Source organism: Epinephelus fuscoguttatus, linkage group LG16 (genome assembly GCF_011397635.1).
Source record: "Epinephelus fuscoguttatus linkage group LG16, E.fuscoguttatus.final_Chr_v1".
Lineage (NCBI taxonomy): Eukaryota > Metazoa > Chordata > Actinopteri > Perciformes > Serranidae > Epinephelus > Epinephelus fuscoguttatus.
In genome coordinates, this window is record NC_064767.1 from 13,322,775 (window position 1) to 13,394,863 (window position 72,089).

Genomic DNA, 72,089 nt, shown 5'->3' on the forward strand with positions numbered 1-72,089 from the left:
CTGGTCGCTCAAAATGTAAGCAGTGAGAAACTGTGGTTCAACAGTGCACAACATCCCTCCAGTTAGAGAGCGCAGATGAAACAGATGCCTGCTGCCTTCAGATGGCTGTAAAGAGAGTCACCGGTGTAAAGGAAAGGCCTTCGGTATGTAGCACTAAGGCACATCAGAAAACACAAGCGATGTTATTCATGTGTTGAAAAGAACTCTCCTCAGTGACAGCTACCAAAGACAGGGCAAACTCGATTGAAGCACACAGTGTCCCTATGACATGGTGTCATCAGAGATTGGCTACAACACACACTTTCGCTCTGTCCCCTTTAGTTTTCCGCCGGGCCTCTGGAACAGACAGAAGAGCTCTGCCCGGGGACCTCAAAGTACGTCCTGGCACGTACAGCACTCAGAGGTCGGAGATATAGCTGTGAAAGAGACCATGAAGAACCTTAAAAGTAATCAGTAAAATCTTAAAATCTACTCTAAAACATACTGTGAGCCGGTGCAAAGAGGCTGAAACTGGAGTGATGTCATGTCTCTGGCAGCTGAGTTCTGTACAATCTGGAGTCGATTAATAGATTGCGACCCTCCTGTGTGCTGCAAGCTTAAATCCAAAATGTTGAACTATTCCTTTAAGTAACCTCCAGCTAACCCCTGATCTAATCTAATCCCCTGTAAATTCTCATGTTGTTCCTTGGTATCTCCATGAGTCATAATGAAAGGTGGGAAATGACAGAAAAAATGACTCATAATGACTGACATAAATCATAATTAACTGCCTCCATTCTGTACACGCTCATCACCTCGCGTCACATCATTTTACAGACCACATGACCAGGGTTGGTGGACTTTGTTCCATACAGCACGGGTGTTTGGCTCAGGTCACTGTGTCAGCAACATCACAGAAACTAAAACACACTTTAATGCTGCCAAGTCGTCTCCAGAAGGAATACATTTAGGGCTTCCCTGAATCAGACAGAGAAGAGGATCCACTGGGGATTTCTCACCATATCCTCCTGAGACCTGAATATTGGTTTGGTATGCATTTTTAATGTCTCCTAGCTATTGGGGATCAGTAGGACCCGATATGTATAAAAAACTAAATATTGTCAACGATAATAAAGTCCCAGTGTCCTCAAACCTGCTAAGCGCAACAGCTGCAGGATGGTTGTTTGTGTGTGTGTGCGGGTGTGTGTGCGTGTGTGTAAGATGTATTTTTAGTATTAAGTCTAGTACTTATGTACCTTTATTTATTGCACCATGATTACACTTAATTTTGTTGTACTCATACAATGACAATAAAGATTCTATTCTTCTTCTATTCTTAAATGAGACGATAATAAAGTCCCAATGTCCTCAAATGAGACGATAATAAAGTTCCAGTGTCCTCAAATGAGACGATAATAGAGTCCCAGTGTCCTCAAATAAGATAATAAGAAAGTCCCAGTGTCCTCAAATGAGACGACAATAAAGTCCCAGTGTCCTCAAATGAGACGATAATAGAGTCCCAATGTCCTCAAATGAGACGATAATTAAGTCCCAGTGTCCTCAAATAAGATAATAAGAAAGTCCCAGTGTCCTCAAATGAGTACTTCCTAATTAACAGTGTCTTAGCTTGTTTCCATTGCTAAAATTGATCAAATTTGTCATACACATATATCCATATCAAACTACAAACATTATTAATCATAAATGAACAAGTTGCAGTCATAATACATAATCAGGTTTTGGACCTTCTGCAGACTTGCAGAGGTGGCTGCCATCTTTCTTTACATGAATTTGTATATTGTGCTCTTATTACCACTAGATGGCACAGAATAGTGTCCAGGAACAAGGACAATAGGTCTCAGTTAAGCAGAATGAAGTATAAGGACAAGTAAACCCAAAATGTGATGTCCTCTTAGGGCACAGGGTCTCAGGAGGATATTCTGTTACTGGTGAAGGGATAATAACTTTACAGGCACAGTTCATCCTGATCCCACTGAGACATGTGGTTCATGAGGAGAAGTTTCCAGTTCCAATTATATAGAAACCCTCCATGTTGCCCCGTGAGTGGGAAGAACAAAGGAAACAGAACAAGACGTCAAACAGAGAAAAACAGGACGACCAGCTGAGAGTTTCTGCAGTGGGAGGAACAAACAACCACCATCTCTGCGCCAGTCAGGAGACCATGGGCGCTCAGACTGCAGGGTTCTGATCAGGATATTCATGTAATACAAAAAACTGACCTGCAACAGTGTCAGCGTGTAAACAGTCCTGCAGCGTGCATTCATAACTCACATCAAACAGACTGAGAAAGTGACCTGAAATGGACAGGAGCAGGGAGAAATGGACAGTGGAATGTGAAATGAATTTCAATTTCACCTTGATCACGTAGGTCACACTTTCTATTCTTGGCTGGAGCTGCATGGATATGAAATGTAAAGGATTTGAGGGTATTAATGAACACCCTGTCTTTATCCCACAACTCCACTGCAGGGATGAGGCAGAGGGAATTTCGATGCTAGTGCTGTAAAAATGCTCTCTGATAATATTAAGGAGTGAGGATCAGTGAAGTCACTGGTAAGCCAGATATGATTTTGAAAGGTCAAGACTTTTTACAGTGCCGTGATATACTAAAGCAAAACCTAAAGCAGGGGCTGGGAGTTCCTTTAAAGCCTCTTCTCTATACATCACAGAACTGCCTCTGCATTTTTATTTCAACATCCTCATACAACTGATCATATGATATTCCAAAGAAAATGCACGCACAATAGTTTGTATGATATTGTAAGCAACGTGGGTGTGTGAGAAGGAATGAAACATGCCAACACGTTCTGGCTTTTCCTTATAACTTTAGTAAAGTCCCAACACAGGGTCGGTCAAGCCATTACGCCTCCTGAACCCCGTGACCTCACCTCCCGTCTTCTTCTCCTTCTTCTTCTTCTTCTTTCTCCAACTACCAGCTGCCTGAACAGCACCAACTCATGGAAATACCTGATACCAGAACATCACTGTTAACACTAAATATATGTAAAGAAGTTGGTACATATAAATTCAATAGTATACTAAAACTAAGTTTGTACTATTATGATTACGTGGCACAATTTCACTCTTACAATATCCTACAAATTAGCGCTCCGCGAGCCACATTCTGTCTGTGACATAATTAATGTAAAATTACTGTGGTCAGGTTTAGGAAAGGAAACCTGGTGAGGTCATACCTTAAAATGATTCAAAGTTTACACTGCACGAATTTCGGTCTCCTGGGAAAAGTCCTGTGCTTTGTGATCCATCCATCGCCCCAACCTGCCTCCTAACTGGACGGCTTGGGATCGTTTTCTTCTTTATTCCCATAAGCGCATTGGTCACGTGATTGCAGCCTTTCAAAATATGTGGGTTATGCATGAATTGCTGGCTCATCATACTGTGGGATATGTAAGGATTTTGGTGCATTACCAATTATTAAAATGAAGCCAATGCAGAAGTGCAAAAATCTGCAGTTCTTTGAATGGCCACTTGAGGCTGGCTCCAGAAGCCAGTCAATCCACTTAGACCCCTCATGTTGCCCAGCCTTACTACAGAAATGTTTACAGCCTGGTACAAAAAACAGTTTTGGTCTCTATGGCTAATTTCCTTGTTCATGTGTAACACCACCGGTTACAGATGACAACTGTATGAGGGGTGAAGTTTTCCTTGGCTTCTCCACCCTTCACTCCTTCACAGCTCCACCCTCTCGCCCAAATCTTCTCACTTCTAGATAAAAAACAAAAAACAAAAACATGATGGCAACAGCCATATGCCTATCTTTAGGCTTCAAAACAAGGGTCCACAAACTGATGGCTGATGTCATATTAGCTATGTCCATTATTTTTTACAGTCTATCATATTGCCCAATAACACAAATAACAATTCAGTCAGGACTACTTTAGTCAGTGACAGCTTTATTTCTAGCCACAATTTCATATTTGATGGGTGGCTCTGTTCTGGGACCTCTATGATGACGGTTGTCCAGAAAAAAAAATGGAAGGAACGTCAGGAAGAGTAACAGAGGAGATCCCCTTTGCCATCAAGGTCTGATGTTTTGTTCATCAATCCATCCATCCCGACCTCCTCCCTATCAGGACTTTGTCACTCTATGATAACGTCAACGGACTTCCTCCTTTGCTTCCATCATAATTACTGCAGCCTCTAAAGGGATTTTTCACACTAACGCACATAAATCGTATATCTATCATTCTTGAGCACTTGATGAAATGACTCATTATTTGGTTTTCTTGGGAGGACGGTCTAATAAAGACAAGACCAAGGCCGGCTGAACCGCTCTCTGCACACAGTAAGAAACAGCAATAAAATCATCTCTGTAAACAGACACCTATGCAGTTAGCAGGGGGCTTGTTTAGTTCAATGATCTTTAGAGAATAAAACCCAGGATGGAAAATATGCACAATTCCCATAACCACTGTTTATGGATCACCTCATTTTCATTATCAACCTCCTGCTGCTGCCAGGATAGAGATGCAGAATGAATATGATCACACAGAACAGCTTTGTATTTGATTGCACTTTCATATGACTCTCTGAGGTGTTCAGTGGCCCTGAACCATGACTGGGCAACCGTTTCCTATCCTGCAAAACAGCACAGCAGCTGAACCGAAGGTGTACTAATCAGTGTAGTGTTTGGTTGGAGTGAAACCCTACAGGCTCTTCTCCCTCAGCGGTCGCTCATCTCTGACCTAAACCATGCCAAGAAAACACAGCCGGGATCACGGCGGCATTGCCAGATCTCCTCTCTGAGGGAAACAAGTACTCAGGTCTGTTGACTTCACTTGGCGAGCACTGTGGATGCACTCATTCACTTGAGAACAGAGTGACGGATGACTCATCTGTCATACAACACACACACACACACGCTCATTAAACTGGCACATGTGAAAGTCAAATTGCGCCTGGATTCACTTTTTAATGCAACAAATTTGTTGAATCTACTCTGGAGTTTGTTTTCGCTCAAGCTTGTTTTTTGCTAATCATTAAAATTTAAATTACATCTGAAATAAATAAGTTACGACATGTTTTAATTGAATTCAGCCCCCAGCTCTCCTCCACCCACCCTTAACATCAGGCGATGTCACATTAGGTTTTGAGTTGAACAAACATTTCTGTGGAGCAGCAGAGCGGCTCTGGAAGCAGAAATAAATTACCTGAGTTAGACTTCATTAGCTCAGCCAACTACGACACTTGGCAACCTCAGTGACATGAAAGAAACTCTGGTCAAAAATATAATAACTATGTAAATGTCAGTGCCTTGTTTTTCCATTCAGTACAAACTAGCTAGCTAACTGAGAAATCTACAATTTTACAATACCATTTTATTTAATAAAAACAAATGATAAATGAATGAATCAGGCTTAATACAATTAGCAACATGTGTTGCATTATACCACATTTATTTTCACTTTCTAATACTACAAGACTTTCAGACAAGGAAAGACCTACAATAATAATAATTATACCAATAATAACAATTAACATTTTTTTATGCCACAAAGTTTAAAAGTACTTTACATGCTTGAACCTTAAATCAAAATCCAGGACTACTGTAACGTAAAAAAAAAAAAAAAAATCGGATAATGAAAGTAAAATACATATTATTTTAAAATATTCTTAAAAATAAAATATAACTTAATATTCAACAGCAATAATGACAAAACACATAAACCAATAAATAAATAATTAAGTAAACATATGTTAGCATGAATAAAAGGCTTTTTTTAAATAAAGGGATTAAAAAGATGTGGCTGATTCGGTAAACCTGATATTTTTTAATCTCTTTAAACAGATCTCTGCTTATGAATGCAGAGTGTGTAGGCAACAAGACAATATTTTGGTACTGAAAGCATTTATGTTTGAGTTTGTAGTCCGTTTGTAGTCCAAATAGTATCAGCCAATCACATTTGAGCAGGCTTCGGCTGCATGAAGGGGAAAAGTCCACATCGAGAGTAAAAGAGTCCGAATGCATTGGCTAAAATACAATCTAGGAAACCATTGACAGCAAAATCTCTGTCTCTTTTGGTCTTGAATTGAGGAAGTTCCTTAGTTGATAAAAATACAGTTGAGCAACATTTGTAACTTGTTTTTCAAACGAGGGGGTCATCAAGTAGGTTTCTGGCTGCAGGTTTGACATTTGTAGACAAGAGTCCAGGGTGATTTTGTGAATTGTGATTGACTTTGGAGGATCAAAAAGTCGGGTCATGAGCAGTGGGTAATAACCTAAAGAATGAGGTCACGGATACAAGCAGCCCAAATGAGTTTCCTCAGAAGGGAGGCTGGGCTCAGCCTTAGAGATTGGTTAAGGAGCTTGGATATCCGGAGGGAGCTTAGAGTAGAACCTCTGCGCCTTGGCGTCGAAAGAGGTCAGTTGAGGTGGTCCAGGCATCTTATTAGGACACCTCTTGGGCACCTCCTGTTAGAGGTGTTCCGAGCACGTCCAACTAATTGGAGGCCCTCAGGCAGACCCAGAACACGCTGGAGGGATTACATATCTCATCTGGCCTGGAAACGCCTTGGGGTCCCCCAGGAGGAGCTGGAAAATATTGCTGGGGAGAGGGACGTCTGGAATACTTTGCTTAACCTGCTGCCCTGGCAAGATATAAGTGGTTGAAAATGGATGGATAGCCGGATGGATGGATGGATCAAAAAGGAAGATTTTAGACAATTTTCATGTCATCTGGATGACAGTTGTTTTGAAAACTGTGTTTACTGTGTATGATATGTCTCAGTGGCAGCATGTACACACAGAACAACAGGGGACCCAGGATGGAGCCTTGGGGAACATCAAAGGACAAATGGGCCACAGCAGAGGACAAATGACTTACAACTACTGAAAAAAACCTTATTGATAATTATTCAGGCTTAGGCACTATCCCTGATGCCAGCCCAATTTCTAGACATTCATGTGAAACCAAATAATCAGAAGTTTGATGTTTGTGAGAATTAACAAGTTACCTTTACACTCTCACAGAGCATGTGAGCGGAGCGGACTGGGTGAAAATTTCCGCTCCTCGCTCGCAGACCTGTCACTTTGCACCGCTCATCCACTCCGCTTGGTTCTGCGCATTCTTTGCTCCGCTCTGCTCCGCTCCATCATAAATTTTATCCCGCTCCACTCGCTCACCACTCCGCTCAAAAAAACTGCATCGTACTACCCTAACCTGTAATCTTCTATTCACAAATAAAACATGAGCTTGGTAGATTCTCCGGGGAAGCCCTCTCCCCTCTCCCCGCAGTCAGGGACCATTCTACACAGTACCGCTGTCGACAGGGTGGAAATAAGTCAAAGTGTGGAGGAGACGGACCGGGTTAGCGGCCGACCTCCGGGGAAGCCCTCTCGCCTCTCCCCGCAGCTAGGGACCATTCTCCAAGGTACTGCTGCTTCTTTTCTCAGTTTCTTTTCTGAAGTACACAGTAAACTCCATAGTTTTGGAAGGAAATAGTGTGGGTGTGCGCAGGTGCAAAGATGCATTCTGCGTGGGGCATGAGCGAAATTGGAGCGAGAGCTAAGGCTCCGCTCCACCTTTTTAAAAAAATAGCCGCTCCTCGCTCAACATAAAATCCTTCCGCTCCCCGCTTCGCTCCGCTCACATGCTCTGCACTCTCACATATTTTGCCTTGTCACAGTTCTGTGGTGTCCCCTCTGTTTTTGAGTTTTGTTCCACTTCATTATGATTCAACCTACCCAAAAAGGTCATCTTTCATCAGTATGTTAATTCATCTTTGTCAAGCACTCAGACTTCCTTTTTTTCACTGATATTCTCACAAAATCAAAATAACGGCTGCTGGATACACACGCCATGTTTGTACCGGGAACATGATGATGTGGATCGCTTCATTATCTCAGGAACAGTGTCCGTGTGGAAATGCCTGCCTTAATGTACTCATTGATGAATATGGTGCCATCCAAATGGTGTTCGTCATTTTGGAGGAACATCATACTCTCTGTCTCTCTGTCTCTCTGTCTCTCTGTCTCGCTGTCTTTCCCTCTCCCTCTCCCTCACACACACACACACATACACACACACACACTCACAAATAAAGTGAGTATATTTTTTTATTATTTCATGTGAGTGAACAGTGCAGCAGTGGGCTTATGAGGAATGATTCTCATCATTCACTCAGGAGAAGACTGTGTGTGTGTGTGTGTGTGTGTGTGTGTGTGTGTGTGTGTGTGTTACCGCAGTGGGCAGTTTGCTTTGTGTGGGCCCCATAATCTCTCAGCAGGATCACAGTGATACGACACACAACCTGCTGTGAACTAAAAGCTCGTCTATGTGCTTCCCACACACACAAACACACACACCACACATCCGCTCATGCTGTTAAACATGGATGTTTACAACTCATCACTCAACCAAAAATGACTGCCTGGGGTGCCTCCAGACCCCAAAGACATTTGATGGAAAACTTGAAGTGCTGTTGTACAAAATTTGATGAGGTAGTCAATAACACGTACGTTCCAGCTGCTAAAGAGCAAGTGCTATCTCTGCCAGTGGGTACAGTTTTAATGCACAGCTGTAGGCTGCGTTTCTGATTATAGTGAGGAGGCAAAGACAAAATACCAAACAGAAAGTATTATTTACAGTCTTACCTAAAAGGGAATTACACCAAGTATAAACATCAGAGTCTGTTTTCAGGTGTTTGGGAAAGCTACTGAATCTGGAAAACATGTTGTATAAATTTGTATTACTTTAATTTAATTTAATTTATTCTATTTTATTCTATTTTATTTTTGTGGCTCCAGATTGAGCTGTGTAAAATCTGATAAACTGTCTTAAGTGATATCATGTGATTGTTGGTGATCAATATGTGACAATGTCAGTTAATATCCTAATTGTCTTGTTGTTAGCTCCTTACCATTATCTGCCTGGTGCCAGGCCACTAGCACTGTTTGAATGTTCAGGATAGGGGTGCGCTTGGATAGAAATGGGGACACAGACATGCCGTGAGAATTTCAAAATAAAGGCTTAGAGATGAGTAGTTAGGGATATGTATTGATGTTTTAACTTTGCATCAATAATCTTGGATTGTTGTTCACTGAATTGATATATCGATCCAGATCGATGTGCTGTTACACCGCTAGTACACTGTCCTTGTCAAATCTTATCTGCTGTGTCTGTCTGCTTGTTGTGATTAAGGAGGCTTTTACATCAGGAGTCCGGGCCTGTATTCGAGCACACTTGATCCCAAAGTCCAGTTCATTTGATAAGTGGGAACACCGTGTACCGTAAGTGGGCATGGCTTGTCAGGTTCCACTTAAAAAGGTAGTTTTGTGGAGTCAGATGTTAAGACCAAATCTGACGTCACTTTGGCCAAGTGTGGTCTTAACATCTGACTCCACAAAGCAAGTAGTGCTTCTGGAACTTACAGTCCCCTGGGAAGACCGAATGGAGGAGGTCTGTGAGCGAGAGAAGGGCAAATAACTTGAGCTGTTAGAGGCCCAAAGAGAGAGTGTTCGATTGGCTCACTGTGAGCCAATCGAAGTGGGCTGCAGGGGTTTCTCAGGGCAATCTGTGCACCAGGCCCTCAGGCTCCTTGGCATCAGAGGGCTGCAGGAGAGTAAAGCCACCAGAAACATCAGTGAGCCTCAAGGTGACTGTGGATCAAGAGGGCAGATCCATGGTGTAGCGCACTGCTTTGACACAAGTTGGGGATTGATCACCGCCGGCTGGGTCGCCCAGGTGAGGGTATCTGATGATCTAAGACCCAAAACACCCTATGACCCTGAGTTCATCACTGACGATGTGTCCAAGCCGCACAACCTAGGTGTTTCAAATAACAAATACGGTTCATGTGTACTTCAGCACGATTCATTTGAACTTACAGTACAGTTAATGTGTACTTCGGTATGGTTCATGTAAGCCTGGGTACAGTTCCTCTCTACTTGGGTATGGCTCATGTGAATTCAGGTACAGTTAATGTGTGCTTGGGTAGAATAGATGGAACAGAATTGAAAGCTTTTATTGTCATTGTCACAAAGAATATTCAACAATGGCCCATGGGTGAAAATAGTTTCTGAGTCTATTTGTGCATGACTTTAAGCTCCTGTATCTTCAACAGGAGGGCAGGAGAGGAGAACAGTTTGTGACCAGGGTGGGAACAGTCTTTAATAATTTTTTTGGCTCAGCAGAGGCACCGGGAGCTGGAGCTATCCTCCAGAGAAGACAAAGGGCAGCCGATGATTCTTCCTGCCATTTTTATCAGCCTCTGCGGCACTTTTTCGTCAGCAGTTCATGTGAACTTGGGTACAGTTTGCATCAGGTGTGAAAACAAACTGTACCAAAACCTGGAAACGGACCAAATCTGCATACCCACAACACCCCTTAATCTCATCCTCTAACCTGCCACAGGTGATAAAGTAGGAAAACAGGTGAGAGGGTCCTTCTTGTTATTTTCTCCAAAAAATCAACAATAGTAGGCATAATGTGAAGGTCAACATCATTGTGTGAGCTTGGGATCTTTACCACACTGTAGCACCGACATAAACAATTGTCAGGTTGCTGATGATGCAAGTGCACTTGGGTACGGAGCATTACTAATGTTAGAGCTGAGCAGCAGGCACCAGTGGAGTGGAAGGAGGCTGTAGTCAGTAGGTGTTTTGGGTCTTAACTTGTTTTGCCTCCATGTCTCATTTTGTATATGAGGATGGTGGTCTGAATCTCATAGGTCTACCTGTTTTAAGAGCTTCCCTGCATGACTGAGAGGATGTAAATGTTTGGTAGTGCCTTTTAATGTATTCATTAAGCTCTTGATTATTATTTCCCCATAAATCCATTAGTCCATTTATCCTTTTAGTCTATAAAATGCAAGAAAACAGTGAAACAAATCCCATTACAGTCTCAAAGAGCCTGAGGCGACGTCTTCAGTGTGCTTGTTTCATCCAACTTCAGTCCAAAACTCAAAGATATTCAATTGACACAATATAAAGGGAAGAAAGAGAAAAGGAACATACTGTTTTCTAGTTTGATAAAAAGCAAACAAAAGAAGATACACTGACTTGGAGTCAGTGTGTGAGAAAAAGGAAGACTCGATGGAGAAAGGAAATAATGAAACAGCTGAAGGTTTTTTTGTCCCCTACCATTCCATCCAGATTGAATTAACACCATTTCTCATCATTAGCATGTCCTCCTTTCCCTTTAGATCACTGATCATCCCATTAGGCCTACTGCATCCTCTTCTCATGGCATCAATTTCATTATCTCGTCCATCCCCGCCTCCTCATCCTCACCCTCCTCCGTGTCCTCGTCCTCCTATTCTCACTCTCATTTGGACTCTGCGCCTAAACCTCCCGACACCCATTGAGCCTCCTGCCATCCCAAAATTCTCCTGCCAACAGGAGAGGCAAGGCTGGAGAGGAGAGGCTGTGATATCGCTCCAGTAGAATGAGGGAGTGAATGAAAGAGTGAATTTGCAGTGGGAAAAGAAGTGTAGAATAATGAACAGGAGTGAGTGAAAGAAAAAGAGCAGATGGATAATTAATACTCCTCTACGCCCAAGTCATTATATTTCTTACATTTCCACCACTTTACTTCATCAAGTTTATTTTCCCTGGGACACTTAATCTCATCAGGATTTCTGCGACGCTGCCAGTTTCTCTCAGATGGGCAGTTTTTCAGCGCATAGTCCCACAGCACAATGTTAACGCTGCAGAATTCAGCCAAATCATCAGGTGTGGCTTCAGTGAAGAGGAGAATTCCATCTGCACTGAGACACAAGAGATCTGTCACCTCTGCTCAGATTAAGTTTTAGCTACTGTTTGATTTACTCAAAAAATGACCATCCTTAACTGATAAAGGGGATTTTTGGAAGTATTTGCAGCTCAGGAGTAGTATGAAATCCACTTTTAAGCTGGAAAGGGTAGAGGAAGAGGAGAATGAGGTCCAAAAATTTCTTAATTTACCTCACACTTTACATTCTGCATCAGGATTTTATAAGAAAATGTCAAATATACAAAAAAGAATGTGTGAAAGTCTGAGATTGATATGGCAAAAGGACCTTGGTAAAGAGATTAATGAGGAAACATAGCAAGATGTGATTTCAAATGTGGGATGGGCTATGAGGGATGTGAGATGTAAGTTTATCCACTATAAAATTGTACAGAGATATTATTTCACCCCTGAAACTGTTTAAAATGGGATTAACCCAGGACAAAACGTGTTGGAAATGTAATAAAGAAGAGGGTACATTTCTTCATGCTATATGGGACTGTCCAAGGGTACTTCCTTTCTGGAAAATGATACTGAAAAAATTTGAAGAGTGGCTTAAAATACCCCTACTAGAATCACCACAGCTATGTCTGTTAGGAGACAAGTCTCTCATACCATCAAGCATAACTAAGGCAGAGCTTGGATTGATGTTAACAGGCTGTATGGTAGCAGCCAGAATCATTTTACGGAACTGGAAGAGCCCATGCAAGCCAGAATTTGTAGAGTGGCTTAAGCTTATGACAGAGAGAGCTGCTTTTGAGAATATGATTGCCAGGGTAAACAATGTCCCAAGCAAAATAAGCCAAATGTGGCAGGCTTTTCTGGCTTGCATTAGGGATAGTGTAGGGTCCTAGTTGACAGGATGGGTATGTGTATTTATATGTGTGGGGATGCACAATGTGTCAGTAACTAGGTTGGTATCAGCTGATACTAGTCAAAAAAAAAAAAAAAAAAAAATATATATATATATATATATATATATATATATATATTATTTTTATTTTCCTCAACATGTCTGTCAGATCGACATCTCGTTGTCATTCGGATGTACAAGTGGCCTATTATTGCTGGCTGCTTGTGATCTTCGGGGTGGCTGTGACTTGTTGAGAGAAAATGGTAATCCAATGATTTGTGGATTTTTTTTGAAATTTTTTTGGAGGTGAAAAAGGATATTATTATTATTTTTTTTTTTTTTCAAATTTAGGCTATATAGTGTTTTTTAGCACAAAATTTGATTTTAGCATAGGCATGTCTTTGTTTTTGTAGAGATCATGTCGTTGTTGGTGGGTTTCTGCTGTCGGCCATAGCGGCGGTTTTGGTGTTGATTTTAGAGACTGGCCGAAGTTCCCAGGTCGATGCATCCCTACATATATATGTATAAGCTCTGTGATATTCATGAGATGTAAAACTGATACGTTATTGCTGCTGCTTTAATCGAAGTTATATACCTTAAAGGAGCAGTGTGTGGGATTTAGTGGCATCTAGTGGTGAGGACTGCAAATTGCAACCACCTGAAACGTCTCCCATGTGCCAAGCTTGAACTCCCGATGAGGTTACTTCAGTGTTCATTGTTCAGGAGGTCATTTTGAGGAGCCAAATTATCTGATTAGGCCTGGTAAAAACACTGCAAAAAGCAGTTTCTAGTGTCAGTGTTTCTAGTCGCAGATGGGCCACTTGCCAATATCGTCCAACGCATTCTCATCCCTACTCTTCAAGTACTGCAGCTTTGACCATGAACATACGGACAGCATGACAATTTACACTGATGACATGTATTGTGTCTTTTCAAAATAACTTAAAATTCTTAACTTTAGGAAACAAAAGCATTTTGGCCATTATTTGGATTAAAATTCAGACAGGAACAAACAGCAGGGTCCTGGATGAAAGTCCGGAGTTTGTTTGGCCCATCTTCTACTCTACTTATTTTCAGGTGCTTATACACTAAAGAAAACATACTTATATTTCTTTCTGTGACTATATACCCCTGAATCCTACTAACTGCACCGTTAAGAATTATCATGAAACCAAACTAAAGTTATTCTAAAACTCATCAAAGACAAAAATGGACAAACCAGTTGACTGTCACATACGTACCTGCTTTTACATTTGAATGCAGCTGCGAATCTTCCACATGCAGAACAGCTGCGCATGTCAGCTGGTGATTGATTCAACTTGATGAGAAAACAAACTTTCTAAAGCAGTTTTAGCCTCCACTCTCCCCATAGATGGAGTCAGCAACAGTCATTAGATCCAGTAATCCTGATGTCCATTTCATTTAGCCTGAGAGGAAGAGAGAGACGGAGAAAGATGGAGATAAAAGAGAATAGACAGACGAGACGAAGAGAGGAAAAAGAGAGGGATTTTGGACTCAGTGCCTGTATAGAATTTTAATACCAGCGTTTAAACATAAATCAGTAGATTTACACACAGGGGCGAAGTCAATCTGTGAAATCAAGTTTAACTTTTGAGTCACTGACCCATAGCAAAGTGTGACACTGCTGACCTTTGAGGTTGTAGCTCAGCTGTGTCTCACTGTCCGCTTCAAAGAGACAGTGTGCAGACATTAGCACATAGGAGTCGATGGTACAAACAGCCATGTGAGCAGTGACCAAGCTTTTAGCACCACCTATTCAACAAGTATGTGTAGATTAAATTTGCTGTGCCACTCTGTGATGTGACCTTGTGTCCTCTGCAATGCTCGCTTTAAAATATAAAAAGCTTTTATGTGTACACTACTATCAGCTAACAATCCCACAATGCAATGCGCCACATATTATGGAAATTATGATAATTCATAAGAGCCCGAAATGTACTGCTCACTGAGTAAACTATTAAGTGTCAGGGGAGTATTTAATGAGTGAGGGAGTGCAGTCACACACAAACACACTGCAAGATGCCTCTGCAAAAAACTCAGAGTTGCAAATTAAACAATGTTTACAAGAATACACAACACACAAATGAGTAGATACGAGATTTAAGACCCGAACAAGCAGAACTCCTGGAGCAGGACGGGGGCGTATATATAAACAATGCAGGTAATGCAGTTCCCCCGGGGCCCTTAGAGAGAACTGGCCCTACAACAACGTCTATGGCGGAGAATGGCCCTTGCAAGTAATTTAGATTGCCACTCTGGAAATACGCCTGTGTTCAAAGAAAAACTCACATGACATTACAGGCAGTGCCGTTTGCACCATGCACACCTATATATCCAGGTGGGTTGCCACATCTCCTTCTCTCTCCTTCCTCTCCATCTGATCTCTCTGCGATGGAGCCTTTTGTTTGGTGTGGTTGACAGCGTGGTTGATATCTTGGCACACCTTTAGCACTCCTTTCATCCGTACAGTGTGGCTGACAGCTTTTGCTGGGGGACACAGATCGCCCCACTTGGAGCTGTTTCTGTTTGCATCTTGTTAGTTCATTTTTGTCAAATACATTTGCTCTTCTTTTGGTAACACATCTCTGACCCTGTGGATTCATTTAAACTTGTGTGAGCTTAGTAGCTTAAAGCAGTCTTAATGACTTCCTTGGGTGAAATTCCCAAGGCGACAACTTTCCTTTCCTGCCCCTGCCACACTATATACCCTTGGAATTGACAAACCCTTCTCCATTATGGTCTCCTGATGGTCATGGGAAAACATTACAACATCTTCTCAACATCTTAACATCACTGTAAACAGTCTGTGTAAGTGTGTACAGTGTACAGTCTGTGGTAGATAAAAATATAATACTATACTAAAACTAAAGTTCGTGCTATTATGTTTTATATGGCACAATTTCACTCAAACAATATCCTACGAATTAGCACCCCACGAGTCACGTTCCATCCTGATCATAAGGTTACGTAATTACTGTTAAGTTAAATTGGTTAGGTTTAGGAAAGGAAACATGGTGAGGTTGTAACTCAAAATAGCTCAGAGTTATTTGGGGAAAGTCCTGTGTTTTGTGACCAATCCACTGCACCAAAATGCCTCCTAACTGGACCGCTTTTTTATACGTTGTTTGAGGCTAAATGTGGCAAAATGTTGCAGTTAATTTCAGTGAGAGCCACTTCACAAACAGCCCCCAAGATAGTAGCAAAGTGTGTGATGGCCTCACAGACCACCACCATCTGCCTCTGTCTAAAGGTACAATATTACAAACCTGTCCCTCATCACCTTGTTTGTTGTTGTGTGAAACATTTGCCCTCCAGTGCCATTTTTTGGTTGTATCTATGCCATCATAAAGAATGCATGGATGTATGAGGGCAGTGACCTACAGTATACAACATCTGAAACAGACGTATTTTTCTTTGTACGTTAAGGAAGTATAAATGAGCCCCAGCGTGGCATCAGCAAGGCATCAGCAACCTGTAAATAAAAACTTGAGTTCGGTACAGGTGACATCCCCACATGTTTTGTGAGTAAAGTCTCAATTCTATAAAACTAAAATTAAGTTGTTTTTTTAAGAGTCAATAAATCAAACTGCAGACTGTTATTGTCCAAAGATTCTCGCACTGTCTGAGCTTGAGGCCTGTTTTCAGTGTCTTTAGTTCAGCCCTGCGGACCACACTCATTAACACATCACTTCTTGTCATCAATGCTATAAACCAGCCTACGGCTCAGTTTACATCCCCAACTACCAAAGCAATATAAAACATTCCAATAGCTCTGTGGTATTGCCTCATTTCATCGCCCTGCAGCTTTTTAAGCAGGTACATCAGACAATAACCTGAAAAAAAAGTTTGAGTCTTTCAGCCACTATCAGAGGTACATCACATAATACAGACACCACCTTATATTCAGTCTCAGGATGACGTATAGGCAGCGAGCGATGCATGCCTTCCATTTTTGTCCATGATACGTATTCAGGTTGTGTTTCGTGCAGAAGCTGGAAGCCATAGCCTACAGGTGTGAGTCCATCAGCGCAGTGGAAGCCACCATGAAATAGTTGCACTGAGCTGGATGGAAATGCATGGAATAAATTGTCAGCCTGTGGAGCATGTGGAGCATGGAGACTGAAGCTATGATGTATGGAACAAATTTCTGCTCTCACGTGGAGAACAACATGATTATTTTTTGGAAAGATTAATGGTTGAGGAGTTTGGTGTTACTCTCTGTGAGCAGCTGCAACATCATCTGTGCAGGGCAAAGTGAAAGTAACTTTAGCTTTATGGGCTTCAAGACATTAGTGTGCAGGTTGTGACTTTCTAATGTAGCGAATGAGCTCACACAAAAGCTTCCTGCATTTCCTCTGCTGGTATTTAGGTTTCCATAATGCTTCAGATGATGGAAGTCACTTCCATAAGGAAAGCAAATGGAAAACAAATGATGGCTGATGTTTAATATGTGTGTGAAAACCCCTGATAGACGTCATGGGACTTTTCAAAGCACAGACTTACATGGATCATCTATAATCTCCAAATCATTGCAAATCACTTCTTATAGGACGATCAGTCTTGTGTAATTACTTCCTTTAAGCTTTCCTGTAATTTCTCCTGCTGCAAAAGTCCTTAAAACCAGCACTCTGAATCACAGTGTGCCGTGACGACTGCAGAATGTGTAATGCCCATAATACAATAATCATGTCTGGCAGCCAATCACTCACTGCATGCATCAATCAGTTCAGATGATAATCCATGGAAGAAATGATCCAGACACATGAACAAACAAAACATCAAGAAAACTCTCCCGAAATCCCGGGGCCCAGATCAAGATCTAAACCTCAAGCTGATCTCTTCTCCTCTGGGCTGTGTGCTAACGTCCCGTCAAGTTTAATTAAAATCTGTCATCAAGTTTTAAAGTTATCCTGATGTATAACAGACAATTAAAGCAGGCGTAAAACAAAAGCTCCCCCACTCACAGCACCTACACTGGTTGTAGCATGCAGCTCCGGATGAAGTGATGCAGCCTGGGGTCACTGGGGGTTTGGGGTCTTTTCAGCATCACACACTCAGCCAGGCAACCCCACCAGGATGGACTCTGTTTGATCCGCAGCCATGTAGAGGATCCTTCTGCTGCTTCAGTAGCACTCCTGATGGCTTCTATTTTCCTACATCCTGTCATTCCCTGGAGACTCAACACTTTGCTGAGGGACATGGATGGATTACTGAACCAGCCTACAGAGGAACCAAAGTGTAAGGAAACCTTTGGTAACACTTCATGAGACAGCCCGCGTTTTAGAGTGTACCTTTCGCCCACTTTCCCAGGAGTTATATGCTAACTCCCGGGAAAGTGGGCAAGAGGTTCACTCTAAAACGCGGGCTGTCTTATGAAGTGTTACCAAACCTTCACTTGAAAAATTTCTAGAGCTGCAATGATTAAGTTGTCAACCAATAGATTAATCACCAGCTAATTTGAACACTGATTAATCAGTTTGAGTAATTTAGTAGTCAAAACGTTCTGATTCCAGCTTCTTAAATGTGAATATTTACTGTCATAGAGGAATGAAGAAACCATGAAACTGTATATCTTTGGGTTTTGGAAAAAACAAGACATTTGAAGACACTATCTTAAGTTTGGGAAACACTGATCAACATTTTTTTGTCACATTTTTTCTGATATGTCATAGACAAAACAACTTGTGAAATCATTGGGAAAATAATTGACAGATTAAGCTCCATTTCTTCAAACTACAATAAACTCCCTTTAAATGTTCCCCATGTCCTGATCCTTTTTGCATTTAGGTCCTAAGTTGAACTGCCTCAACACAAAACAAACAAAAGACAAACGAAGAAGAAGATAAACTTTATAGTATGTGAGCGAGCTGCTCGTGGACAGGTGCCCTGGGCAGCTGAGGATTCAGTGCCTTGCTCAGCGGTGTCTCGGCAGTACCCAGGAGGTGAACTGGCACCTCTCTGGCTACCAGTTCACCCTCCATATTTGATCCCGATGGGGACCTGAGGCTGTGACCCTTCAGGTTCCAACCCAGGTCCCAATGGGCTGAGCTACTGTCGCCCCAAAAGGCACTGCTGGGATTTGAACCCAGGATCTCCTGTTTACTAGACAGGCGCTTTGACCAACTAAGCCACAGTGCCATATGTTTGAGTCTGAATTTGAATTTGAATTTATTTATTTAATTGGGACAAGGCAATTCAAATAGTGTCATTCATTTCATTACATTACCTGATGTGCTGTAAAAATTATAGCTACATCTAATTTTAAACTCCTGTTCCTAGTATGTCACCTCAGTAAGACATGAAGCGACTACAAAGAGACACAAAACAACCAAAAGGAGACATAAAATGACCTCAAAGACATGCAAACCAACTGCAAAGAGAGTTAAGACAGAAAATAACGACTAAAACAGGCAAAATAACCACAAAGAGACAAATAAAATATCAAAAAAGACACAAAAGAGGAAAAAAGAAGAAGATATACCTTATATATCTCTGAGGTGATATATATACACACAGGCCCAAAATACACACATACACAAACAGGACCATTGTGTGGGTGGGGGAGCTGCCCATGGGCGGGTTGGGGGTTTGGTGGTCTGGCGCTGCCAATCTGCCCTCCATGTTTGGTCCTGATGAGGACTTGAGGCTGCGACCCTTCGGGTCCCAACCCAGGTCCCGATGCACTGAGCTACTGCGCCCCAAAAGGCACCGCTGGGATTTGAACCCAGGATCTCCTGTTTACTGGACAGGCGCTTTGACCAACTAAGCCACAGCACCCTATATCACATCAGTAAGACATGACGCAAATGCAAAGAGACACAGAACAACCAAAAGGAGACAAAAAATGACCTCAAAGACATGCAAACAAACTGCAAAGAGACTTATAAAAAAAGCAACTACTAAAACAGGAAAAACAACCACAAAGAGACACAAAACAACCAAAAGGAGAAACAAAATGACTGCAAAGACATGCAAACCAACTGCAAAGAGATTTAAGACAGAAAATAACTACTAAAACAGGCAAAATAACCACAAAGAGACATAAAATAAACAATAAAGACACAAAGGAAGAAGATATACCTTTATATATCGCCAAGGTGATATGTACACACCAATCCGCCCTCCATGTTTGGTCCCGATGAGGACTTGAGGCTGTGACCCTTTAGTTCCCAACCCAGGTCCCTATGCACTGAGCTACTGCGCCCCAAAAGGCACTGCTGGGATTTGAACCCAGGATCTCCTGTTTACTAGACAGGCGCTTTGACCAACTAAGCCACAGCGCCATGTATCAGAAAGAAGGCCCAAAATGCACACATGCACAAACAGGACCTATACATGCATTAAATGAAGAGATGTCAGGGTGAGGGGGCCGCCATGAGCAGCTGGGGGTTTGGTGCCTTACTCAGGTGTGTCTTGGTGGTGCCCAGGAGGTGAGCTGGCACCTCTTCAGCCACCAGTCCACACTCCAGTTTTAGTCCCAGTGGGACCATGAGTCTGCAACCCTTAAGTTCCCAACCCAGGTCCATATGCACTGACCTATTGCCACCCCAAAAGGCACTGCTGGGATTTGAACCCAGGATCTCCTGTTTACTAGACAGGCGCTTTGACCAACTAAGCCACAGCACCATATGTCACCTCAGTAAGACATGAAACTACTACAAAGAGACACAAAACAACCAAAAGGAGACATAAAATGACCTCAAAGACATGCAATTCATTTTTTTTTTAAATCTGTCGTCTTATACACACAGGCCCGAAACACACACACATGCACAAACAGGATCTATACATGCATTGGGTGGGGGGTCTGCCCATGGGCGGTTGTGGATTCTGTGCCTTGTTCAGGGTTATCTTGGTGGTGCCCAGGAGGTGAACTGGGGCCTCTCCAGCCACCAGTCCACACTCCAGTTTTAGTCCCAGTGGGACCTTGAGTCTGTGATCCTTCAGTTCCTAACCCAAGTCCCTATGGATTGAGCTACTGCCGCCCCAAAAAAGGTACTGCTGGGATTTGAACCCAGGATCTCCTGTTTACTAGACAGGCGCTTTGACCAACTAAGCCACAGCACCATATATCACTATGGTAAGACATGAAGCAACTACAAAGAGACACAAACAACCAAAAGGAGACAAATTGACCACAGTAAGACATGCAAATGCACTGCAAAGAGACTTAAGAAAAAAAACCCTACTAAAACAGGCAAAATAACCACAAAAACATATAAAAACAAACAAAAAAGACACAAAAGAAAGAAGACATACCTTATTTATCTCCGTAGGGATATTCAATTTTTCCCACGCATGCGCTGCCGCCCTGGGCATTTGGTGGGCTTGCACCTCCCCAGCTGCCGATCAAACCTCCATGTTTGGTTCTGACGAGGACTTGAGGCTGCAACCCTTCGGGCCCCAACCCAGGTCCCTATGCACTGAGCTACTGCCACCCCAAAAGGCACTGCTGGGATTTGAACCCAGGATCTCCTGTTTACAAGACAGGCGCTTTCACCAACTAAGCCACAGCGCCATGTATCACATCAGTAAGACATGAAGCAAATACAGAAAGACATATACACACAGGCCCGAAATGCATACATGCACAAACAGCACCTATATGAACAGATGTCAGGGTGAGGGCGCCATGGACAGGTGCCCTGAGCAGTTGGGGGTTTGGTGCCTTGCTCAGGTGCATCTCGGTGGTGCCCAGGAGGTGAGCTGGCACCTCTCCAGCTGCCAGTCCACATTCCAGTTTTAGTCCTAACAGGACCTTGAGTCTGCAACCCTTAAGTTCCCAACCCAGGTCCCTATGCACTGAGTCACTGTGCCCCAAAAGGCACTGCTGGGATTTGAACCCAGGATCTCCTGTTTACTAGACAGGCGCTTTGACCAACTAAGCCACAGTGCCATATATCACCTCAGTAAGACAGGAAGCAAATACAGACACACACAAAACAAAGAATACAAAATGACCACAGACAACAGACAAAACATGTATAGCAACTACAAAGAGACACAAAACACAGTGTGTCTTGATCCTGTGTCGGGTGGTGATGGGGCCATTTGCACGTCTGTGCCCAGGGGCCTGTTGTCTCATAATCCGCCCAAGCTGAGGGACCTGCCTGCGAAGTCCCTTCATCCCACTCCCACTCGGTGTTGTTTATGGATGGTGGATGACTGATTTTATCAGTAATGGAGCACTCCAGTATTTCATGTGGTTTTGTTGGGTATGAGATGAACACATCAGCTTGTTACTGTTGAACACATCAGCACAAAACCAGTGTTTAAAACTTGCAAATTAGTTTCTTTTACTTTCTCGTTTTATAGCATAATTCCATTTTCTGCATACTTTTCCTGGGCTGAAATCTTCATTTAGAGGCTGAAATGTATTCCAGAGTAGGGGTTTTTAAAGCATTAAATCTATGTAATGTGCAGTAATGTAAGGACACCCCAGAGATATTTAACCTCTCTGCGCAGCCCTTTGGAATTACACACAAGTTAGTGAAATTAACATCGCATGACCTCTTTAAAGCAAAACAAATCTAGCTCACACACACTTTTGGGCTTTATACAAAAAGCAGTAATGTCTCTCTGAAGACTTTCCATGTCTTTCTGTTAATGACTTACCAAAGTGGTTAGTGGTTAAAGTCTCATTTCATGCCCCACAGCTGAGCTATAAAACCCAAACCCTCTCCATTTTGGAAGGTTTAATGAAGAAATTTAAAGCAGACTAAATCAAATTTGACTCAGCGATATAAACATAATGACTGTTGTCTTATAGTCTGTTCTGCAGAGGAGTGCCGGTGTCTAAAGTGTGGGTCCTAATGGCTCGGCATGACAGCAGTGTTAATTACCAATCTGTTCTCCCACGCTCCTCTCTTTTCTTTTTTTCTCTCACAGGGGTATCACACTGTCACTTCTTTGAAGGGCCAATATTAAGAGGAATTTAAATTTCACGCATCATGAGAGATATTTGTTCAACCCCTCTGGTGAAGGACTTTGGGTCAAAGTATGAGTCAGTCTGTTTTAAAAAATCCCTAATATTTGCACAGAAATACTGAATTTTAATGGACCTATCAGAGCTTTGACATGTTTGCATGCGTTCCCTAAACAACAGTTTAAATTCAGTCAGGCAGAGCTGCAGTGAGTGAAGCGATGTGCCCAGTGGACGGCCTCCAGCACACATGTCGGCGTCTTTTTATTTTTTTCTGTTTGGCAATTAACTTGTGACTGCTATAATGTTGTGGATTGCATTTTGTTCCCGGGAGCATGTGTGGAATCAAAGTTATGAAAAGTCATTCAAGCAATTAGAAAGTGTCCCCATCACATGATGACTATTTGCATCTGTTCTCATTTGGCTATCACTACTCGTCTCATCTCAGTGTTAACCTGATGGGTGAGCAGCACCAATACAACAGCTGCATGACAACCACAACATCATACTCATGTTTTGACAGATTGGGATCAAGTTATGGCCCTGGACACTGTGAGATTCACCAGCCCTGCAGTCCCATTTCAGCCGTAGTCATTCATCTGAAAACCATGTTGATGGTACGTGCCTTAGTGCTGTCAAAAAATATACTGATGAAGAAAAAGTCACTCTTGTTGTTTTTCAGTTTATTTATTTTAATCCTCCATTTGCATCTGCAATCTGTATATGTTTTAAGCAACACATTCTCACTCTGACCTTGTCACATATCGGTGTTTGGCTGTGGAGTTTCCTTGTTGAGATATGACGTGCAAAGTACCCTGAGTGCATTGGTTTTTGAGGTTCTGTGACACAGTGTCAACTTCAGCCTGTTACATGCATTATCTGTTGTCAGAATACACTATCATTTTCACAGGAAGTGTACACTTTTTATACAGTCTCTTTCAAAATAAACGTGGATGGAAATGTGGATTTCCATCAACAACAAACACACGTGGTTACGTTTTGCCTACACATGCACATGGCTGAGTTGAGGCAACAAAAGCATGTGGATGTGTTTAGGAAAAAAGAAGGAAGTGAATCACATGGGAAGCAAACACCCACTTCCCAGGTGAAAGTCACTGGTTGTTGGACCCATTCACCACAGCTCCTGCCCGCCTTACTCGGACTTTCGCCCACTTAACTTATGTAGTTGTCCCACACGGTTCCCCCTGATGTCGCCAGGCACCGTTACACCATAATGACCTAGGCGCATATCATGTCGACATGAAAGGACAGATTTTTTTGTCTGTGTCTGATGCCAAAAGTCACTGGCCAAAAGATGGTTTTCAAAAACTTGGGAGCGAGACCAGGTTGGTTTTAGGTTTTGGCACTAAAGTTCCCATCATGCTGTGGGTAATTATTTTTATTTACTTTATATATTTAGTTTGCCATCATCATTTTTTGTATGTCAATTTTGTGCTCTACATAACATTGTGAAATTTTAAAATTTAGGTGGAGGCTTCAAATAAGCCTACTGGGTTTTTCGCCTCTTCCTGCACCATGTACTATTTATCTGTTATTCTTGTGTATTTTTAAACTGTGCAAAATAAAGTAAACTAAACTAAACGAAGTGCAGCACTGCCCATGAGTAAGTTAGCTGTGTGCTCCACCTGAGCACCATTTAGTTTGAGGTTGGTTAAAGCTGGATAATATAACATTTTGGCAAATCAAAAAGTGAAGTTTCATTTGAGGGTTTGCACCTACGTTATGAGGCCCGTTTCCACTGCAGGAACTTTGCGGTAATTTTATGGGGCCAGGGCCATTGGTGCGTGTCTCCACCGCAGGAACCACCCCCGAAGGACAGAGTTCCGGAACTTTTACAGGGGCTAAACAAGTCCCTGCCTTGGAGTAGGTACTCAGAACGGCCCCGAGAAACTCCTGGCTGGGGTTTGGGGATTACTTGGTGCTGATTGGATATACTCAAGGCGGGATGTGACGTTTTGTAATTAATAACATGGTTATCATAGATTAGCTGGGCTAACTGTTAGCTATTAGCTTTTAGCGGTGTCTGTAATAACTCAGTAACTCAATAAACGGTCCGTGAAAAAAATATTTTTTCCAGCGGATTTCTTAGTTACAACATGATTGAGCTAGCAAAGCAGTTTTGTGTTGCAGTTTTGTGTGGTATTTATTCAGTTTTGGGAAATCACGATGTCTAGAAAGCATCAGTGGCTGCAGCTGACAGGGACAGCTAACAGCAGCAGCAAAACTAACATCAAGACGTTATCTGTTAAAAGCCTCCCGTTGTCGGATACCACATTAAACTACTCCAGTTAGCTCAATCATGTTGTAACTAAGACATCCGCTGGAAAAAAAATTTTTTTCACGGACCGTGGCTGGAGTTATTACAGACGCCCCTACATCGCTCCGGTTAAAATGGTCGCGCAACGATTACATCACATCCAGAGCCCGGTAACTTTACAGGAACCTTCCTCCTACTCCGCTGTCAGTGGAGACACGGTGGTTCAGAGGGCCGAGCGAGAGGACGTTCCTGTAGTAGTTCCTGCCCCCCAAATAGTACCAGGAACCTCTTCAGTGGAAACGGACTATGGTTCAGTGAGTAACCCAGATGCACAGCCATTTAACATATCCTGATAACATGGTATGTATATCTGGTTTGTAAATCGCCATATAACAGTCTGTGTGACCTCTAACAAAACAGCGCCCTGCAAATGGTGTCATCATGTTGCATTCTTAACGTAAAGTTACATATGTAAGGTTTAGGAAAGAAACATGATTGGGCATCATCACATTACAAACTTAACATAAAGGAATGTAGTTAACGTAAAGTTAAGAAGGGTTAGATTTAGGAAAAGAAACATGATGGCGACATAACTTCAGGTTAACTCAAAGTTCACTTGGTGTCACACAGTTCTTAACACTGCTCTCCTGGGGGAAACTCCGAACTTGCCTTCTAACATGGACCTTCACTCTTTATACTACCTCCTCCTTCTTTACTCCCATCAGCGCATTGGTCACAAGATCCCACCCTGCCTGATTACGTGGGTTATACACAAATTATGGATGCATTACTTTTCACAGGTATCAGTACGATTGCAGGCTGTTCTTATGCATAAGATGCATGAGAGCAGCCTGGGCCATTATGGAAATAAGTGTAGGTAAATAACCGAATGGATTGCATGCTATATGCTCAATTTGAGCCAATTTTAGGAAATCTAAACCACTGAAAAGTTCAGGAAAACATGTGGAAGCTGCTAAAACTTAGAGAAGGAGGCCAGCAGGAAAGGGTGATTCTGCCTCCTATCTCCTATGGCAACAAAAAGAAGTAACTCATTTTAAGGATTTAATAATATCGCTAATGTGAAGACAATATGGACCTACATTTTAGGAAAAACTGTGTAAGTGTTATACTGCTGTAGAAGTGTATGAAATGAGATTAGAATCAGAGTGTGAGCCAAGAATCCAAGAAACAGCAGCTTAATATCACATGATTGTAACACTAATACACTATCAAATCAGGTAGGAGTTGCTGTTATTAATATGTCACCTGACTGACAAGAAATGCACAGAACAAACAGCTCGTTTCTTGGTGGCCATCTCTGTGCTGAAGGTTTAAAGTGTGACCAAAGACCAGACTGCCGTTCAACACCAAGAACTTAAATTTTACTTTGCCCAAACATTGAAGGAGCAGAGCTGGTCTCAGCTGGACCTTACATTAAAGTTCTGTCGAGCACAGTCGTCTCATTAAAATATTAGGGGTACTAACACAGAGCTATACTGTGCCCCTGGGCCTCTGAACAAGTGGAAGGAATTAATTAGTTTCTTACATTAATGTAATCAAATTTCAAGAGACAAGCATTCTCCTTTTTTATATTTCCAAGTGTCAGCTGTCATTAGACACATTATTACTCAGGGGGTGATGTTATTATTTCATTCTCTTCAAAATGTCAGTGTATATTTCTTTATTTATCTTTTACTTTATCCATTATTGTCTCTGTTATGTCTTGGCATATTTTTCTTTACTTAACACGGAAGAAGAGAAGGCTCATTGGTTTCACTGATGTTGTCCTTCAAAGTAAATGGATGCTGTCTAACTCAAATAGCATGACTTTGTCAGTGTGAGTGGGCACAGTAGTTCTCTGCTTTTGGGCAAAACTGGGTTTCACTGCTCTTTAAAATCCATATAAGACATTCTGCCCAGTGGCAAACTGGTTTGTATGGATTGATTTGCATCAGTTGTTTCTACACACACACATGTAGCACCATAACAACTGTTTAGCAAGTAAATGAAATTCATAGCAGATTAAGAACCTGAGACCCAATCAGAATTTACATGAGAGTGAGATTGAGACTTGAACTTGAAATTTGACTTGGACTTTTAAGGAAACACTTATCTTATTATTAGATATATAGATATAATAAACAAAGACAGACAGGCCTTGTGTAACCTCATGACTTTAACATTTATATATAGTGGCTGAAAATGTACCCTCACCAGCCACTTTATTAGGTACACCTTACTAGTACCAGGTTGGACCCCTTTTGCCTTCAGAACTGAATGTATTCTCGGTGGCATAGATTCAACAAGGTGATGGAAACATTCCACAGAGATTTTGGTCCATATTGACATGATAGCATCACACAGTTGCTGCAGATTTGTCGGCTGCTGAGATCTGGTGACTGTGGAGGCCATTGGAGTACAGTGAACTCATTGTCATGTTCAAGAAACCACTTTGAGATGATGTGAGTTTTGTGACATTGTGGGTTATCCTGCTGGAAGTAGCCATCAGAAGATGGGTACACTGTGGTCATAAAGGGATGGACACGGTCAGCAACAATACCCAGTAGATCAGCAGTTTGTGAAACACTCAGACCAGCCCATCTGGCACCAACAACCATGCCACGTTCAAAGTCACTTAAATCACCTTTCTTCCTCATTCTGATGCTCAGTTTGAACTTCAGCAGGTCGTCTTCACCATGTCTACATGCCTAACTGCATTAAGTTGCTGCCACGTGATTGGCTGATCAGCAATTTGGGTTAACGAGCAGTTGAACAGGTGGCCCGTGAGTGTATATATGTAGACCTCAGCATTGAATGGACAGTTGTATCAATGCTGTAAATGTTCATATTATCACAGCACTGATAGGCAACTTTTTATAATAGGCATTCAGACATGAAGACTTGTATTTGTCTTGACTGACTTGAAACTTTGATTTTCCCCCCTGCCCACAAGATGTGCTGATTTCACAACATAATCACACACCACAATACAGAGGCACAGCACAATGAATATAAAAAAGATTGCACACAAACTGTGAACAGAGAGCAGTCAGATGCGGGCAACATACAAATTAACTGAACATATAATGAGCCACGGAGAAAAGACAACACTGTGATAAATAATGTTTTCCTGGTGCATATTAACCCACCTGAATAGAGCGGGCAGTGATCTCTCCAGTTAATTAGCATCTGGATAATTGGGTGTAATTACATTACATCTGTGAATTCACAGTTTTCCATTAATCTGGAGAACACGCGTCACACTTCATTGGATTTTATGAATGAAAACAATTTTTGGCCGCAGAGGTTCATCTGAGGAGACTGAGCACAGTTCAGAAAATCATATGGTATTAGAAAGAGAAGAAGAAAATGGATAGTAATGAAAATGAGTTGCTGATTTTCCAGAGGTTTTTTTTTTGTCAAAAGAACAAGGCATGCAGCTGTTCCACTGCAACTAGCATTTGAAATGTTTAATTTTTCACTCTAATTTTTGTATTATGAGTATTTTTCACATTAAAAGGAACAATGAAAAAATTAGTAATGTTACAAATGTTATTTCATTCTTTTTTGAGGGGAAAAATTAGAAACAAAATAAGAGTTGTTAGCCTTGGCTTACTGGTTTACACTGACAAGATGTTTACAGTGTGGCAGTGACAACATCTCACAACCCAGTCGCCAGAATAAATGCTTGCATTGTATGTTTCTGCAAACCAAGAATATGTTACATTTGTACATTATTATGCTGATATTTTGAAATTTTATGTTTCAGTAATGCTGATGTTAATGTGTGTTAAGGTTTAGGCACAAAAGCCACTTGATAATGGTTAGGATAAGGTTGTGTTTCGGCCTAAAATACCGTTTTTGGTGACACAATCCCGTCACGAAATGCGGCAATGTATCTGTAAATACAATCGTCTCTCATGGCACTAACCCTCGTGGAAAAGAGCAACAGGTTGCTAAAAAAATGACCATGTTTGGTGGCCAAAAAGCCGCTGGAAACACATCAGTGGGTTGCTTTAAAATTGCCAGTTTTGTTGCGTCTTCATCTTGAACAGTGATCTGCAGCTTGGTAGGCATCTCACTTAGTGTCACACCATCCATCTTCCCCTCCACCTCCAGATGACAAAGTCACTTTAGAAATGTTATGAAAGAAATTAAACATGCCAACATTTTCTTCTGGCGACTGGATTGCATTTCAACAGTTAAAAAAAATACAATTGATGTCATTTATCATAACTAAAGAGTGGCAAAGACCATATAGAGACAGGCCTTTATCTCCTGTTCCATAAGTTGCCACTGCAAACTCAACACCCACTCGGTACAACAACAGAGACAGAGATATTGTTTTTACTCCCTAACGAACTCTAATTGCCTCAGCTCTGCCAATTTTTATGTAATTAGCTGATGTCAATGACACTCGGTGTTTATAATTTAAAGACATCCCACTGGTTAAAAATACACCAGCCCTCCTTTTCTTCTCAGGCTTTAAACTTCTGCCAGTGTTTCATTAATGGTGGTTAATGCTGTAGAAGCAATACAAATTCAATGGTGAATGATTAACAGTATGTTTGTTTAAATGAGAAACTGAGAGCAGCAGAGCGGTGAGTGTGACATGACTCCAATATTGTGCTTAATTACTGCAACACACTCTCACTCCCAACTCGTCACATACCAATGCTCAGTGGTGGCTGATGAGGTGGATGTACTACAGGGAAGATGGGTAGATTACAGAGGAGGAACAGTATATACTCCTATATATTCCACTGGCTTTTGGCTGGTAGGTGGGTATATTGTAAACAGCCAGGAAAACTATACCCTCAAGTACACTACTGCCAATGCTTGGTGAGTGGCCCTACATGTGAAACTATGCATAGTATCTTTAAAAATAAACTTTTGAAATGTCAATCTCACTCCAAAGTCATGGAACACTGACGCTTGGTCAAAGACTTCTTGCATCAGACACCGACGAGAAGAGCCATCTTTTGACGTCGGCATTATACACAGCTGGTAACCATTGTTGTTTAATGGCACCCAGTGGCATTAGGGGGACGCGTGGCAGGACAACAATGAAAATTAAGGGGGTGGAAGTCCCAGTAGTGTGGGTGGGAGGAGAGGTGGGTGGGTCCAACAACCACTGACTTTCACCCAAGAGGTCACATTTGCGTTCCATAACATTGTAAAGCCAAACCCTGTTCTCTTTTCCTAAACCTAACAATATGTGTGTTGGCTAAATGTAACCAAGTGCGATTGTTGTATAAACGTCAATTTGTGGTGTTGTACCAATGTAGTGCTTATATTTTGAAAGAGACGGTATGCAAACTGTACATTTCCTGTGAAACCAAAAGTGTATTTTGAAAATCCGACATTGCATGTACCAGGCAAGTTGACACGGCATCTCAGGATGTCAACAATCAGCACTATAGTCTTCAAGTCCATGACCAAATATTGACGACGAGGTCGGAGTGAGAATGTGTTGGAAATGAATACTTGGTTTCAAAATAAATATTCAATGTAGGTTTACTTTGTTTTTATGTTGACTTTTTTACGTATAGAGTACCATCATAATTTGGCTTTAAGTACATCTGTCATAATATAATGCCATGCGACTTGTCATTAGCATATTATGCTGGACAAATTAGCATACTATGCTATGTACACTTTTGGTCTAACATGGGACATGGACAGTGGTCTGCTGGGTGAAAGTCTGGTGTTTCTTTGACCTGTTCACCGATACTGACTTTCTTGCTCTCTATACTATGACATTTAAAGTCAGTGAGTCGGCGTCTAGTCAGTATTTGATGAGCTGGGAGTGAGACTGCATTGATGATGTCTGAAGAAAAGGACCGTTTATTCTGCTGAATTCATTTAGGGAGCCATTATAGTACACAAGGTTGTCATGGACGCACGTGGTCACCCGAGCAGCTGCTGTATCTGTCCCCTATGTCCCCCATATTGTCAAAGGAGTTTGACAGCCATTCAGTTCATTTTAACAAGTCAGAGTTCGTTTTCGTTTGGGCGGGCAAGGTGCACACTTTCTGCTTCTTTTGTGGCACGCTCCCTCTGTTGCCTCTCTGGGCGCAGAGCAGGGAGAATGTTATGTATGTTTGAACAAAAATGTGCAGCAAACAAGCCAGCAAGAGGCAGAAAACCTTCATATCAAACCATGTAAGCCAGAGTTATATGTTTTTTGATAACAGTTAGCTGACGTTAAAAGATGACCTCTTTTCCTAGTCATCAGGTGTCTTTGGTTATTTGGTTTGGCTCCCTGCGGCAAAAAAAAATCATATTGCTCCAGAATTATCTGTCCCTTTCACCTCTGAAATAATGGCTACAACCCTGATAGCAGGATAATTTGATTCAGAGTTCTGAGAATCTATTAAATACAGAATGAGCTTTGTGAAAGCAAATTCAAAGAAACATAAAATATGAAACTGACTTCTCTGGCCCCAGAGAGACACAAAACCAAGAGACTAAAGGTGCAAAGTTGACTCAAAATTCATCTTATGATTCAGATCTCGTCCTGGTGATTCTGTAATTCATGCCTTGAAATGAGAGAACAGTTCCAATCAACTTCTGACAACAGCAACTGATCACTCTGTTTTCAATTTGCATGCTTGTTTATCACATCCATCATCCATCCATCTTCATCAAGCCATTGTTGTTGTTTCCATCATGTCACAGGCTACACTTTCTCCCCCTCAGCCTCCTCTCTATTATCTTTAATACCTTCCTGTGCTGATTATGTATGTATGACTTTGTGTGGTCATTGATTTGATTGACACGGTTAATGATAAAATTATGGTTCCTGAAAATTGAACATTTCCAATTTTCCAGAATAACGCTCAGTCTTGCTACATTTCCGTTTTGAAATGTAAATTCTAGACTGCAGCTGAGGAGATGTTATCAGCCATTCGGTGTTATTTTCCTCATCTTAAGTATTGGAAACAATTTGAAACAAGTACTCCAAACAGAGTGCTGTGGATAACTAAGTTGCAGGCAGACAGTACAGAATAAAAGAAAGGAAAAAAGACAAAAACAGTATGGTTGCAGCATAAAAGAAACGTGTAATGTACTGCTCAGTAAAGTCATATATATATATTTTATTTTGCTCTACACACAGTGCCAGGCCAAAAGTATATGAACAACTGAATAATTTACACATATATGAGTTAAACATCTCATTCCAAAACCTTGAGCAATAATGTGCTGCTATAACAGCTTCCACTCGTCTGGTTTCAGTCTTTCTACCAGATAATGGCTGCAGGGATTTGCTCTCATTCCGACACGAGAGCATCAGTGAGGTGCAGACTGATGTTGGTGATCAGGTCTGACTCACAGCTGGTGCTCCAGAGGTCATTGATAGGGATGAGGTCAGGCCTCAGTCAAGTTCTTTCACACCAAATTGGACTGTTCTCCCTCTCTGCTCCTGTCAGCTGCCATTTTAGGCTGAATCATCACGCCCTCCTCCACCTTATTCATCTCCAGTCACCTTATCCAGAGCCCAGGATGAGCTCATCAAAAGCCCACTCCTCTTCACATCCAGATCCTCAGCTTCATTTTCATGTCATCTCATCACCACCACCAGTGCCTAGACTCCACAGGGGGGGGTTCCCTAATCTGCTGCGTCTTTACCACCCTCCTGGGATCGGTGAAATGACTTTTGACATTTCTCATACTTACATGCACACGTAAATAAATATTCTTTTCTCTCAGAATGAGTCTCTCCTGATTGAAAAAAACTACCTGGGGTCCCAGTTTTAGTATTAATATCCTGCTTGGACAATGCATACTGGTTAGATCTGTGTCGTAAGTGCTAATATCTTAGGCAACTGGACTTACTTGCTTTTCTTGAAGATGTTTTGCCTCTCATCCAAGAAGCTTTTTCAGCTCTAAATGACTGGTAGGAAGTTGCAGACTAAACCTGTGTGGGTGGGAACCTTTGCAGAGTCATAGGGGTCACGTGAGCTCTTAGTTTCAGAGTCGTTAAGGTCACAATGTGAGTCGTTGACCCACCTGGCCACCATGTGAGTCATTACGGTTTATAGCCTGCAACTTCTTACCAATCATTTAGAACTGAAGAAGCTTCTTGGATGAGAGGCGAAACGTCTTCAAGAAACGCAAGCAAGTCCAGTTGCCTATGATATTAGCACTTACGATTACCATGACCTGAATGACTGAGAATCTTCACTGACAAGTTAGATCTGTGTCCAACTTTGATGCTGAACTTGCCCCGACCTTTAGGCAGAAAAATGAAGCCAAAGCAAGGGTGTCAAAAACTGCAGTTCCTCAAATGGCCACTTGAGGCTGGCTCTGGGAGAGAGTCAATTCGCATAGACCCCCCCATGTTAAAATGTCAAACTTTACAGCAGAAATAAACATGTTGATGTCCTGGTGCAGAAAACGTTTTTGGTCTCTATGGCTAATTTACTTGTTTATGACATCTACATGGAGGACGGATTTTTATATAACTCACCTGTTTTGATTTTGTTAAGGCTTAACATTATGCAGACATCGTTATGGTTTATGTGTCAGATAGTTAATAGACTTGCACTTGTCTAGTGCCTTTCTAGTCTTATGACTGCTCAAAACACACTTTATACTGCAGAGTCACCCTCACCCATTACTGCACATGGTGCCAACTGCTGTCAGTGTAAACACAGTCACACAACAATGGCACAGCCATCAAGAGCAACTTGGTGTTAAGTATCCTGCCCAAGGATACTTCAACATTCAGACAGGAGGAGCTGGGGTGGAACCACATCTCTTCCAATTAGAGGACAGCCCGTTCTACCTCCGCAGCCATAGCCACCCTGTCAGATCCACTCCTCGCTCCTCCAAAGCTCCACCCTCTCGTTCAAATATGGTCACCTCTGGCTCCAAAAACCCAAGATAGTGACGGCAAAAATGTCAAACTTGAGGCTTTAAAATGAGAGTCCACAAGCCAATGGATGACATCATAGTAGCAGTTGCTCTCCACTGACTGCAACACCCAGGGCATGATGGGAAATGCCTGGTTGTCACCTGATCAAAGAGCTGACTGGCTCTTAGTTTCGACTACAAACACCACGTTTGGTAGAAACTTCTAATTTTCAGTGCAATCTAAAATGTAACACAGTGAAGATTTCATCTGTTAACAAACACATCTTGTGTAGTAAATAACAATAATAATATCTGATCTGCAAACTAACCTACAGATGGATCTAATGCAATGTAAATATTTCCTGTATTTTCCTTTTAATTCTTTGAAGGCTGCAGGAAACAGAGCATCTTTGCTGGAAACTGTCCAATTTGACAGCAGCTTTTTATCACCGCGCCCTGCTGCTGCTGCCTGATCTTGTCTTTGCTTTCCAGGCGAGGCACAGCTCATCCTGAACGAGCCTATTGTTGTGTGTTGTAGCATTAAGATTTCCCTTAACTGGAAGTAAGGGATTAAGTGCAGACTAGGAGAGTCCCAAGACCAAAAGTACCAAAAATGATGGGGTGTCCACATACTTTTGGCCGTATAATGTGATTGTAAAACTGGTATTTTAGTAGAAATGCGTGGGTCAGCAGCTTGTCTGTGATTGGCTGGACAGTTTGTAATAGGCATGCAGTATTTTCTCTGTCTTAATTTATCTTAATCGACTGCTTTCCAGTCTCTGTGATGTTTCCATCCCTTCTTTGAAGTTTTAAACCGGATGAACTGAATTAAAAAGACCTTTTGTGAGCAAAAAGTCACAGCATGTAGCTACACAGTTACACAGCATGCATACAGTTAAAATGTCAGGTAAATACAGATTTACTGCCCAGCAGCATGAAATGAGCTCAGTGTGTCTGACAGAGCTGTTTGTCAATCGTTAAAGAATCTGATTTCTGCAGCAGCTGCTGACTTTTCTGGCTTTCAGGCAGCTGACAGAGGTCAGATTACTTGAAGCTCTTTTAATGTTGAATGATTCCAACAAGACGTGCGAGACATATCGACCCTGAGAAACTGAAAGCGTGTCAACAATCAGTGTTCCGAGAAATAATCAGTTATCACTACGAGTGCTACACACACACACATCAGCGGAGCCAAAGCGCTGCACGCTGAACACCAGCTGAATCTGTGATTCTATTTCCTCCAGCTGCCTTGTTTGTTTAAGCCTGTTGCACTTGATCCAGACTTCTTTATTTGAGCCACTGCTGCCTGCATGTGCAGTTATCAGGGCTGAGGCAGAGGAGCCTGGCATATGTACACCTCAGCTGTCAGGAAGCGATAGCATGTGGAAACACTGTTTTGTTTTTGAAGAAATCTTTCTTAATTTGGTATTTTGTGTCGAAATATCTCAGTTTTCATTTTCAAGAAAAACAGAATTATTATGGCACAAGCCCAGAAAAGAACTAATATACAACATTTTAGAAACACACAGCTCCACTTTGCACTGAAATATTAGTATGTGACACCAAGCAAAACTTGTATTTTTTACATTTCATATATTTATTCATATTCATTCAACTGTTCAGTTACATTTACTGTCAAGTCTGTCTCCCTGCATGATGCTTTAAATGCACAGTCAGCTTTAAGGATACTGACTATCAAAGACAGTATCAGAATCACACCTAATTTGTGTGTGATTCTACACTGTAACCTCATCTAAACATCGTTAAAATCCTTAAATTCTAAAAGACAACACTGTGGACGTACTGTAACCTCAGTGAATTACAATGTGACAACTAAATTAAAGATACTCCCTGGCCCTTGAGATAAACATAGGAAAGAAAAAAACACAAGCGGTGGCCTAACATATACTAGAGTACAGATTCAGTTCCCTAAATAAAGTGTAAATTATGCATCATCCACTTATACTGTAAGCCAAGTGCTTCACCATTATTACTCTCCAAAAAATTATAGAAAGATTCCGTTTCTCTCTCCTCCATATGTCAAGGTGATAAAAGCCTTTAGGATAAATATTCAAAATGCACAGTTTGGGGTTAAGAGCGACCTCATTACCAGCAGTCTAATTAATCAAACTGAACGCTTTCTCCTGAAGCAGATAATCTTTCGACATGCGATGGTACAGAGAGACTTCATGCAGCTCACACTTATATGTGTCTGGAGTATTATTGTTACAGTGATGTAATCTAGCAATGTCAAATACAGCTATATTCATTTTATAAACTAAACAATTGTTTAATTAAAATATGTGAATAAATAACGTGGGTTCAGTTTTTCAAATTTAGGGTTTCACACCTTTTCTATTGCTTAAGGAATATAAAGTCTTGATGCAGAATTGTGCTTCCCTTTTAAATATACAGAACGAGGATATTTTAAGGTTTTCTTATATTCAGACAGAACAGGATATACAGAGATGTGTTTTACCTGCTTGACAGTTTCGACTGAGACTCCAGTCTTCCTCAGAAGCGCCATCTGACGTGCTGCTGACGTGTCATATATCCGCTTAAAATATTCTAAATAAGAAGACAGTATGAACCTTATCAATACAGAACGAGGGCTTGAGGGGGGATGACTTGGACAATACTTGGACAAACCACTCACAGAGCTGCAGTACACCTGTAGTAATAACAACGGCAAATTGTTATGTTTATTTATGATTCTGATCACCTTTGCCAATAATTATTTTAATGTGTGGTTGCCTGTCCTTTATATATACATGTATTTTATCAGTATATTGGGGGTGACATTTGAAGCATATTAAAATATTTTGGGAGGTGTGTGTCCCTCCCCAGTATATATTATAATTACTATTATTATATATATATTTTTAATATTTACATTGCCACTTTAAGTGTACAGACTCTCTACATTTATGTTTAAACTGCTTAAAACTTCCATCACACACATTTTCTGTCCTACAGAACGAGAAGTAAAACAAGTAAATTCATAAAAAGAAAACTAATATTCATAACTATGTAAATAAACAATAATAAAGGGATTAAGAAACAGACTTTAACGTGGTGCAATGAATAACTGTCTGTGCGTTCCAATACCCACTCTACCATACTATACAGTATGCCAGAAAAAAAGGTTTAGCATGTCCCAATACAAAGTGTGTCATATGCAGTATGCCAAAAATACCAGGATGTTCTACTACATCCAGTGTGATTTTGCAGTATGCAAGCCAGCATGCTTTTCTGTCTATTCAGACCCACAATCCTTGACTGAGCTGCAAACAGATGAGGGCTCATTGACAGGTGACAGAAGTCACAATGATGGATGACAGTGCATTCAAGTAACTGATGACCAGCTGAATAGTACAGGAATATTAATTAAGTGACCAAAATAATCCTAAATATTACAAACAATAGGACATAACTATAAAAATAACAATGACAGAGAGCTGCAGATGTAATTTCACTGTTGCAAATATAATATGTTAGAATCTACAATCTGTGCAGTTATAACTTTAAAGTGAAACTACTAGCTACTACTGCTAGCGTTTGTTTTATCTCTATGGTAACGGATATAAAAGCAAGGGGGTCAAAGTTCAGGGGTAATGTAATGAAAAGGTAGTATGTCCCGAATGTGTGCGTACTGCATGCAACAGTATGTACTTTTTAAGGGCTTTTTCAGTCCCAACTAAAAGTAAAAACAAAAATTATGTGATTCAGAACACACCACTGATTTCTGCCCCCCCCTGCGGCACCCCGCTGGATAAACCGCAAATGGTTCAGTCCACACCTGCACTCAGGTTTGACAGTGATGAGCCCAATCACGGTTCTGTTGGATACCGAATTTTAGAGCTCAGTTTCCGCAGTAAGAAACCGAAAACAAAGCAAGGAGGAGAGGGAAAGTTAACACACGTTGCCCGAGAACAGAAAATGGACGCTTGCTAATTGTTTAAGAGTGTTTAAGTGTAGTTTATGTGCTGTTTGATAAGTGAAGTACCGACGTGCAGAGACGGGAGGGCGGAGTTGAGACGTGACAGAAGGAGGAGGAGGCGAAGGATGAAGAGGAGAGGTAAACAGGACTGCAGCATGAACAGTTTCACTCAGTAATGTTAAATAAGCTGATTTATAAACTTGAGACCTCGCTAACGTTGTAAAACACGTTTCCTTCACGTGCAGAAAGACTCAGAGAGACTAAACTGTCCCACACCTGTCACTGAAGACACGTCTCTCAAGGTGAGCTCACACATAGTTATTTTTCATCATAGCCAGTGGTGGTAGCTGAGTACATTTACTCAAGTACTTCAGCACACTTTTAAGGTACTTTTAATCTGCTTGAGTGTTTCCATGTGATGCTGCTCTCTGCTCCAACACTACATCCTGAGGGAACTTTTTATTCAGCTCCATGTATTCATCACAGCTCAGGCTATTAGTTGCTTTACACATGTAGCTTATTAATGCAGAAGATAAATCAGCTTATTAACTGTGATGTATAAGCAACCCAACAGCATATCAAGTAATTAATATTAGCCCCACTGTTACCGGCTGCGACATTACAGTGATGCACAGTGCACATTTCTAATTAAATAATGTAATATGATTTCGATATGGGCCATTCTGCATGATGAGTGCTTTAACTTTTGGTGCTTTATATATTTATATTGATGCTTTAACTTCTGTATTTTGACTTAAGTGAGAGTTTGAATGCAAAACCTTTAATTGTAATTGAGTATTTCTACACTGTGGTGTTGTAAGATCTGAGTCGTTCTTCCATCACTTGTCTTTAGTCTGTATATGTGAGTGAAATGGTGTCTCCAGTATTAAAACAATCAGCAGCATATGGCATAGATAAGTATTTCTCTATCAGAGTTGTTCAAACAGCATTTTTACAAGTGGAAACACTTAAAGGTGAAGCCTGGCTTGTTGGATGTGTGGTTAAAGCACTGTATACACTGTGTGATTTCAGGCTGTCCCGGATGAACAATGAGCAACGTGTAAGAAACGCGGCGATATGTTTGGTCACGGCTCTAAAACGGTGGTCCTACGTCGCACAGTGAGAGAGATTCGAGGATGGCCGTTGTCACAGTCTTGCGATCAAAGACAACCTGGGATAGATTTCTGACAGTGTGAGAAATTTGGCATGACCATCTCACTGTGTGACTGCTGCTACGAATAGAAATGCAGCATGAAATCATACACTGGTGCTAAACCCAAACAAGTGGCTAGCAGCTCACCGTGGAGGCAAAATGCAGTAAAAGAAATGTGTGGGATTCCAGCAAAAAGGAAACCTTGTGGAGTTGAGGCAGTAGAAGCATTGCCTGTTTGATCACTTTAAGACGGACGAAGCATGGAAGGAAATAGCGACAGACTTGCAGCTGCCAGATGAGCAACCTAGCAGCTACCTAATACACACACAGACACAGACACAGACACAGCCCAGTATACAGTGCCCACAAAACTTTAGGTTATTTCATAATAGAGTGTGCCAGGGCCGACGTCAAAACCCGGAAGTTTAGCATCGCACTGGTTCCCGGAAGAGAAAGTGAATGTGATTTTTGCATTGCGTTTTGGATTATGTCAGAAAATAAGCTCTGTGGCTAACACAAGTTTATGATACTTAAAGGTTTTGTTCAGCAAGATAATCTTCACATATGAACACCTTTCATACCACATTTGAAGCTTAAATGCGATCGCCAGAAGTAAAAAGCTAACATTAGGCTTTAACGGATTACATGACTACTCCACGGTCGCATGACTCTTGACTTCATTGCCACTAAGCTTTCAACTGATTTCGGCCGCTTTATTTTAAAAACATTGTATAATGGGGAAATTGGACTGTTTAAGCTAAATAAAAAGCTGTAATGGCGGACTGCCAGCACTCTCGTCTGTTCGGGGTGATGACGTTTAATGTCCCCGACAGGGTTTGTAGTCGTATTGAGCAACTTGTTAGCAACCGCCTTTTTTACGACACGTAAAAGCTTCAACATTCACAAGTAGGGTATTTACTGACGTGTTTTATGTCAACAAAACCTGAAACTCGCTTAAGCTTTTGTTAACCACAGACCTTATTTGAGGCATTTTACCAAAATCCCATTCAAAAAACGTATTGACTTTAGACGAGAGAACCGGAAGTGCTAAACGCGCTAACGGAGTTCCGGGTTTACTGGCACACTATATGTGACCCTCTATTTAGTGCTTCACAGTTGGAGATGTAATAACCGGTGCAGCGTCCTTGTGCACTCAGTATGGGAAGCTATTGTGTTGAACATCGTAGCCTTTGATTCAGTCGGTGCTGTCGTAAGTGCTTTATCGTAAGCAACTGGACTTACTTGCGTTCCTTGAAGACGTTTCGCCTCTCACCCAAGAAGCTTTTTCAGTTCCAGGCTTCTTGGATGTGAGGCGAAAGAAGTCCAGTTACCTACGATATGGGCACCACATCTTTTGCAATATACATGGCGACTGCATCTGTGATCGCTTTCCACCGGACCCCTTTCTTTTTTTTTTTTTTTTTCCCACCGGACCCCTTTCTTATCATACGGCAGTGTTTCTCCTACCATTATATTGGATCACAACAGAAGTCATTTAAGGTTATCTTTACTATAGAACAGGTCTATACCTTGTCTTTTTATTAAACAAACTAAATAGCCTTATGTTACAGGCTGAGCCTGATATGTGTGGCTTGTGTGTGTGTGTGTGTGTGTGTGTGTGTGTGTGGAGCTGTGTATGTGTGTAGTTGATGTAGGAGGCATGAGATGTTAGTGCGCCGGGTGTGGTGTGTGACGTCAGACAGATGCACCCCAGGAAGAAAGTGAGGCATGTGCTATGTTGTTTACATCGAGCAGCCACAGTGAAGAAGCCTACGCAGTTCTGCATGCTGTTTTTGAGTTATTTCCCTCTATGTAAAAGTCAGACACTGATGAGAGAGGCTGTACATCATCCCTGCAGTGCTGAAAATAAAGTCCCGTTGTTTATTTGTTGTTGCCACAACAAGCTAACACAAGCTAAAGGAGCTAATGGTCTTCGGAGGTCCCTTTACTACGGTTCGGGGGTCTGCCAGCTTGGTGTTGGTAACACCATTTATGTCCCTACACGGTGCATGTCTAAAATCCTTCTCTGCTCTCTGTGTCGCGCACGGCGGAGTTCGTCCCTGATGCGCACACACACACACTCACACACAGGTGAGCACACAGACACAGACACAGGTGTGCACACAAAAACGCTGAAGAACTTGTTCCCTTTCTTGAGAACAAGTTCTTCCCCGCTCGCTGCCATGTTGTTTGTGTATCAAGTGCACGGGGGGCGGGGTGAGCCCACTCTGAACTACGTGAGCCCAGCGTGGAGGGCCAGTGGCGGATTTTAAATAGAAACTCGATTTTCATTAAAACAAATCGGCCTAAACTACAAATTCGAATTAATCGATAAAATCGATTTATCGCCCAGCCCTATCTTAAACAAAAAAATCCCATGAAAAGACCATCTAATAAATACAGTATGGGATTGTAAAACTCCCTAACTTAACAAGTGGAGGAGTCTCGCTTGGATGCTCCATTGATCAACTGACCGATGCACCTTGGGATGCCTGAGTTGTTTCCTTCCGGCAAAAGGAAACAGTGTCTCTCAGATGCATCCAAAGAGACATGAGAGACGGGTCTTGTCTGATGGATTTGCTGCAGTCAGTGTAGAAATGCAGCATTGGAAGGATGCAGCTGCAGCCTTACTTTCTACCTGTGATTCTGAAAATGTTTTAGTTAAAAGTGGTGTATCATGGACTTTCAATATGTGTCGAAATATGTGACCGTTTGCAGTTAATCCTAATTAATCTTGCATCTGATCGACAGCCTTAGTGTGGGCACATTTGTTTCATAATGGCTTTGTCTTACAGTCCTTCTGCACCAGATGGGTGAAGTGCCTGGCTGAGGCACACTTGATTTTTTAATATCCACTTCTCTCCCACAGACATTAACACACAGACCCCAGTACATTTTTAAGCAGGCTTTAAGTTTTGTGGAGGAGAGCTGGATTGTCTCAGGAGTCTCAGGGGACAAGTGCCTTAATATCACAGGGCTGTGAAATATGTGAGCGTCGTGATGGATTGAGCTGTCTGCTCTCATTGATGGCCTGTTCCAAAACACTTCAGCTGTTAGACACAAGTTACTTTTTGCCTGATAGACAGTTTGTGAGAGACTCTGAGTGACAGAGTTTGAACACAGTAGAGAGTCAGTGAGCTGTTCAGCTGTACATTTTTCAACTCTAATTATGGGTGTATTATTAATAAGGTAGATTTATGAGAGCAATCTGTTCCTGGATGTTATGGGGAATGTGAACACTTTCTACTTCATCAATGTAAGACTTTAACAAGTGGACAAGTGATACACACTAATATATGTTTTTAATGCCTCCACACTGGCAATAGCTGTAGCCAGAGGCATTGTGTTTCTGGGTTACCCATTCGTTTGTCCACACATCATCCCATTCTTGTGAATGTGATATCTCAAGAATGCCTTGAGGGAATTACTTCAAGTTTCGTAGAAACGTCCATCTGGATTCAGCGATGAAAAGTCAGTGTCATGCGTCCATGTCATTTTCATGAATGCCTTCAGTAGGACGCCGCCATTTTACGTTTTTATATGCCTCGGTGTCGGCGACAGCTGTGGTCAGAGGCATTATGTTTTTGGGTTGTCCGTTTATCTCATTCTCACAAACAAGGTATTTTAGGAACGCCTGGAGAGCATTTCGTTAGATGTGGCACAAACGTACACTTTGTGTCAAGGATGTACTGATTAGACTTTGGTGGTCAGAGGTCAAGGTCATTGTCACCTATTCTTGTGAAAGAGATATCTCAAGAACACCTTGAGGGCAATCCTTCAAATTTGGCACAAATGTCCACTGTAAGTCAAGGATGAACTTTTTTGATTTTGGTGGTCAAAGGTCAAAGTCACTGTAACCTCACAAAACATCTTTTGGCCACAACTCAAGAATTCATACACTAATTACGACAAAATTTCATAGCAATATCTGGTAGGATTAAATGGTGAAGTGATGACATTTTATATCCTAAAGATCAAAGGCCAGCTTGACTGTGACGTCGTAATGTTCTGCAAAAACACTTTTCTGGCCACTATTTAACGCCACAACCCAGGAACAGCAGGGGACACATTTCGTCAGATATTGAATTGGTGACACTAATCTTGGGTGCCCATATTGAAACCGCTGTATAGGTCTTCTGTGCTGTTGGGTTCAAGATGTGCGTGAAGCATCCATGTTTTAGAATATGTAGCTGCTTTGCATCAACATCCGTTTGAAGCATTGTCAACTGTTATGGCTAAATATGAGTCTGGACAGACATGGATATAAACTGCAGACTAGTATTTGGAGGCAGACTGTAATTCTAGTTTTGGTAAGTAGTTGTCTTCACATTAATGACATTTTAATATTTCTTGTGTACCATAATTCATTTCATCTCATTTCTATTTCTGTATTATGTCAAACATTTGGCCAATCCCACAAAAGATTATAAGACACCATTATTTTACATCTTCTAGTCTTGCAAATACAAAATGCGTAAAAGTGGACATTTTGTCCTGATGGTGGCGCCAGAGAGGAGGTCAAGGGGTCACCAAAAACATTAATGTTCATCTACATTGATCAAGAATATCTAGGAAGTTATTATTCCAGACTTATAAATTGGATCACAGGACTGCTGCTTCAAATTTGGAATCATGAAATGCAATTAACAAGTCAATTTTGACAAATACAATTGTAAATTTAAAGGCTTTATAGATGTCAGAACACTGCAAACTAGATTTTAAGACTATGAGACAGTATTTACTGACTCAGATAAGTAACAGATATTTAATTCTTCATTGCAGTGACTGCCAGGTAAACAGAAGAATTATGCAGTTCATGTTACAAAGCAGTCTACCAGAAATACAAAGTGTAATGCATCTGATCGACCCCTTCTCCTAGAAATGATCTTTATATAATACTAATTTATTTTCCCAATTACATTTTGATTGGAAACGTAATTGCCACCTGGAATGTGTTCAGTAGCCTGTTAAGAAAGTGCTACAGTTTAACACATGCCAGAGAGCAGGGTTTCCATTCTGACTTACACATATGGTAAAGTTTAGACAATAAAAGTACTTCGGTTAAGGTTGGGGAAGGATAATTGTTTCAGTTAAATGGCACTAAAAATTAAAAAAAAAAGTTGGACCATGATTAAGCTGCGTGAGGCAGATATTGTATTTGTTTTTGACTTTCTGATTTTTTGATGTGATTGGACAGATACAGCATGAAAGGGGGAGCGAGAAGGGGAATGACATGCAGCAAAGGGCCGTGGGTTGGAATTGAATCCGCGGCTGCTGCAGCAAGGACACAGCCTTTGTAAATGGGGTGAGCTAGTGGGCGCCCCACAGATATTGTACTGTATTTCTAGAGTAAATATTGTAGGCTAATTATTGCCGGCAACTTAATGCAGTTAGGCATGAAGACATGGTCAAGACGACCTGCTGAAGTTCAAACCGAGCATCAGAATGAGGAAGAAAGGTGATTTAAGTGACTTTGAACGTGGCATGGTTGTTGGTGCCAGATGGGCTGGTCTGAGTATTTCAGAAACTGCTGATTTACTGGGATTTTCCACACACAACCATCTCTAGGGTTTACAGAGGATGGTCCCAAAAAGAGAAATTATCCAGTGAGTAGCAGTTCTCTGGGCAAAAATGCCTTGTTGATGCCAGAGGTCAGTGGAGAATGGCCAGACTGGTCCAAGGTCTGCAGAAGACCATCTCTGAACCAACAACACGTCCAACCTTGAAGCAGATGGGCTACAGCAGCAGAAGTCCACACCAGGTGCCACTCCTGACAGCAAAGAAACAGGAAACTGATTCTACAGTTTGCGGGGACTCACCAGAATTGGACAATAGAAGATCGGAAAAGCATTGCCTGGTCTGATGAGTCTGGATTTCTGCTGCCACATTCAGATAGTAGGGTCAGAATTTGGTGTAAACAACATGAAAGCATGGATCCATCCTGCCTTGTATCAACGGTTCAGGCTGGTGGTGGTGGTGTAATGGTGTGGGGGATATTTTCTTGGCACACTTTGGGCCCCTTAGTACCAACTGAGCATGGTTTAAACACCACAGCCTACCTGAGTATTGTTGCTGACCGTGTCCATCCCTTTATGACCACAGTGTACCCATCTTCTGATGGCTACTTCCAGCAGGATAACACCATGTCACAAAGCTCAGATCATCTCAAACTGGTTTCTTGAACATGACGATGAGTTCACTGTACTCCAACAGCTTCCACAATCACGAGATCTCAATCCAATAGAGCACCTTTGGGATGTGGTGGAACGGGAGCAATATCAATACCATAAGCAAATGTACTGGGAGATAATTGTCAGTTTTCACACCACAGTATACTGGTTTCGCAGTATATTGCTGCAGCCCTAGTTGCTTGATGATAAATTATGTTTCAACTTTATTTTTCAGACAACGCTATTACCCATGCATTCAGCTGACCGGTGTGTCAGTGCTGTGGTCATGCAAGGGTAATGTCTGTCTGATCACGGCCGTAGACTGTCTGTTGCCCTGGAGATCATCATCTTTTTTTCCTTCTCTGAATGGAGTCTGTCTGTGTGGATGACCCCAACTCTCTCTAAAGTCCATTTTGTTTGACACGCAGTGCCACACGACCTCAAAAAAAACAACACATTATAATTGCCTTAAGTAGGCACTTTAGTGGGCAGTTTTCAGTATTCATCCCCATTCATGCTCTGTGGAGCCAAACAGCAGATAGCAGAGGATTTAAAATAGCATAATGATTAAATCCTTTTTGAATACATCGATACTTGAACTGTGAGCCAAGGCTTACTGCAACAAAAACATCCGTCTCATCATGAGCCTGGATATCTATTTTTGGTTTGCTGCTTTTACCGGCGTGCTAATCTAACATCAGCGAAGTTAATTTTAATGAAGTTCCCCCTACTTTGTCTTTCAGGGGTGTTTATCAGGTATTTTATTCTTGCCTTTAGCTGTCAATTGTTTCACACTCCTTAATGTGTATTCTCAGTCCACAGCACAGTATTTTTCATCCTTAAATAAGGTGCACTGTGAAATCTCTTTTTCTCTGCCGTGAAAGGATTATGTGCAGGAGATTTGAATAACAACAGAAAGTAGTCTGACATTGAAAAGGAGAAAGACAGGGCAGAGGTTGGAGGTGGATTCTTGTACCTTTCAATCTTATGGTGCAGCAAGATTTCTACAAGGCTATTTTTCATCTGTAGAAGTTGTAACTGAAGTTGTTCTCCTTATTGAAACAGAGGCATGGGTTCAGTTTTTTATATGACACTTTGTTTCCCATCTACAGAGACAGTTTTTTCCAGTGCACACACAGAGTGGACAGAGAGCAGCTAGAATGGACGTATAGTCACTGAATTTCATATGAAGTGTAATAATAATCAGCTTTATTTTATCAGAATTTATATTATTCTGTTAGCCAGGATCTTACTATATAATGATGAAAACTCTGTCTGTCTGTCTGTCTGTCTGCCTGTCTGTGGGTGTGTCTGTGTGTCTGTTCCATGTTTTTCTCCTCACTGACTTGGTCAATCCATGTGAAATTTGGCACAGTGGTAGAGGGTCATGGGAGGATGTGAATGAAGCAATATTACATCAACTGGCCAAAGGGGGGCGCTATAGCAACCGATTGAAATTGCAAACTTTGATTGGGCATATCTCATGCCCCGTATGTCGTAGAGACATGACACTTTGCACAGAGATGCCTCTCCTCATGAGGAACAAATTTGCCTCAAGAACCCATAACTTCTGGTTCTACAGATTTTCCGCCATTTTGAATTTTTTGAAAAACACTTCAAATCGATCTCTTCCTAGGAAGTTTGACCGATCTGCATGAAACTGGGTGAACATACTCTAGGGACCAATATCTAAAGTGGCAAAAGATGGAAAACTTCCTAAAACTACATTGCTCTTCTTAATGGGTTCAGTTGACTATTTAATCTGCAATTTCCTGTGACCTGTATCCCAAACACACACCATGTGAAACTGTATGTGGGCAACTGTGCACTCGATGGGTATGGACTAGGTTTAATAATCATAGCATGTTGTGGAGGGAAAAAAACAATAAGTGATTCAAAAAATGGAAGTGTTGCCAAAAACATGTCAACTTTCCAATATTGGTTTAAAAGTAAGAAAATTAAGACAGTGGCAAACATGGAGAAAAATGTACAGACTTACAGGAAAATGCACAGAAAGAGAGAGATATATATATATTTACTGGTAATTATAGTGAGGAATGGTTATTGTGTTGCCAAAATATGGTGATATGTACTACCTCTGTCTTAGTTGTGAGAGGAGTGATAGTAAAATGGCATATTATTTTCTCAAAATTATGAAAACAAAACGTGCCATCTGGTTTTTAGCAGATGCTCTTTGTCGCTTCAGTTACAATGAATGTGGTCATAATTTAACTCAGCATATGAGACAAATGCCTTTATCAGTATGCACATGTGCAGATATTTCTTGCCACAGTTTACCTGCTTCTTTATACCCTCCCTTTAATACAGAGAGGCCTCCACAGCTGCAAGAGTGACTTTATTCAGAGTGACACTGCGTGATAAAGGAGGAGTGGGGATGGTAGTGGTGTGCTTCTCGATGTGCACCTGAGCTTCCTTATTAAGAAACAAAATGCCTTTTCCAGTTGCATTTCTCTCTGTCATGTGTGAGCGTTCAGGAGACAGTCCATTTGTTAGTTGCACTAGAAAAAAAAAAAACAAGTTGTGTGTTTCTGTTTGTTTCTCAGGCTGACAGAATCGTCCAAACGTAGCTGAATGTGACCTGTTCTCAAAATCTGTCAAACTGCTGTGGAGCATGTCCCTGCAGGCAAATGTTGATGTACTCACTGCGACTTACTGCGACTCCTGGTCAGGTGCTGTTAACGGTGTCCTCGCAGGATGGAGGAACTTTTGACTTGTAATGAGGACACGATGCAACTCATAGGCTCTCCAAACAAGAAGTCTCAGCCCAGTCGCCAGAACAACATGTTGTATGTTTCTGCAATATTAAAGTTTATACAGTGACTTAGTTTATGAGCTGACTTTGTCACTGGGGGTGGAGGGGATGGTAGATGATTTGACACCCAGGTGAGACGCCTGCCAAGCTGCAGAACACTTTTCAAGGTCAACAAACAGCAAAACTAGTTGGGTCTCATTCATGAAACGTGAGCAGAACAAATTTGTGTGTAGTGTATGTAAGTGTATGTTAGTAGCTTTGATCTTTTTGTAGTTACTAACAAAATCTACATCTACTTCTGACTGTTCACAATAGGCAGATTCCTTTAAAACACGCAAGTTAAACGTTAGCTAGATTAGTTGGCAAATAGCAGATTTATGCTTCAGATTAGGTCTCTTAAAAATGTGAATGGGTTATTTAAACAGACTTAACGTGTATGTTTTCTATATTTCTGGCATCCCATTCTCACTTTAATCAACCAGTAGAGAAAACTCAACAAATATATCTTCTGTTTGAGTGGCGAGACTGTAACCCACATTACTGACTTAACACTAAGCTATCAGTTATGGCTGTCAGAATGTATAGTGATTTAGCACCTAATATAAGAGTTTGCTATTGACTGCCCTGGTGAAGGCATGTCGCTGTCTCCGTCAGGAATAATTCCTTACAGAGAGATCTCTCCGATGATGCGCTCATCTGCAGCTGTGACTGGGAAGAGCCTCCTCACAGGCTCTCCAAAGAAGAGCCTGTAACGGCATCTGTTAACTCTCTTTGATTTACCTGTCCCTGTCACACCACTGTAATATTATAATAATAATGATTTATATTAATTAAAATATTTTTTCTCAACTCCTCTTCACCCAAAATAACTTTAGTCTCAGTGTTGGAAAAGTTTTTCTCTCTGTTTGCAGGTCGAGAGTATGCACCTATCCATATTAATTATCACCTCCATATATGGCGGTCACTGGCTATTATTGGGCGGAGATATATGCTTATTGCTGACTAGGGGGAGCATGCTGTCAATTTAGGATTGATTGGCATTCATGAACATAGTCATGCGCTTTTGATTGAATCTGAGTTTTCCGCAGTGTTCATGAATTCAGTTTAGGTTTTTAGTACCAAGGTTTTTTATGTTCAAATCTACTCACAGATTTATTAACATTTCATGAATGGGGACCGGTTGTGTTTTAGTGAGTCATTGCTGTGTTTCCAGCAACTTTTTAGCAACCAAACTTGGTTGATTTTAGCAACTCATCAATGTTTTTCCATCGGCGATAGTGCCAAGAAAAGCAGTTCTTTTTCAACCAAGACATCGCTGTGTTTGCAGCTGGGATTATGCCCAGCAAACTGGATAGTCTAAGCCGAAACATGATCTTTTTCAAACTAAATCCAAGTGGGTTCGTGCCTAACCTAAAGTACCAACATTTTTTCTGGCAATTGGGTTCACCAGGATTTTCTTTTTTCAAAAAAAGTGTTTCGCCCAATTGCAGCACACACTGATGCAATTCAAAGTGCAGTGGGGAAAATGAATCAAATGCACAGGGGAGCATCAGCGTTTTAAATTTAGATTTTATGTGGGGATTTATGATCATGACAAAGTTGGTTACATTTGTGTGTAAAAGCCAAATGCAGCTTCACCCCGTTTGATTCTGACTAGAGGCTGAGCGCTCAGAGATAAAAGGGACACACTGGGTTTATATTCTTTCAGCATAAATAGGCATTACCATATTTTGGCTCTAAGTGATTTATGACCAAGGCACTTTACAGTCTATTTGACATCCTAACTGGGAGCTAGTGTGACGCTTAAAGAATAGAAATGTGCTGAGCACTCTAAACATCAGCCAAGTGTGTCATCAGGGATGCACCAGAGGGAATGAACGAGGGTGAGTGAAAGTATCAACAAGTTTGGCACATTGGCTGACCGGCTTGCACACACATCCTGCAGTGACTGTAGTTGCAAACCCACACTTTTTCCAGTGCAAATGTGCCAAGTTTGATTTAGTTTGGAGTACCCAGCCAGGAGCAGCATGAACATGAAATGCTAGAAAGTAACAATCCAACTATTTGGCTGAAATTTTGTGGCTGGATATCGTTTGGCCCTAAAGATCAGTTGGAGGCAGTCCTGATCTGGGATTTCTGCCATTAGAGGAGATCAGTTTTCATCCGTAACTGTTGCATTCGGTTTATTTGCTGCTGTGAAGGGCCAATACACAGGCTCCCTCTGATAGCTGCCAAACAGCATTGCATTTCCCTGGTGTTTCAAATGATAATCAAACCTGAAACAAACAAGATAAGCAAATAGAAACTACTGCAGAGGCTGCAGCTTTACAAGTTATAGAACTTCTTCCAGCTGGTGGAGACACTGTTGTGTGTTTTTAGTAGTCTACTGATCAGTGTTGACAGTTACTCAGAGAATGTAGTCCTTTATAGCAACTTGGTACTCTCCTTAAGTGAAAAAAAATCCATACAAACACTTTCCTTTGACACAGCAGTTCGTAACTGTCACTGGCCTTTAGTTTGATTTGGTGTGGCTGATAGTGACTGCCTCCACTGCAGACATGAGCAGCAGCTGTCCCATTAGACAACTCGACTCACTGGCTTGGTTGAATAGTCAAAACATTATGCCCCATGTCTTTTCATAAACACTTTAACTTGTCTGTGATGAAAAATGTCATGAGGTCCAGGAAAGATGAAAAAAGAATTAATAATGAATCAGGAAAAGACAACAGACTGCACTTACACTCAGCTCTGTATTACACAGTAGCAGATACCATCTGTGTGGGTTGGCCGTGGTGAAACTACAGTGTTGGATGGCTAAAAGTGCAACATCTTCTAACTCCCAACTCGTCAAATACCACTGCTTGGTCAGTGGGTTTTCATGTCTATATATGACGCGCTAGGTATTAGAGTTGTACCGATACCGATACCAGTATCGGAAATGCCTCTGATACTGCCTAAAATGCGGCATCGGGCATCGGCGAGTACAGCCTATGACCAATCCGATAACACGCATGCTATTGTTTGTACATCGCTTTTTTAAGAACGTGTAAACTTTTGTTTTGCTTCAGAAAAGCAGCTCTGAAGCTCCGTTCATTGCTCCGCTCGCCTCTCTCTCTCTGTTGCTCGCAGCAGCCCCTCCCCCTCTCATGCACACGCTGCAGTCACACATTGAAAATGAGCGACATGCAAGAGGGAGAAATGGTAAAGGAGGATTTATGCCTGGTTCACACTACACGACTTTTCTGCCCGTTCTGAAAGTCACTATGTCACATTACACGATTGTGGAGTCATAAAATCGTGCCGTGACTTGGCTGACATGACACACTACATGATGGTACTCACCAATTATCCCAGGTCGTCTTTCACGATGTGTGTGATGTCATCGGGTTATTCTTGTCCTATTTTTATTACTTTTATTATAATTCAGTCACTGTGTCTGTTCATGTGCCGGCCGAAATGTAAAAAGCGCCAGCAGACGGCAGGAGCTCCATTTGAAGCACCGTACGCAAACATTCAAGCTACTGTATCCTCCACAACAATCCCCCAAGTTCCTACAAATGTTACACAATAAAAGCCTATTTAGAAAATGGAGGGATTCTCTCAGCCGAGGTTAAAAGGGGCTTTTAATTTGAAACAAGTTATGGAAGTGTTGAGTTTGAAATGACGGCACGATGTGTTAACTTTATGAAGTCAACAGGAGCGGATAAAAAGTAAAAATATAAAAACTGTGTTTGTTTGACCAATCCACCACCCTTCCACCCGCCTTTATAGAGACTTTCCAACTCCTTAAATTACATTTTTATCCAGAGGCCTTTCAAACTGACGGCGTTTTGTGGCGTTATGAACTGATGCGGGTCTGGTGGGGTATCATACAGGCATGAAAGGATACCTTTTTTCATCGGTGTCTGATGCTAAAATCACTGACCAAGCATCTGTTTGTGACAACTTTGGAATGAGAACGGGTTGGATACTTTGTCCCATGAGTTCTTTGCGTGATGTTTCATGCAGGACATATAATTGTGGACAACCTTGTAAGTGCATGTTAGTGTGCACGGCTGCATGGAAACAGAAATATTAGTGGATTATTTATTTTCATTTCATTCTTAGTAGAAATATTGTCTTTTTCAGAACAAGAGCAAAAAGCTCATGCTCACCCTCCTCTCCACCCATATTTGTTGACATGAATCCCAACTGGTATGAGAATAATTGTTAAACTGTGTGGTCATGCTGAATGATTTGTTTTTGGTTTGCCGCTTTAAATGTTGCGGCTGCAGGACGGCATTCTCTCCTCTCCTTTGGTAAAGGATGGCCCAGTGAACCCCATGCTAAAGGAGATAAGACAGGAAGCACTGAAGCACCTTTCCTTGGCATTCGGAGAATTCAAGCAGCTCTTATCATGACTGCCACTGAGATATGTCTGGGTCATTTCACTCAGTTAAAAACCTTCCTAAGCAAAGACGACTATTTGACCGCAGTCATTCTCTTAATATCCCCCTGTGATACTTCTGCAAATTCACATAGAAAGAAGACTTTTGCTCTGCGTCTGACTGGGCATGTTTTCAGATCAGTGCTTTGACAGATTGCTTGTGGAGTTTGCTGCCGTGCATAGCTGCTGATGCTGACCTGGACACAAGTTATATTTACGCTAATATCAGCATATCTAGCATCCAGGCCCCTCTGTCATTTTGTACTTAACTTCCATTCCTCCTTCCAGCCAGCACCTATGTTCTGACAGCTTAAGAAGCAATGAGCCCTAGCAAGATCATTTTTCTGTGTAGATTTACGTTTGATTCAAAGCTTTGCAGCATGCAGATGGATGACAACTTAAAGGAAAAAATGAACATGAAGAGTCTCAGTCAGGTGTTGTTTCACCACAGGCCTCCAGAACAGCCCAACTTATTTACATTAATTCTTGCAAGTTTGTGGAACACAGCTAGAGCAACAAATATCGCTCTTCCCAAACGATTTCTGTCGCTAGGTGTTTCTATGACAGCAGTAGAGACAGGATGTCTGCATGTCCTTAAAAAGTCTTAACATCCAGTTTTATAAATATTGGGCCTTAATGGTCTTTCAGTAGTCTTTCATTTGAATTTGTGAGGTCTTTATTTCTGTTGTTACTAAACCAAACCTTCCTATAAACCTACCACTTAGCCCAGTACTTGCCTTCAGATTACTTGTTGGCAAAATGTAGATTAAACTAACTCAATAATAACTTTATTCCAACAAAAAAACTACCTCTACGTATGACCGAATATATGCTACTTATCTTTACTTACTTACCTGCAATACTTGAATAAGAAAAAGATGATTTGTCTAAAATTCAGGATTTAATTTGATCAAAAAAATACTTTGAAAAGGTCTTAAAAAGCATTGTATTTAAGTGTCTGATATAGGGCTGCCCCCTAATAGTCAACCAAACATTAGTCGACCAGAAATGTCATTACTCAGCAAGATTTCATTGGTCAGACAGGAGTCGGGTTAATTTCCATGGCTGGTACCTGCGGTTATTCCACAGGCTAGTTAATAACATGTCAGGCAGGAAATCCAAAGTGTGGGATCATTTTGAGAAGGTGAAGGACGAACCCAAGGTGATATGTAAACTCATCTTCATTGGTCGACTACAAACATGACGTATCATCTGAAACATGGAAGTAGCTACATGCCCATTAGCCCACAGCGTCATTAACAGGCGGCTCGCTCAGTGTGTGACGTGCACTTGTAGATAAAATATAGGCCTATATTAATGAAGGTTCATTAGTACGGTTTTGTATTTCTCTGTAATGTAGCACAGTTAACAATGTTACTGATACTATTCTTTCTCACACCTTCAACTCAAACCATTGTGTTGCCCCGCCCACAATATATCATTTAATCATTAAATTAATATTATTAACATGCAGGCGACTAGTCGACTAATGGCCCTAAATGACGACTATTGGTTGACTAGGAAAATTCGTAGTCGGGGGCAGCCCTAGTCTGATATCTGGAGACACACTTAGAGAGCACACATTGCTCTGAAATCCTCCACAGTTTTGTTGGGTTGATATCCGGTGGATGTAAAGGTCATACTGAAGCACATGCTTCTCTGACAGAAAGTTTCTGGCATGTACTTTCTTTTGCGACAGTACTTCTGTGACCTTGTTGTTATCTTGTACTTTGATGAATGAACAAACCAGACCTCTTTGTCCGTTTTAATATCACACTGCTCCACACTTCAACAGATTCACATCATTTTCTCGCTCACTGAGTCATTCAGTGACCACTTCAGCTCGGTATGAAAGCAAAGACATTCTTTATGTTTCTCTACATTTGTTCATTTGATTGGCTTCTTTAGTTTCTTTTTGCATTTACTGATTGTACAGTACAGAGTTGATGGGTACAATGGTTAGGGTCAGCTCCCATAAGACACCACTATTTGACATTTTATGCCTCCGCACTGGTGACAGCCATGGTGGAGGCTTTATGTTCTGGGTTGTTTGACATTCCTTCCATCCGCCCCATTCTTGTGAATGCAATATGTCAGGATTGCCATGAGGGAATTACTGCAAGCATGGAAGGACGATCTGACTAGAATTTTTTTATCCAAAAGGCCAAAGGTCATCTTCACTGTGACATCATAATGTTCTGTTAAAACACTTTTCCAGCCATTATTCAACATCATTACTCAGGAAGAGTTGATCAAATGCTGGATTGGTGACACTACTCTTGGGTGTCCACCTTTTTATAGATCTTCTGTGCTGGGTTGAAGATGTGAGTGAAGCATCCATATTTTAGAATTTGTAGCTTCTTTGCAGCAACCTATCTAATCAGGGATAAACATAAATATTTATACAGACGAGATCGAAATAATCAAAGTAGTTAATGCAGCAATTATTGTATCATTAGAAAGGATATGAAAACTGGGATGAGAAACAAAAATATTAAGAAAGAAATAATACATTTAATAAATTAGATGATCATAAATAAGACACTGGGGATAATAAAAACACATTACAAAAACAAATTATATCGTGCACTGATGTGAGGAATCTTGTTTTATTGAGTTCAGCACAAAAGCATGACCCAGCAGTAAGTACAGATTGTTAACAAAGAAAGATCAAAAGCATGAAAATGAGCAGATTTAAAGAGATGACTCAGCAGTTTTCTGAAGATTGAAGGATGAGAGTTTAACCAGATCAATATAAGAATTAATCAGGTAGGCTTTCCTGAAACATATTGAACATAACAGCATAATGGTGTGATGAATTGCTTTGTAAAGTGACACGTCTATCTTTTTTTGAGTAGGTGTGACATTTAATTAAAAGGTCTGACTTTGGTGAATGAGTAGATTATTGTAATGGCACTGCCTGTGAATGAATTTGTCACTTTTTTTTTTACATGAGTAGCACTCAATGAACTTGTTTGCCATATTGTGAGAACTTTTTCTAACTGAGAAAAGCATTGAGTGTCCACGTTCTGCTTCACCATAAGGCATGAGTGCACAGCAGACTGCTCCACAGCTGAGCTCCCTTGGTGAACAAAAACAGGACAAATCGAGCTGAGACTCCCGACCGATCGCTCCTGGGAGAGACATTGTAGCATCTGGGGCCAATGTTGGAGGGTCAGTCGGGGTCAAAATGTGGTGTTGCAGAAGACGCTCTCTGTCCACTGTGATGGTCCTTAAACTTGTTGGATCAGGGCCTGACAGGGAGGAGGGCAAATGAGACGGGTCAGAGATGATGCATGGGCTACCATGGCTGCTGGCTTCAGTCTGGTCCAGGGCTAATTAAGGTTAAGAAACTTTTGATACCCTGCCATGAAGCCTTCCTGGTGCCACAAATAAAGCAGTTAGCAGAATGTTCTCATCAGGAGATCAGCTGTCTGCCAGCAAAACTGTGTAAGGGGCAGCAGCCACAAGTTCTGTGAGCGGAGAGGAGCTCAGTAAAAGTTTACTTCCAGTACAAAAACAGGAAAAAATAGGACCCTAAAGTGAGAGCAACAGGAAGTGCTCAGAGTCTGGAGTTAACATTTTGGCCCTTGAAATTCAATTTAGGCATGTAAATGTCAACTTTTATTACTCTCCTGCATGTGTATGGCAGGTTTCTGATGTCAAAGATTGCTCTGCTGTGTTGCTGCATCTGCCTGTTTATTACTAGTGAATGGGATTTTTAGACTACTGATTTGAGAGGAGAAGAATCCACCAATAACTGAAATGGTGGCTGATATAGTTCATTTTTGAGCTGAAATGAAAACGGATCTTTTCTATGTGGATTGTGCACCAGTTTTGCCCAGATATGACTATACAACACCTTCATATAGAACGGTTTGTATGATACCCTACAAAATAGTGCCTCACAAATGACATTACATCTTTAATGTAAGTTATGTAATTGATGTAAATTTATGGAGCAAAGGGTTAAGCAAATTAAGTTTTGTGGTTAGGTTTGGCATATGAAACATGGTGGGGACATACCTTAAAATGACTCAAAATTGTCATTCTGAACACGCGATTCCAACGGTGCTTTCAAACCTAGAGTTGTCTTGCCTTGATCCAAATCATGGACTAATTTCATTACACAGTTGCATTATTGCCTAGAGTTGGTTCGTGTTCTCACGGCAGCATTTACAAGCGGACCAGATCAAATGTCTGCGCAAGAAAGCTGCTCTTGATTGGTCAGAATTTCCATGTGGGAAAAATCCAGGAAGTAAACCAAACGTTGAAGAAGAGTACACTTGCAAGATAAATGCGACACTTTCTAATGTCACAATGGAGGGACAACTGCACAGGTTGATTTTAGCGCTGCTCATCGTGGACTATATTGCTGTCATTGTTCATTTTAGTCAAACCATACAGTTTGAAAACGAGGCGCGGCTCCAACTAGAAAACAATGTTTTGATGCATTGGATGTGCTGAATGTGCATATTAAGGCAGTACAGGAGGAGGTGCACATTAATAATCCTCCAGGACTGTAACATGCTCATGTTTAACCCAAACAATGTGTCATGTGACTGCAGTTGGTTCAGATCCAGGTCGGAGCACGTTCTCACCACAAACAAACCGCACCAGAGTTCGTTTGTAACCGGACCGAGACCACCTCTTCAAGAAGGTCTCGGCCTGGTTGTTTTGGTGCACACTGGAGTGTGATTGCTGTGTTCACACCTGCCCAAACGAACCGCACTTAGGGGGCAAACAAACTTGAGTTTGAATGAACCGAACTAAATAGGACAGGTGTGAAAGCACACTGAGTGAAAGTCCCAGGGGAAAGTCTAGATTTTTGTGACCCATCCACCACCCCAACCTGCCCCCTCACAAGACCACCTGTGACCGCTTCCTTCACACCATCCCTCCTTCCTTCCTTCACAAGTCAGCACATTAGTCACATGATCACAGCCTTTCAAAGTGTGTGGGATATGTATGTATTTGCGTGCATTACTTTTCATAGGAAAACATGAACACTTTGTGAGAACAGCCTGGAATATAAAAAAGGTACTCAGAGACTCAGAAGGCTGCTTTCTTAAAGAATAACTTAATTAAAGATTATTTGATATAATTATAGTCTCTCAACTAATTCTACAAATGAACAAATGATGAGAGCCCTGCTTTATCATTGCTTTGCAGGTGTTACACACAACTACATCACCTTCTTAGGAGAAGTAGTCCCTTACCTCACTGCCTGTTAACTTTCACTTTTCAGCCATCTGTATGTGACAGAGCTAAGAACATTTTATTTAAGCCTTGTGTGTCTACTGACTGCAAAGGAAAGGTTGCTCTGCAGTGCTGCTACATCTACCTGTTTATTTGCATTGGTATTGAATGGGAGTTAATTTAATGGAGCCGCTGAGCTAATGTCTTTGTTATTAGTGGCTGTTTTGCACATGTAATGCTTCAGGCTATCGATGCTCTCATTAGTAACATACTCATGTTTGTACCTCTGAGCTGAATTGGTCTGTGGCATGTTTCTCCTTGGTGCTGCTGTTGTTGTTTTAGAAGGGGCAGGTGTCTTTTCACAGGGTCCTATTAAATATTGGCTCTAATATTTTCTTGTAATATTGGCTTCAAAGGAAATGCATGCCTAATTTTGCAAAAGACAAATGCAGGTAGTCACATTTATTTTTGGTCAGAACTTTACATTCAGCTGAGCAACAGAAATTTCTTTCAAAATATTTTGTCTGTATTTTGTCTGCTGAAGTCGTCCTTCACAGTCGCCCTCATTGCTATTTTGGCTGTTTTGGCTTTTTTGTAGAGGTGAAAGAGCGTTTCTTGCTTTTAAGGGCAAAAGCATGGCTCAACACAGTTTTTGTACATTTACTGTTTTATAGTTCTCTGCTTGCACTTTGGTCACACTTGCAAAAGCATGCTTCATCTTCACAGAATCACACATCAGCAGTTTGTCCTTCTGCAGAGTAGTAACATTTTTACTGGCATGCACACATAATGTTTTTGCATTGGTTCCAAAACTTGACAGGCTCAAGATTACCCAATACTTATATTTTTCACTGTGATGTTGCTAAATGGACAGATTTTTAAAGATTGTCTTTCAGTATTTTGCCTCAGTTGGATATTAAACAACGTAGGGAAAACTTGAGCGGAACAAAGCAAACAAATAAAGTCGCCTGTCTGAACTGAAACAGACATGCTGTGGTCACGTAGCATACCTTCCAGACCACAACGACAACACCCCCTCAGGATATTTTGATGCCTTCCCTCAGGTCATTTTTTGTCACTCAGGTCATCTCAGTCACTCAGCTTTTGTTTGCTTATGTGACATGACCGTGTCTGTGTTGTTAAAACATGCATATCAAAACACCAGAACACTGTGCAGCCGTTAACCCTCTAACATCAATATCTTTTATATGAATTATCCATAGAGATCCATGTAAAACTTCCCATGATGCACATCTGGTTTTGGTGGCTTCTCCTCTAGTTTAACATCAGTGTAGCGCAAACATCAAACCAAGTGAATCATCTGTCCATCAAGTCAGAGCCCTGCTGCAGACCTCCTTCTCGCTCCATCACACACGTTAGCACTTTCCTTACCGCTGACCTACAAATGCTGAGGTTTTTTCAGGTGTCTGCACCACTAGTGGATACTCTTTGTGTGCTTGTGGATATTTTTGTGTTAGCAAACGTGCTTTCGTAAAGCTTTGCATTAATTCAACTTGCAGAGAAAATAGAAACAGTTTAAGGATGTCAGTAGTTTTTGCCAAAAAACCCCCCCCGCTGAATCTTATTTTTCAAGGGCCGACCATAAATCATACATTATTTAAATTTTGCACAAGTGTAGCTGACCACTGATCTCTAACTCACATTTACAATAATACCAGTAATGAAAGTGAGACAAACTACAATGGAATCCTGCGAGAAATATACATGTGGAAAACTGACCTTATTTTGTCCTTTTAGAAACAACCTTCCCACACTGATTCTATTTCTATTTCCATTTCAGTGGTGCTTCAGTGCCAACGCTGCTCAGAGTTGTCACCATGCAAATGAGAGTATGGCATGTCTGTTTCACTTGTTCAGTTGTTTCTTGGAAAATCTTAGTGTAGAAAAATGTTGCTTAACGGTTTCCAGAAATCTACCTGACTTTCTGTTTTCCAGAACAAGTTGTTTGTTTTAGGACATTTGCATGATAGAAGTGATCTTGGACTTCCACCTGCTGAGAGGTGATATTGTTTCAAGTGGAATTATTTTGTTTAAATGAGCAAGATTAATGTTTCATATTGACATGCTGGAAATAATCTAGGGTGAACGCAGGATCAAAATTTAGATAGGTGTTTTTTTATTCCCTTCCAGCATACATCTCTGTAAACGTCTTCAAATGCAACTGAGGATAGATTTCAAACAGTTTTTTTTCCTTCCAGGGGGTAAAAGTCATTAATTAAAAAGTTTTGGTCTATGGGAGGTGAAAACTTTAATACTCATTATCTCAAAACTACACTGAACCCAGCTGGAACCTTGTAATTACAATGCTATGGCATGTAATTCTCTCTCTCTTCCTGCCTGCCTCACTCCGTCTCATCATTTCCTTTATTCACTGCTTTCTGGGAGCCAGCAAAGCATAAACAGCACGCAAGTAATTTAGACAAACATGAATGAGGGCATCAGCCCAGAAATGGTTTGAACAGAAAGTGTGCACGCATGTGATTCAGAGATAAGGTGAGACCCAGAAACTGAATTGCACAGACATCCTTTCATCACCATCGGGGACATGTAGTATCTGATATAGACTTATTATAAGTATGTCTTTCTGTTCCCCAGTGTACTGAGCACGGGGCCAGTGCTGCTCTGAGCAGTGATGCTAAACTTAAGCGCTTTACAGATTCACAAAGATGAAGCTGTGGTGAAATATGAAACCAATGTTAGGTTTTTACGTCCCATTTTCTTGCTACTTTGCTTAATTAATTACCACAGAAAATCCTCTAAAATGTCCAAATATTCCAGATATATCTCGTCAGCTTGTGGCTGCAAATTATTTAATTAACATAGAATGTGCATTTGTCACAAATCTAGGAAAGAAGTCAGATTTCATTCAGATCAAATGAATCATATCGCAGCCTCTCCAACATCATCTTGCAGCTGCCTGGTGGGTCTCAGCCCCGAGGCTGAGAACCTGCTCAGGATCATCCTTCTGTCTCCGAGTTTTAGTGTCTTGCTGAGCAAAAGACATTTATCAAAGTGTCGTGACAGTCTCCCGAGGCCAAATCCAAAAGTTTTCCCCTTTCTTTCTTTCTCGGGCCATTTTCCTTTTCCTCTGTCACCATTCAGAATTCATTTGTTCATGTAAATTTTAAGGTGGATTCATCCACTCGCTCCTCGGGCACTCAAAGAGCGAATACATGCAGGACAAATGAGGCCCTGTCATCTCTCTAATATGAGTCACAGCGTGTGGTGGTGCTGTATGTAAATGACAATGCCTCTATTTAAATTTCATTTAGAATATTTCCTGTTGTATAATTTTGCTGGATGAGTAATGAATCTATTTAAGTCCATGTTAAATATTTGAGAAGTCAGGACTAATTCAAACATCCTCCACAGCCTAAAACTAAAGTCAAAAGTCACATTTAGCTTCTGCACACTGTCAAATATTACAAATTCTCACTGTTTTTCACTGTGAAAAATATCTGGATAGATGTACTTAAGCAGTCTTCAAACAGAGGAATTTATCATATGTCAAAAAGACGTCAAGAAAAACAGGATGTAGTATTTATATATCAGAATCCATCAGTGGAATATGTTACATCCAGCACTCTGAGGTGTGTATGTGAACTTATTCAGTCAAATGGCATTAGTAGCGGCTAGCTAACCCTTGAAATTGCTTGCTCTTGTTGCCCCTTCTGGTTGGCTTCTTTGTTGGCCAGAACCTTATGTACATTTCCAAAGAGACACGGTCTAAGTTCTCTACCTCTTGGATCAAATATTGTATCCTGGTTTAGAGAGCAGTGATGGGCAGAAATGAACGAAAAAATCTTTATGATTTAAAAGTGATCTTTCTAGTGTCCGGTATGTACCAGGTCAGCCTGTCAAGCACCCAGGTGTTCATGAATCCCTCGTGTGTCATTACATAGTGCATTAACAGCACTGAATGAACGAGCCAGGACCAACTAAACCAGATTCGTGTTGAGGCCGAGGCCAGCCCAAGGCCAATGGTGCATGCACATGCTCCTTGGATGGTCGTTCTTCCCACTTCAGTTTGTTGATGATCTTTAAGTTGTAATGTCGAAACATTGAAGCTACAAAGATGTGTTGTATTTCATTGCTCGTTGCTTTGGAAATGGATTAGGTGAGTCGTGAAATATAATCTGGATCTCGTTTTTCAGATTATTTTAACACCGCATGAATGCAGCATGAGGCTGCAGATGTACAGTAACTGGGAAGTCTGTTACTTGCCTCTCAAAGAACGACAGATTGTTGGTAAGTGACGTTTCTATATCAGCATACTGAGATTACGTAGCCTACCCGTACACAAGTGGGATGCTGAATCAGTGCATTAAAATAAATAGCTTATCTTTATTATTGTAAACTTATACATGATGACTGGTAATGCATTAAACTGAATAGCACTAGCTGTCTAGTGTTGAGGAGAAACTGACACCATATCTTGCAAAAACTTGGGCTATACCTGACTCAGAACTGTCGGCCATTTAACATAAATATTCAATGATTTGTTTTTTGTTTTTTCCTGTAAAATTTCAAAGTGTGAACAGAGTAAATTCACTGCTTCCAAACAGAAGAGACAAGATAATGGTATCTCGGAGGCTTATTCTGGGAAGGCAGCTGCATCACATTTGCAGCTGACTGTACCAAAGAGTAGCATGAAAGTTAAGAGCACTCACTCTGCAGCCAAATCTGGGGACCAGTATGTCCCCAGAAGTACACTGCACCGCACGCTGACAAGCAAAAAAACAACAACTAAAGGACTACTCGACTTGAAGCAATCTCAGTCGACTGAGGTGTCCCCGACTGACGATTCGAATCTCTGACTTTCAAGGGGCAGCCCGAGCCAATACTATCAGAACTCGAAAAGTTCAGTTCATCATTACATTTGTATCATCCCGAAGGAGCGGATACTGTAAAAAGTCTGCCCATCACTATGAGAGACGTGTGGGATGAAGCAGTGGATAAGAGTGATAACCACCTCTGAATCACTGTGGCTGTCCAGATATGTCTCATGCCCACGTACAAGCAATCAAAACTCCTGAAATTATATTTTGTGCACGTACATGCGGTCTGTTCTGTTCTTATTAAATACTAAAGATGTTCTAGCATTTTAATTAATAAACAACGTGTTAAAAGAGTATGCAGAATGTTTAAGAGAAGCTGATGTGTGAAAGACTTACAGAGAAATACATTTTAACTTCAGTAAAAAACGCACTGATAAAAACTGATGTTAAAGCAGACGACACTTCTACACATCTCTGGACGGGCAGTGAAAATGAATGATGAGCTGCTGGTAGATCACTTTAGTGTCTGCCATCACAGATACAACAATACAGCCACCATAATGTTGGAAAAACTGTCAGCTTTTGAAACACTGATGTTACCATCATAACCAACATGGTGAGCTGATCCAGGCCAATTGTCTCCAAGTGTTGTCACGCACATTTTGTGCTCCAGCACCAGAATCCAGCAGGTTTTCCGTCAGTTTTATTCTGGACAATAAAAAACCCAAGATAAAAGCTTCAGGCCAGGCTCTAAAACAAAAGTTTGTGGGGTAGATTTTTTTCCACATTTGATCGGGGGAGCTTGTTGGAGACAGTGCATGGTTTAGACAGACCCTCTGCCCTGAGGATACAGGGGGTTATTTTGTCTGGAGTTGAGGCTCCCAGGCTGGATCTAAATCCTGCCCCTTTTACTGAAACCCTAGCTGTAGCTCCTAACTCTGTCCTTAACCAACTACATCCTAAAGCATTTGATTGAAAGAGTTTGCTGGGGGGTTAGTAGACAACCTTGGCAGAAATGCTCCCAGAGAGGATCAGTTTAGTTAAGAATACAAATCGTCTAGGCCCTCAACCTCCAGTACTTATCAGACCTCCTCCACCTTTATACCCCGTCCCGGAATTGCCGTTCCTTGGGCACAGGTCTGCTCACTGCTTCCCAAACCAACCTGCGGACATTCGGGGACTTCATTGTGGCAGCCCGCAGCCTCTCTCTTGGCAGAAATCTGTAATGCTGTATCTATGGACATCCTCAGAAACCCACCTGTTCACCACGGCCTATGGACACAGTTAATCCTATTATCCCCAATCACTGCTGTTTGTTCTCTTAAGCTAATTTCAGTAGTCATGACAACAGTATGGGGGGGGTGAATTTTTATATAACTCACCCGTATGAAGGCTTAAAGTTAGGCAAATATAAGGGCGGGGTCACTTGAGAGACAGGTTGTCGGTGAGGCATTGCTACAGTCTATGAGTCAGATCCACGTCTTGCTCAGTTACAGCTCCACCCTCTCATCTAGATCTGGTCACTTCTGCCCAAACACCAAGATGGTGACTGCCCAAATGCTGAACTCATTGGGTGACGTCACAGTGGCTACGTCCATTATTAGAAGCAATTGCAAAATGACTTCAGGAAATGAATCACAGCCAGGCATCTGATTGGCTGTCCTCACAAAACCTCGCACTCCCAGTGTCTGAACTGCTTCCCATTAGCAGTGTCTCATCATTTGAACTGTCTGCTAACCAGAGTCTGAGGAATCAGTCCTCATATTCATTTACAGCCCTTCCAGTGTGATGGAATATTATTCATATCTTGAGCTGCGGTTTATGTGAAATTAAAATGCGAATGCCATTAAACTTGTAAAACCTACAGAATTAGGGGTTATGTGGACCACAACTGCCAGATGGATCTTCTTCTTTATACTCTACTCCTGAGGGATGTTATAAACTGTGTGGGTTGAATGGAAATGAAGAGTTTGAGGCATTATCCCAATGGGGCTATCCCACTTTCATCCTCTGGTCGGCTGCATCCAAATTTCAGTACATCAGGTCCTAAAACTTGTAATTGATATTACAGGAGCATAGTTTGACTTGTACTAGCCACAAGGGTTGAAAGGCCTTTAAGTGAAAAAAAAGTTTAATCCTGATGTTGAGACAAACCCCTTGTGAAAAGTCTACAGTTGAAAAGGATGTGATTGGACTTGAGTTTTCGTCCCCACGGACTTTCGCTCCCTCAGTGCTTCTTTCAGAAGGAAATAAGAGGGGAGAAGCAGGGCAAAGACAGAGGGGCAAAAGGAACGGACTGAAGAGATCCGACTTGACTCAAGTTTATTGAATTCACGCCTGGAGTCGTCCACCAAGCGAGAGCGGAGCTGACGTTTGACCGCTAGGCCTCATATCTCACATGAGAGAGGAGAAGAAAGTTGTCGAGCCAAGCCGGCCTCAGCTATTGATTTCTGAGGAGAATATATGAGTGCTGCAGCCAACAGTCGCTTCCTACAGAGAGGAAGAAATATGGAGCCATTTTGGAGGCTTGTTGGCCCGAATGTGGATGAACGATTTTGACCTTGTGAACATTAGCTTCCGTCTGGCACTCGAGTTAAAAAACAGTTTCAATGATGTAACCGAGCTGAAAAGAAATATCATGGGAGATATGTTTGAAAGAGGTTATTGCTGAGCGTGAAATGGCCTGATTAAAGGTGGATTCGGTTATATATGATCACTGTGCAACCTTTTGAAACCGCAAAAACATAGATTGTACCTCCTCCTATACATGTGTCTGCCAGAAATCTTGGCAGATGCCAAAAAATGGTTCAGTTAGCGGTATTTATCAGCCCTCCAGTGAACTTCTTGCACATATACTACACATGATATTGTCATTTATGTGTTTATGGGGTAATAAAAAACTACTTATGTCCTCTGTAAAATGGTTCTGTAAGTTTTGGTCTCCTTGAACCCAGTGGTGGAACATTGCTGAGTACATGAACTCAAGTACTGTAATAGCTTTCAGGTAATTGTGCTTTGAGAATATCCACATGATGCTGCGTTATACTGAACGATATATTTATTTGAAGCTTTTATTATTTGTCACATCTATAATGACCAGCCACTACATTAAAATAATGCATATAGAATGTGTCATGTTTTTATGAAAATATACTGTAAAAAATCATGAGTACATAAAAAGGGTGAATAATTATACAATAAGCCCAATAGTATATAAAATATTTAAGATTAGCTCCATCCTGACCAACTATAATATTAAAGCACCACTTACATGCTGTAGTCTGTAATGATGTCTGTAAGAATGATCTAATAAATATAATACACAGTGTAATAACATAACCATTCTGCACAAAGAGAACCTTTTAATTTTTAGGAGTGGGGGAAAATCGATTTTTATAAGAGTTATGATCCTTGTGCGATCCAACTGAGAGCACCAGGCAGCACAGGGACTATGTACAGCACCATCACCCAAGAGTTATCAAGTTCCTTTTAAAAGACATCAAGTATTTGGTCACATTTTGTATTTAATACAGGGTGTCTACAGGTCATTAAAAAGTCTTTAATTGTCTTGAATTAAGTTTTCTTAATATAGGCCTCAAACGTCTTAAAGCCCCTACAAGGAACTTTCATTTTGTGTTGATTTTGGCGACCCTGTGGACAAAAGCGGTAGTGTTTTGCCGGAATGAAGCCTACATTTCCCATGAGCTCTAGCGTGTATTGTCGTAGAGACACTTACCTGGCTCGCGCATGTGTTTGTTTTGGGGATGAATGAAACAACAAGACAGGAAAAGTTTGCCCCCGCTCCTATCGGGGATCCCAGCTCACGTCTGCTGCACCCCAGCTCCACCTCTCTGGCGTAAGCGCCACTGCCACCGGGGTAAACGCAACGGTTGGCTGGTAAGGCTGAAGGCCTGTTTGGCGAGCACTTCCACGGCTTCTTGGACTGAGTATGGAGCGGTGCCTCGCCTCTTTATTTCTCGGCACTCGCTGGACCCTGTCGACGCCTGGCTGGTACCTGTCGTCGGCCTGGATGAGGTGTTCCAGCCCCGTGGCCCCTGCTCTCCTCGTCCCCGCTGGCGCGGGCTGAATCTGCACAACCTGTAGCCTCTGTGTGTGGCTCCCCGGACAGCTAATGCTGTGGACCCGCCGGCTCCTGCCGGGATTGGGCTGGTAAATGCTAGATTGCTAGCGAACAAAATGTTTATCCTGAAGGATTTCCTGACTTCCCGAGGACTGGATTTTCTCTGTGTGACTGAGACGTGGCTGACTTTTGGTGAGTCCAGTGCTTTCACAGAACTTTTACCCGATGATTGCTGCTATTTTAACTCCTCGCGGACGTCAGGTCGAGGAGGAGGAATAGCGACTATTTATAAATGTAAGGAGCTAGGTAAGATGAAGTGTGCCGTCTGAGTGCTGTAAATCGCTTCGTCCTGGAAGCGACTTGCGGCAGACCCGGACGCAGTTTCCTAAAGGTATGGAAATACACTATATAGAAATAGCTTATCTTCACACTGATGGTCTCATTTGCTGCTGTAGGTCACGCACAGACATCAGCAGAAACGAGAGACTTTTGCATATCCAGTTAAAAGTTCCTTGTAGTGGCTTTAAAATAAAAGCACGCTACAATCCAAGAACAGCTCCAATCCAGACAGAAATTGGTTTGTACTTCACAGCTGCAGCAGTCTGGCTTGCGGTGGCTGCTCAACAAAAGCAAATGATTAATTAGTGGTAACATGATTAATTAAGTAAACAAAGAGGGAATACAGATTGAAAGTCTACACCCCGTCTCCTTAATAACAAGAGCCTTCTTTCCATTTTGTGTGTGTCTAAGATTTATGTAAGCATGCAGCTTTATGCCAGACTTTGCAATATTCTCTTTTATGCATGTGATGATGCATAATTACATGCTGTTGTCTAAACGTGCATTATAGCATTTGTGACTTTGCATATTTAGCATGTAGGTGTGTGTGTGCGACTATGCGTGGAAACTTCTAATTATTGACTCTGTGTGTGTGTGTGTGTGTGTGTGTGTGTGTGACATTGCATACTTATGTCTGTGCATGGGCTGATAAGCATGTCTGGAGAGACTGCAGCCGCTTATGTATTCGTCCCGATCACACATGCTGATTAATGACTTGCTGGTTAGTTTAGAGATCTGAGGCTGAGATACAGTAAGACAGGCTGATTGTGGAGCTTTGGAAACCAACTCATCCTTAAAGCTCGGGTTAGAGAGCAACAAATTACATCGTGCTGGATCACAGACTGCAGACTACAAAGAGGAAAAGCAGTAATTGCTCAGAGGAGGGAAAATGGCCTTTACATGTTTTTTTTAGTCTAGTCAAACAACTCACAAGGAAATCTGTGTTCCCTCAGAGAGTCTTTGTTCTTGACACTGCCCTCCTCCAGAATAAGACCATATAGGTCATTTCCACCAGCAGCTAATTACGACCCACATTTACACTTTTGTTAAGCGGCAACCTCTTGCAACTGTAGTAGTTATGACAGGAGCAAAAAAGGAAGTCAGGTGACGCAGTATAAAGAGCTGTGGTGGGAGGGTGAATGAGTGTGTCAAACAAATACAGGACTTTCACCCAGAAAACCACTGTTCATGTCCTGTGTGAAACCAAAAGTCATCGCTGAGTTACTTTAACGACCTTACATCGAATGTGACATGATGTATGTGCCGTTTATCACATTATGCTAGCAACAAACGTACTTATCTTAACCCAAACCATGATTTTTTTTTTTCTAAACCCAACCAAATAGTTCAGTCAGGAACACTTTAGTCAAAGCAAACTTTATTTCCATTTGCAGTATTATATTTAGCAGTATGGCTCTGTTCTGGGGCCTTGCTACCTCTCCTAGGGCTACACAGAAAGCCTCTTCCATGCAACTAAGTGGAGCCTATGGTGAAGAGAGCACACCTCGCTGCCCTTACACGTGCTTACATGGAAAACCTTAAGGCGGAGAGAGCGTGCCTCTCTGCCCTTCCATGCCCATACAAGGAAAGCCTGAGACAAAGAGAGCAAACCTCCCTGCCCTTCCATGCACCTACATGGACAGCCTAAGGCAGGGACAGCAGTAGCGGCAAAGACCCCCCAGGAACAGAACAGAGCAGCATCAATGAAAAACAGATATGACATTGATAAATCAGACACAACATAAAAAAGGAGGAGCTGGGATGGAGGCAGGTTGCAAAGTGGCTTGCAGAGGAAGCAGCAATAGTAGGCAGGCCAGAGCAGTTTAAATAGGGTGCCCTGAATGAGATTTGCCAATTGGTTGCATAGAACAGAATCATGTGATTTATCAGCTGACTCCCTTCCATCAGTCAGCTGCTCCATCAGTTGATTGGCCTGTTTGAGATCAGCTGATGTAGCTCGGATGTGACCTGAGCTTGACATCGTGTCCTGTCTCAACTAATGCTGTGCTCAATTATTGGTGCAAACGTGACCACCTCACGATGTTAATCACATGCTGTGACAGGAAATGGTTATGTATAGTCTCTATATACAGACTCTACATTCAGTGAATGTAGAGTCTGTAGGCAAACCCCGGAGATCTTGCCTCCGGAAGAAGAGCAGAAGAGCTCTGGTTTTCGGTTGTAGGCTCTTTGTAGTCTGCGTGATATTGACCAGTCACGTTTGAGCCGGCTGCAGCTGTTGCCACGGTCTGTGCGGTGAACTAATGAGGTGGAACATAATTGGCGTCACTGCAAACTCCGAATCCATCGCAATGGTTCAGCATATTTACTTAGGCTATATATAAATGGAAGTCGGAAACGGAAATTCGCCTCCTCCGCCCAAATCAAACCGGAATGCGAAAAAATCGGGGGTCTGCCCCCAGAGGCTGTAGGGGAGCTATTTAAGGAAAGTTCCTGTGAGACGCATTCATGGTATAGATTTATGATAATACTTAGCTTTGGGATCCCAAGATGGCGCCTATTCATATAATAGAGTTGCTCGCCTCGCACATTCACCAAAAAAAAAAGTGTGTAGCTTCTGGGTTTACTTCTGCAGTGTGGTGCCCACTGAATGTGTGCAGTAGTGTTTCTCCCACTGGCCCTGCCCACAAGTTCCTGCTCAGCTCATAGACTCTCGATTGTCATGACAACATGGAGTTTTAAATTGTTTTTCTCAGCTTGAGGATAGTTTAACAAATATAAAACCTCCATCGATCAAAAAATCATAATAGAAAGAGTCATAACTGACCTTGTTTGCAGTTTCAGGTTTCCTGTCAACAGTTTTGCAGATGTCTTTTTCATAATGGTGGCCTGTGGGGAAAATGCTTTTTGGGTCGTAGGGTCAAAATTGGCTGTAAGGCTGAGCGTTGTTCCTCGGGGCCTGATTCATGGACAGAAAGAGAACTGGATACAGCATCAGAGGCGAGGCCTTGTTTGTTCCTGTGAAAGATGTTCAGTGGCACCTGATGCAAAAAAAAAGGTTGATTCCTCAGGTATAAGATTACCTGGATTTCCTGCATCATTGGGCCCATAGAGCAAGAATACTGGAGACTTCGCCAGCCAAGCGGCTAACGATTTAGCCCTTCGACAGCATTACGACTCAAAAAAATGTATCCGCTGATTTACAGACGTCTCTTCATTATGTAAGTCAATGGGAAAAGTATGTTTTGCCCAATGGTATCACATGACGGACCCAGAACTTTGATCACAATATAAAATTAGCTTCAAAGGCCTGTGCTGTTTACAGGAGCCTGGTTGTATTTGAAGGTAAAAAACAAACAACTTATGTGATTGTATGGGTTGGAGGACTTGTTGTTATTCTTTATCCACATGAGCTTAGAGTTCATCTTTATTCTGATTCTCAAAGGAAAGTTGCCTTTTTTTCTTTGTGTACTTTAGAAAAAGAAGCAGAAAGTTGCATTGACCTCTGAAGTTCCTTTGGAATCCCTGAGAGGCATTTCCTGTGTCACAATCAACTGGTGGACTGCGGAGCAACTTTATACATTTATTTAAAACAGCAGTTTTGGAAGTTCCTGCATGTTTTCTCAGTTCTCCAGGTCAGCGAGCAGAGAGAATGACTTTGTTTAAGTCACGTTTTTTATTATTTTCTGCAATCAACAGATGATAGAATTTCAAACACAACCCCATTTATTGTTCTCCTCCAGGACATACAAATTAAATAAAATATCTTCATTATTCTGGCTGGTTCTGGAGCTCCACTCGTATATGTTCTGGCACGGCTTCAGGTGCATGGAGGGATGAAAAAGGGGTTTAAACTTCAGCTCAGCAGGGAAAACAAAGAGAACCCAAGGCATAAATTCAAATTAAAAGATATTAAGTGAAATGTATTTTATCCTAATTCTCATGAAAAGGCTCAGCTCACAGTTTACCACAGTCGATAGCTGCAGTTTTATCACCCTACTGTAGTCACAAGGTCTCGTTCTTTTGAAGCACATTGTTCAGAGACTTGCTGCTGCGTTGATGAATGTAATCCATCACTGTTAGTGAGGAGACTGGTAATTTCTGCACGTTTGAAACTTTATAAAGTCACATTCACCGCAGTTTTGTAGTTTGTAGCGCTGAAGATTTTAAAGTGATGAAATGATTGCCACAGAGGAAAACGATGTACAGTGGTAGATTAAAAACTAAAATGACTCGATTCGTGCATGACATGACTCTATTAAAAAAAAAAAAAAAAAAGAGTTAAGATCGGGGCCGCCCTGTAATAGTCAACCAAACATTAGTCGACCGGAAAGGTCATTAGTCGGCAAGATTTTATTGGTCGCTTAGTCGCAGAAAAACAAACAAATGTGAAACTCCATTAGGAGCTGTGCCTTGTCAAAATGGATTAAAACCTATATGACCTCTATGCTGACCACACTCAGCAGTCAGACAGATGTCAACTTAATTTCCAGGACTGGTACCTGCGGTTATTCCACAGGCTAGTTAATAACATGTCGGGCAGGAAATCCAAAGTGTGGGATCATTTTGAGAAGGTGAAGGACGAACCCAAGGTGATATGTAAACTCATCTTCATTGGTCGACTACAAACATGACGTATCATCTGAAACATGGAAGTAGCTACATGCCCATTAGCCCACAGCATCATTAACAGGCGGCTCGCTCAGTGTGTGACGTGCACTTGGAGATAAAATATAGGCCTATATTAATGAAGGTTCATTAGTACGGTTTTGTATTTCTCTGTAATGTAGCACAGTGTTAACAATGTTACTGATACTATTCTTTCTCACACCTTCAACTCAAACCATTGTGTTGCCCTGCCCAAAATATATCATTTAATGATTAAATTAATATCGTAAACATGCAGGCGACTAGTCGAGTAGCGGCCCTAAATGATGACTGTTGGTTGACTAGGAAAATTCGTAGTGAGGGGCAGCCCTAATGTACATGCGTGTATTGTTGCTTAGGTTGGAGGGCTTGTCTAGAGTTTTGAATGTGACAGAGGTAATTCATGTATATGTATATAATTCCTGTATTGGTCAGAAAGGTCAAGTGTTTAAATGCACGGTTTCCCAGATATTCTGATTTAAATTCAGCCTGCTCCGTATGAAATCAGTGGAATGCCTCAATACAACTTTTTCTTCTTGGGTCACACGTTCCTAATAAATGTCATGCTTGTTCCCTAAAATTTGTCAGTTGCCCTTTATGCCACCTCCATACTCACACTGTTCACTTGAAGTGTTGCAGTGTGTGTAACGTTAATGTCTGTCTTTTGATTTACAGTCGTGGAGCATCGATTCAGTCAAAGTTGTTTGTCAGTGGCTCTTGAAAATACTGGGTTTTTTTTTTGTTTGTTTTTTTTTTTAAGTACTCAATGTGAATACTTCCTGATGTTGTGCCGACTTCTCTGTTATACTTGAACTAAAATGACTTTAGACGTATTTGTGCATCCTCATCCTTCCACTCTCCGAATCTGTGCTATTATTTTAAATGACAGGATATCAAAGAGAAACAAAAGGCAATTTCTTCATTTAAAACGTTTTCCTA

At 41.5% G+C, this 72,089-nt stretch overlaps 7 non-coding genes across 7 annotated transcripts; all 7 read right to left on the minus strand.

Annotated features, from left to right (window-relative positions):
- Nucleotides 1-18,667: 18,667 nt before the first annotated feature.
- trnat-agu (transfer RNA threonine (anticodon AGU)) lies at nt 18,668-18,741 on the minus strand. Its single transcript has one exon. It is a non-coding gene; the product is annotated as a tRNA-Thr (tRNA).
- Nucleotides 18,742-19,306: 565 nt separating this feature from the next.
- On the minus strand, nt 19,307-19,380 carry trnat-agu (transfer RNA threonine (anticodon AGU)). Its single transcript has one exon. It is a non-coding gene; the product is annotated as a tRNA-Thr (tRNA).
- A 432-nt stretch (nt 19,381-19,812) lies between these two features.
- Nucleotides 19,813-19,886, minus strand: trnat-agu (transfer RNA threonine (anticodon AGU)). Its single transcript has one exon. It is a non-coding gene; the product is annotated as a tRNA-Thr (tRNA).
- A 269-nt stretch (nt 19,887-20,155) lies between these two features.
- On the minus strand, nt 20,156-20,229 carry trnat-agu (transfer RNA threonine (anticodon AGU)). Its single transcript has one exon. It is a non-coding gene; the product is annotated as a tRNA-Thr (tRNA).
- A 367-nt stretch (nt 20,230-20,596) lies between these two features.
- On the minus strand, nt 20,597-20,670 carry trnat-agu (transfer RNA threonine (anticodon AGU)). The gene has a single exon. It is a non-coding gene; the product is annotated as a tRNA-Thr (tRNA).
- A 377-nt stretch (nt 20,671-21,047) lies between these two features.
- trnat-ugu (transfer RNA threonine (anticodon UGU)) lies at nt 21,048-21,121 on the minus strand. The gene has a single exon. It is a non-coding gene; the product is annotated as a tRNA-Thr (tRNA).
- A 304-nt stretch (nt 21,122-21,425) lies between these two features.
- Nucleotides 21,426-21,499, minus strand: trnat-agu (transfer RNA threonine (anticodon AGU)). Its single transcript has one exon. It is a non-coding gene; the product is annotated as a tRNA-Thr (tRNA).
- Nucleotides 21,500-72,089: the final 50,590 nt, after the last annotated feature.